This window comes from Haliaeetus leucocephalus, unplaced genomic scaffold (genome assembly GCF_000737465.1).
Source record: "Haliaeetus leucocephalus isolate CR32 unplaced genomic scaffold, Haliaeetus_leucocephalus-4.0 Scaffold251, whole genome shotgun sequence".
NCBI lineage: Eukaryota > Metazoa > Chordata > Aves > Accipitriformes > Accipitridae > Haliaeetus > Haliaeetus leucocephalus.
In genome coordinates this window covers 1,507,900-1,579,872 of record NW_010972687.1, presented here as the reverse complement: position 1 = coordinate 1,579,872, position 71,973 = coordinate 1,507,900, and the positions used below count along the sequence as shown (strand labels likewise).

Sequence of the window (71,973 nt, the reverse complement as noted above, 5' to 3'; positions counted from 1 at the left end):
AAAATTTTAAAAGTTGTTTTTATCTTCTTTTTTGTTGATTAAAAACTTATCATTACCTTTTTTTTTTTAAAATCAGATCTCTCTAGCTTAACACATCATACTTAACTAACAGGTATATCAAGTCAAAAGAGTCTGATTTGATTACTTAGAATGGTGACTTGTATAAATCTAAGCTACACAACTTCATTCAATCAGAGCTTACATAAATGAAAACAAAAAAAAGAAAACCCCAACCCTCCTCATTTATGTGATGTATTCTGTGTTCCAGAAAACAAGAATAGTATTCACTATATAAATATACCTTTTTCTAGGACTCTGTTTTCACTCCATCCAATCAGGGAATTCAGAAATGACCACTTGTTTATATTCATTCCAAGCTTGTGCAGCCACGAGTTTTTCTCTCCATCTGTTAACAAAATTCAGGTGCTAAAATCAGGTGAAAATCATTGCAATTCTCTGAATTCTCTTGATTCACTAATTCATTGGATTTAAATGTAGTATGCATTAATTCTGTTGGGACCAAAGAGTTTTAAATGAGTAAAAGGGATACAAAAGAATGAGAGATTGGGAAGTCATTGAGAGAGCTACAAGCATAAGAAGGATGTAATACTTGTCTGAGAGTTGAATGGTTCCACCTGATCCTGAAAAGAGAGCTATATTGAATCCAAAGGCTGTACTTCACACTTGTTTCTCATCTTCTGTCAAAATCTTTTAAAAATGTAAATTTGAAAAATTACAAAACAAACTGGATTTTGCTCAATATCTTTGAAAATAAGTGTGTGTGTGTGTGTGTGTGTGTGTGTGTAGGGGTGGATTGCATTGTTAGATGAGACCCGTGTTTATTCATGAGCACTTTGGATCCATGCAACACTCCTGCTGGGAGAAAACCAAACCACAATACACAATATAAGCAACTTCTTAAAGTGTTCTGGTGTGAAAGGGAGAAGAGTGTCTGAAAGAAGTCTTCTTACTCTTTGAATTGGTTGAAACAATTATCCTTTCGTCCACTGAGGAAATCCAAATGTATAGATACCTTTCCTAAGATCCTGAAGCAATATTCATTTACTTCCATGGTGCAGTGATTTTCTACAACACATATCTGTCTCTTCATATTGCTTTTACTGGACATTTTGTAGTAGAATGTACTGTTTTAAAATATACTATCCAGCTACTAGATGGAATCACCAGATCCTATTCCCATACAGCCATAAAAGTCTTGTTTTTCAAAAGCCAGTTTTAATGATTTATGAAATATGTAACTAAATAAATATGTGTTGAGAAGGGTACCCTTAGCTCAAGTTATTCTCTCTGAATTCATTATTTTCATGACTATACATTACATACATAAATATCAGCTTTTGTTTTGTGAATTATGTCACTGAAGGATGCATGTTAAATTATATATAGAATAGCTACGTTTTAAAGGACTTGACCTCTCATATCTACATACTTTTGATTCATATTTGGCTTGCTTTCCACCACCTTGGAGACTATTTGAAGCCACAGTTATTCTTGAAAAAGCCCTCCATTTCACATAATCTTACTGTAGGCAAAATTAGCCACTAGAGCATCAGTGCTTGCAGGCCAAAAGCATGGAGTCTATCCTTCTGTCTAGGATAAAGATTAATCTTAAACCCATAACGGAAAACAGGTATACAGATATTGTTTCCTACTGGAAAAAAATGCATTACTATATCATCTGCTGAAATGAATGCAAAGTTCCCCTTCAGTCTATAGCAGTCCATTGGGAAGAAAGATATCTGAAACTCCTACAAGTTAATTCATGAATGCTAAAAATCAGTTTATATGTCTTCTCTTTAGCTTAGCATCTCATAGAGTGCATGACTCCCCAAATTACTGAATATACCTTTTCACAGCAGTCTTGTGACTTAACTCACGCAGAACACTGTGATATGTCAGGGATGAGACATCTGTAAGGTCTTCCCCTTTCTTTTCAAAGCCATCAGCCAGACTAGCACTCAAAAGGCATTCAAACCACCACACCATCTTGCAGTTTAATCCCTTTAGAATGTAAGCTTCTTCAAACCAGCAGTCTCTCTCAGTTTACAATTAGAATCAAAGCATATGTCACAGTCTAGGCAGCCACATTGCTGTTTCTGAATAACTGCAGCTGTATTTTTTGACAGTTTTTAGAGTCTGGTAGGTTGGCCACCTTGTTTTAGAAGTTACAGATACAGAACACATAAGAAATTTAGTCCTGTTCTGCTGGCTTTGGTTTTAATGGGTATAAAGGCAATGAGCATCTCTTGTACATGAGGAGCTTGAGGACCACTTCCATTATGCTGAATCATGACAGGAACTCTCCCACTTAGTTCATACTCATGTTCACCCATATTCAAGCTATACCAGCACTGATGATGCAATATGAACTATAATACTTATGCAGTTCTGCTTCTGTGAGACTACAATATGGTAATGGGGTACCAATCTGTCCTTTTGTGGAAAACAATGAAGTACACTCTCATTCTGAACACCTGAGGTGCAAAGTACTGCTCACCTTCCTCAGATGTGTCTTCAGTCATAGCACTTTTTATCACACATGAAGGATGTTCTTGTATCTCCTCTGAATAATCAATCATGCTGCCTGGTAGAGGAATGGATGAGTGAATGGTGGTCTGTGGCTTAGTTTCAGGATCAATTCTTACTGCATCTTCAAGTACTTGAGAGTCTGAAGGGATAACTGTTTGTACCCATGCTTCTGGAAAAACAAGCAAAGTAATTGTTAATAAAATACTAGGAGGAGGTATTCGGTTGAGAGGTTTGAGAACAGATATCATTACAGATTTGTAAGATCACACCCCAAAATGAATTTAAGATAAACATTTTTTTACAAACTCTCAGCCAATTTAGAAGTAAACCTGGATGACTTTCTTAGAAATTGATCAGAACAAATCCATAGTTTTGGGTCTTTTCTTTCTGTCTCATTTGAAATCTAACATGATTTGGTGATTTAATTTTTGTTTGACTGTAATATTTAGCTGAATTGGTAAACACATCAAGGTCCACGAAGTTTTCCAAAATTCACCATCTACCCTGAATAAAACCTGCCAAGTCTCATGCAGCTTCCACCCAAACCCACATCTCAAACACATTCCTCCATGCATAACTCTTGGGCAGCTTTAAGATCTGGATCTCTTTAAGATGACTTCTCTCTTTTATGATCAATTTCCACTGTGTCCCCACAAAAGTTTTTCTTTTTGCTGAATTTCAAATAAACCAAAAGATCTGTTATTGGAGAGTCTTCCTTTTTTTTTTTTTTTTTGCCGTGACAGCGTCATAACTTCCATACAGAAAGACACTGCTTTTCCAGCTCTTCATGCTGTATGAACAGCTAGACATAAACTCCCATATGAGGAAGAAAATAAATGCTTGATTCTGAACCTGAAATACAAAAGATAGGCTTTTCAGGAAACAATTAGAGCACATGCACAGTAATTAAAATCTAGGTGGCTATAAGTTCAGCCACTGAACTCATGTTATTACAGAGTTTCCAGCTATCTAGCTATGGGTCTCACCATTGGTACTTGCTCACTGCCTCTCAACATTGCACTAAAAAGCCTGAAGCCTTTAAAAACTTGGCTTATGCACACTGAGAAGGCCTTAAAATTACACTTCCAGAAGTAACAGAGGTCATCAAGAATTATGATGTTGGCAATGTGATTACTGAAAGTAATGTGGACTTGTTGAAGTTGTATATATCTAATGAAGCTGACAGAACATTTTCATATGGCAGATTGAGAAATACAGCTTGAGCAGGGATTGCGCTTTCTAAGGATAAAGGATCCTCACCTGACCTTCTACTCAGCTAGAACAGATAATAACACTCATGGCAAAGCTCAGTATTCTCTTCTTTTGTAATGCTCTATTTAAGGTATTACTGAGTTCCTTTCCCACAGAAAAAAATCATAAGGAATTTAATTACCTTCTTTCTTGCCTGGGTGCTTTTCTTTTCAGAGTGGAATCTATTATGTGTGACTACAGAACACTGAAATGCAGCACACAAGAGCACTTGTTAAAAATACCACTCACTACTGCATCTTGCAAAGTGCTTCTCAGATTGCCATTTTACCCTCATGCCTTGGTGTATCCTGTAATGACTGCAGCTCTCCATTTTATACAGAAGGTGTAGCTTAAACTCAGATTCACCTGTAGCCTGCACAGCAGGCTCCAATGCTTGTTTTATAGCTAGGCCACTCTCTGATGATATTTTATGCTTCAGAATTAAAAATGCATTTCAGATACAGTTGTAGCTGAAAATGGCTGATCCACTATCATATTACTTCTGTGCTTCTTCAAGCCAACTCCAATAAAATTTACTGCTTTAACATCTAGAGGTATCCAGCATAAATTCTGAGGTCTGTCTTGTAGCTTTATCACATCCCACATTTCACCTCTTAGCTACTTTTTTGTCATAGTGGCTTCTATTTTATGCCTTGCACCAGCATATACTGCTTTGTGTCAGGGGGGTATTTTCTTTTCATAGAAGTGGCCAGTAGCAATCCTGAAAGATGGACAGAAAGATAGGTATTTTCATAATACTGCTTAAAACAGGCAAACAAGATGGAAGAGGACCACTTCTTTGGGGGGATTTAACTCCAAAGTCTCATAGTTTTTATCTTTTGTTTTCCAATACCAGAGACTTTTTCCCCTAAAAATATAAAAACATCAAAACATGCTAGCATGAAAAAAAAAGATTCTATTATATTATTAAAATATTATTATTATATTGCATTCTAAGGACACATATTAATCATGCTGTAAAAGTATTTGCATATTAAAATCTGCATTTTTTAGTGATCAAAACAAAGTAAAACATAAAAAAATGACATTGCACAGCACTCTCAAGTTCCTCTTTCCTCGTAACTAATCCCTCCTGAAAACAGATGAGAGAAAAGACAAAGCAGATGTGCCATGTGGTATGTTGTTACATAAAGAAAATGTTTCAGAGAATCTCAGAGAAAAGGCAACTGGTCTGGCACTTGTTTTCTTTGCAGTCATGAAATATTCCTTATGTTTTGCATCCTTAGTAGTAACTTAGTTGAAAGGTATAAATGCTGCTATTGTAGTTACAGTAATATTCTGCCAAAAGGAAAAGACAACTTATGACAAGCAAGTTGTGCCTGATTGCTCCTGTTGGAGTAAAGAAATAGTATTTTTAATACAGAATTACAAGCAACAGTACAGTTTTGCTGCAGAATTTTATTTTCATATTGACTAATAAACAGGTGGGTTTTTTTGCCAGGAGCAACCATCCAGCAGTACTCAGCTGTTGGAGAAATTATACAGATTTAAACCTCAAAACTGTGTGTCCTGCAGAACTTCTGAGATAATAGCAATCAGTCCAAATGAAACACAAAAGAAAAATTGTAGTCTTTTTATTGTACTAGAAGTACAAACTGGATAATGCATACATGCATGTGAATCCTGCATATTTAAAATCTCTTTTTATTATAGGATCAAAATCTTCAAGATAACATTGACTAATATTCTGAAGAGGAGACCTTCATGTGTTTTGCCTCCTCCAGCAACCACTTCCTTTTGTGAGACAGAAGAGAAAAAGATGGGAAAAAGATGGAAAAAAAATAGAAGATGGAAACCTTTTCTGACTGTATTGGGAATATTTTCAATCCAATCGCTGTCCTAAGGCAGTGTAACATAAATTTAGTTATTTGCTCTGACTGTATGTAATTGCTTGCAGCTATGGTCCAAGGGAAAACAGAAGGGGCTATGTGAAAGGCATAACTTCTGTCCAGAATCTGTTAAGATTAATTATTTCATAAATTTAATTTTTTTCCCTGTACAATAAATATCAAAACTAAGGGCCTAGTATGAATTGGTCACAAAGTCCAGATACAATAATTACCTGATCTTATTTGTCCACGTTAGCATAATCTCAAGATATACTATTATCTTTTGACAAAATTGCCATCACCATCAACTTAAATATTTATGAGCACATCTTCATACTTGTTTTACTTTTCAGGAAATTCTTTCCTTTCTAGGTAGGAAAAATTAGCCTATGACAAAAATTCTCATTCTCTGCAGGTAAGATATTTCCATTGCCTATTGAATTGTGCAATTTATTTACACAGTTCAAGAAAACCAGAGGTGGACGGTAATCCAGTCTTTACATTTAACTCCAGGTTTATCTGTGAGTTTACTGAATGAAAAAGAGGTAGGATGAGACAACCAGTTCTGATATAATTACAGGCACATCAGAGCAATCCCTTCAAAATGCTTCTATGCTCAGGATCTCAATAGCAATGGACATTTCACAGGATCAGTTGTGAAATGGGAACTTCGTGCCCGGAAATGCTAGATCTTTATCACTGAAACAAGCATTGATTTAAAAGCATACAGGCTTTGGAGTTAGACAGTGTATATAAAGCTAGGGAGGTCTGTGGTTTCCTCAAGGTAAGAGCAGCTGTAATTTGAGGCAACATGCACACAGGTAGTCCTCATATAGTTACAATTTTTGTATATTTAATGATCACAAGCAGTACACAAAAAGCATTGGCAAGTCAAGCATCATGTGGCATGGTTGCCCCATAATACAAACTTCTGAGCAGCAGTCATGAGAATCTGCCTCAGGCCTATGCATGTCTTGCATTATTGCAACTACCTTCAGAAAATTTCATAAGGAGACCTATGCTGCATCATAGTAAGGAAATTGGCTTATGGGTAAGCAGCACAGCATAGAAAGTTTTAGCATGAGAAGCAATGCAGAAAGGGGTGCCATGGAGCTGAGCTTTCCTATGCGTGTGCTAATCTGCTGAAGCACAACCTGATATTCAACTTCCTCATCTCCAGTGAAAAGAGAACATAAGAGCTTGCCTTAACGTTTTGAGTAATGCACATTTTAGAGTAGATATCTCTTTGGTACCAATAACAATTTCTGGTCTAGGTCTGCTCTGAACTCTTGTTATGGGTTTAATGTCTCAGTATCTCCACACAAGATTGTGACTTTGATAAACTGACACTCTCCTTGTACATCTTCTGGTGAAAATTTTGTCAGAAGAGTCAGTTCTAATTTTACTTTTTTTTTTTCCTGATTTCATTCTGGATCAGATACCAGAAGTAATCAGAATAACAAGAATCACTGTTCCAACAGCCTAATGTGATTATATATAAATGCCAGAAAAAAACCCCACAAGTAAAGCAGTAGGAAAATATCTTTCTTCAGTCCCTAATTTTGGATCATTGAGAGGTTTTACTTAAATTTTCTAAAGAATAAAAAGTTTAGCAGTCAATACCCTGAGTAACTTCAGTTCTCATCGATTTCATTAGGAGCTGAATTAATGTACTTGTCTCCTGGCATCTCATCTCTGAGATTCTTAGCTGACCTAACTGAATTCTGCAGAGTTTATGGGCCATTACTTCTTGAGTTCTGAAATTTGGTAACCACAAAGCAAAGAGGATTGTATTTTGAACTGGTTACTTCCACTGAATGCAGTATCTGTTGGAGACCTAAAACCCCCTCTTATCTCCCTCTTCTTACCTTTGGAAGAGAAAAAGAAAAGTGATGCAAGTATTGTTTCTTTACTGGTATGTAATTAAGTTTAGTTTCATGGAGTTACAAAATGGCGAAGTCCCATGGAAATTTCTCTGTTGTGGTTTTTGAAACAGTAGTATGTCTTTTTAACAGAGGTATGACAGCTTCCTCTTGAAACTATTCTGAACCTTATAGATCCGGCAGTTTTCCACAGCTGGAGTCAATGAATTGTTAGGTCTCAAATTAACCTTGGGGGAAGGTGGAGCCATGTGTTTAACCAGGTATGTTATTTATAGTTTTAAGGCTACTGCAGTGCTATTACTGACATTCACATAGGTGGCAGGTATATTCATGTTCTGTCCGAAAACGACATAGGGACCTACCTAGGTTGGCTAGTTGCAGCAAGCTGAGCATTTAGTCACTGAAACAGATACTATTTCATACAGTGTCATAATTTTCCACTCAAGCGGCACGGTGACTGCTAACACACAATTGTCTGACTGTAATACACAAAGGTTTAGCTGGCACATGAAAACAAATGGGCCAGAGACTATCGTATATGCTAAAGGCCTGGATGGAAAGACAAGTTATCCCATTAGTCTTCCAATCTCAAAGATACTTGGTCTATCACAATGCCCGTGTGCCAGCCAGTGTCATTCTAAGGTCATGCCTGAAACTAGCTATTGGTATGACACAGCTAGGATCTACTCTTCCACGTGCTCTTTTCTCTTTCCCTCTCACCCACATATTGAAATATAAAAAGAGAATGGTTGACAATTTGCTTGGACCCCTGGACTTAAGCTAGAACAGAATAGATTAGCCTTATAAAAAAGCTGGACTGGTATCACTAATGTTCCAAAAGTCAGATATGTGCCGTTGGCTTAGGCACGCTACCTCCAGTCTAAGAGACAAGAGACCTCAAATCCGCAGTCCCATTTTTATGGCCTATCAAAAGTTTCCAGTCTTGTCTGAGATGCTGCTCCCAGCAACACATGTGTTATACCTGCAATTAGAGCAAACAGGGACTGCAGTTTAGCTGCTGAAATGAATGATTCAGACCATCAGCCAAGTGTGACAGCTTGACATCTTTTTCTCAGGCTGTGCTTCAATGGGTTACACCTTATTGCTTAAAAAAGTTTGATGGATAATTAATAAAACACCACACCTCCATTGTAGTGGTGCCATATGCCTTTTAATAGTTTTCTACCCATTTGGTGTGTGCAAATGTCTGCAAATAAAAAAGGCTAATGTTACCTGTTTTGCTTTGGCTTTTAGCAGCAGGAGAAACAGAATTCTTCTTCTTCTTCCAGAACCAAGACTGTGATGACAGGGGGATACTTTCTTCAGAATAGGAATATTGATCTAAATAAAAATGCAAAAAACCCCACCAAAACAGGAACAGAAAAAAAAACATCAAATGACATATTCTGAAAAAGTAATTCTTATTCCAGTGGTTAGTGGAGCTTTTTGTTAAAAAAATAAAACAAAACAAAACAAATATATTCAGTTAATATCCATAGTACAGATAGCAATGCATTTAAGACAATTTAGGAAAGATCACCAAGCACTCCTAGTTATCGTATGTTATAGTAAAAGGAGAAAGTCACACTCCCTAGTATTTAAAGTAGATTATTTAAAGAAAATCTCCACAGAGACAGATTAAAATCAGTCATTTTATTCTGATAGAACGTGTTCATGTTCTGCATATGGTCAAGAAAAAATTAGTGATGTAACCTCACATAGAGCTTTTATATCTTTGGGCCAGCTTTAATATAATGTCTCAGTATTCAGTCCACAGAGTGGGATATTTTACACAGAGTATTGCCAGCTACAGCATTAATTAATTTAATGCCTTTCAGATGAAAAAAAATCACTATAGAAAATCTTAGGATATTAGGGATTAAGAGTTATCTTACAGATATATAGGGTTGCTCCTCCAGAGATTGTCTGCACAGCAAATTCTAATCTTGGCACTTTAATGCTAAGTGCAATACCAACTTTATATGCTAAGTGTCATACAAGATACAAGGAAACAGCTAAAACCATCCTGTGCTCTCAGAATCGGAGTGAGCTTTCCTTGGCTTCCAGTTACACTTAGAGCCAATCCAGACCAGCTCTGATAATGGGGCTCTGAGTGTCTCTGTAAATCATCAGATATGGAATTTGTTCAAATTTCATGTTTTGCAAGCGTGTTACATGGCTAAGAACTGCTGGAACGCAAGGCACAGCTTATTCTATCAAGAAGTGCTCCAGACATTAGAGAAAGGATGCTGTAAAGGAGTGGAGAAATCAGCCAGGTTTGTATATCTTTCCTTGACTCTGCAAATGCAGTACTTAAATCAGTAATGCACACAGTTAAATATTCATGCATCTCACTATACCAGTATGATAAACTCCACACAGATTAATTTCTCTATGCAATAAACAGACTTTTCAAGGCCATGGCAGAAAAAGAAGATGGAAAAGCAAGCATATCTTTGAGTCTTTTTCTTGTTAATAGTATTTAACAGTCATTGTGTGTCTTATTGTATGACCCACTGCATGTCAAAGAATAAAACACTGCAACTTTCATTAAAATGGCAAAATAGTGGCATGACTTTTAGCATTCACAGCAATTTCTCAAATGTCACCAGTGCAGGAATTTGTTGAAATGTGTGATTTGTGTTGGGGCAAATTAACTTAGTGCTTGGTCTAGGCCTCACCCCTGTGTTGTGAGTAATACCTCTAACTTTACCCACTCACTTTTAAGGCAGTAGCAATATCTCACAGAAAAGGTTGTCTGCAATGACAGAAGAATATATATGATTTATAAAACAAATGTTCTTTTAATAACTTTGCATAGAGGGGCTACCTGAGAGTAAGCTTCTTTATTACTCCTTGGTACAGGACTGTTCTACCAATGCACAGACTCTCTGCTATTCAGTATTATCCATAACGCAAGTGCATACACTAGGCTTTCTTATCAAAGCATCAACGGACTGAATGAAGCCTGTCCTACCCTCTGTGCTCTGATGCAAGACAAGGGCAGGCAGTGGCAGAGAGAACTTTCAGGGGTTAGTGGGAGTGTCTTTAAAGTATGGTTTAACAGAAGGGACATAGTGAAAGAGAAGATGACTGCTTCTTTGGCTTGGACAGAGGTACAGAGTGTCTCCACCTTTATTATGTGGAAAATGAAGTATGAAACTTTATGTGGATAAAGAATAACTGCTCTCCCAATGCCCTGAACAAACGGGCACTGATAATCAAGACCAAGTAGTTTCTCTTTGTTGCTTACAAAAAAGTGGAAATTGTCATTTTTACTGCTGCTGCTGATCACTCATATAAGCAGCCAGGTAACAGAAAGTAGTTGCAATATTCAGCGTATCTGAGTGGTTTGAAATGGGCCTTTTGGGGCCTCTTCTTTTGTTTGTGGATGGAATAGTAGCTGCCTCTCGTATTTACCTGTGGTCTGGATGGTCTTAGTAGTTTGGTCCTTCTTTCTCATTGTGCGCTGCATCACATCGATAGCAGCTTGTTCTATGATATTTAAGCATGATGCATTTACAGCAATGATTGCTGTTATACGAATTCAGCCTTTGCGTCGTTCATACAAAGATTCCTCCTCTGAGAAGGATATCTTTTATAACTCCACCTCATCCCCTGAAAGCAACTTAACAATAAACTCTGACAGTATTTACAGGTAGAGGTTTGTTTACATTGGCACAACCTACAACTCAGACTTTTTGCACATGAAAATGCATTATGCAGACTTCTTCTTCTTACTCATTCTGGTCAAACCACATTTTTTTCTCTAACATTCTCAGGTTACACAGCCTTAAGCAATAGCCTTGCCCAATGGCATTGCCTAACTGAGTGTCCTGGTTTCAGCTGGGATGGAGTTAACTGTCTTCCTAGTAGCTGGTACAGTGCTATGTTTTGAGTTCAGTATGTGAAGAATGTTGATAACACTGATGTTTTCAGTTGTTGCTCAGTAGTGTTTAGTCTAAAGTCAAGGATTTTTCAGCTTCTCAAGCCCAGCCAGCGAGAAAGCTGAAGGGGCACAAGAAGTTGGGAGGCAACACAGCCAGGGCGCCTGACCCAAACTGGCCAACGGTGTATTCCATACCATGGGACGTCCCATCTAGTTTAGGAACTGGGGGGAGTGGGGGTGGGGAATCGCCGCTGGGGGACTGACTGGGTGTCGGTCGGCGGGTAGTGAGCAATTGCACTGTGCATCATTTGGACATTCCAATCCTTTCATTATTGCTGTTGTCATTTTAGTAGTGTTATCATTATCATTATTAGTTTCTTCTTTTCTGTTCTATTAAACCGTTCTTATCTCAACCGATGAGTTTTACTTCTTTTCCCGATTTTCTCCCCCATCCCACTGGGGGGGGGGGGAGTGAGTGAGCGGCTGCGTGGTGCTTAGTTGCTGGCTGGGGTTAAACCACAACACAGAGTTGACAATCAACTGTGTTGTTTAACTTGTTTTTCTTAACTTCTGGTGTGACAGAAGGTTACGCAGTCAGTCAGTTGACTTCTCCTTTTAACAATAAAAATCCTTATTTATCTCAATATAGTACCTTGGCATGAAGAAGAGCATATATAGAAGTTATCAACTAATAAGTTGCCGATTTGGAACAAAACTTTGATGTCAACAGTTAATATTATCGCTTGTCATCACAAAGAGCAAGGGTTTTTCTTTCTGTATTTTGTCAATGTTATCACTATTTTCCAGTTGAAAATCAAAGCAAAGGCACATATTTCACCCTATAAGCTGCAGAGATACTGGAGCAAAGACAAGAATCTACATTTAACTTTTCTTGGAAAATTATGTCCATTTGTATGTTTATTTATAAACATAGCTATTGAATTCATATTGGTTAGACTTATTATTCCATGGTATTCCCAATCTTTGCTTATTCATTAGTCAGCTGCCTGAGAATACAAACAGATCACAATGCCCCACTAATGAAGTGCTATTCATCTCTAAATCATCCATCTCAATCTTCCTTTAATTTTAATCTTTAGTAATGCATTTAAATTTTAAGCATAATGCTTGAGAAGTATGTTTGACATGTGAGAAAATATTACTTTTACTAATAAGTTTGGGAAGAGTTCAAATATGTTCATTAATATTAGGTAAGAGCAGATTGTTCCCTTATGATTTATGGACAGGATCTGCAAGCTGCACAGAAAAAACACCAGAAATCTTCTTCATCTTTCCCTCACACAGCTTTTCAGCAGCCTGCTCCCTAAGGTGGGGCAAGGCAAACTGTCTTGCTTTTATTATAGGCTTTGCATAACTGTTCACTTATTCTTTAATTACACACCCTTGCAAAGCACTCACAGAATCTGGCCTTCTGTTGTCACTCATCTAAACCCCTAAATGCATACGCAATAAAAATATCAAACTAAAAATGACTGTAGATGCTGAATATTTTAGTTTTTGAGGCCCAACCTTGGTTACCTGCTAGCCCCCAAATATGGCCACCTCAGGGTGTGTATTAAAAAAATTGAAGTTTGAACACTCACAACAGTATCTTGTAAGAGATACTCTACATAACAAAAATTATTTTAAGAGTACAGGTGCAAGTTAATGACAATATTAAGATGTCATAGTTAGGATACATGTTGTCTCTGTGGATCTAGCAGGAAACCCACAAAATTTGGCAGGTAATATTCAATTTTTATCCTTTTGTTGTGGCATTATATTCTCTTCTTTGAGGCAGAATCTTCTGGTAAAATTATTCACCTTGCAGATTATTTTTTTCAGCAAAGGAGTTAAGATTTCAGGGAAGAAATAAGTAGCAGGGACAGGAGCAGAATTTGAGCAAAGGTCTAAGTTTTCAAAAAAATATTCCTAAATAAAATATGTTCTAGAAAAGAAAGTAGGACTACTTGCTTAACCCATTTTTTATCACTTATCTAATACCTTGTTAAATGTCCTTTTAGTTAGCATGTTTTTTACTTTAAGTCCAACTGAAATTCCCTCCTCTTAAAGTTAAGTTCATTGCTTCATGTCCTACGGCCAAATTGAATACTTTTGAAGACTTCTGAGCTCATTCTTCTGAGAAAGAAGGTTTTTACATTATTAGACCATCAAACCCACTTCTCAGTCTTTCACCAGAAGCCACTTTCATTAGCCCTTTGATCATTCCTTTGTACAATTTCTTGTTCATTTTCTAACATTGTATTTCTTGAAATTACATGCCTAAAGGGAGACAGTACATAAACATGAGCACACATGGTCATTTGCCGTGGCTGAAATAATACTCAATGACTTGTTGAGCTCTGGAAACTCAATCCTGTTTTTCTAAAAATTCACAAAGTAGTTGTAAATCCCAGAGTCACTTTACTCAGAAGACTTTAATTTATCACGCTTTTCTAAACATTTAAGAAGATATGTACACAACTTTCCAACTAGTCACTAGCATTTGAAACATACTTTTCATACATATGTTTTCCTAGGTTAGCAAGACAGCTTTTGAAAAATAATTAGCTGTATTCAAAACTATACTTATTCACTTGTGGCCCTTTCTGCCATGTAAACAACTTAGCTTTTCTAGCATGTCCTTCATATCAGTGGATTCTTTTTTTCCTTGACTTTTTTTTTTACAGCTGAGAAGCTTAAAAATAGATGGTTATCCTCTTCACACTTTTCACTCAGCTTCTTAAATATAATCGTGGCCTGGCTACACCCTTCCACTCTCAGCAACCGTGTGCCATAATATACCATACATGAACATTTTTTTTTTTTACTAAATAAACATTATGTCCTAAAAAATTACCTTCATCCATTGTAATCAGACTGTTTCTCAGGGCCCGTGTTTCCACAGAGGTGAGAGTTAACTTCTGGTGTTTTCTGACAGCCTCCCACCCTGTGTACATAAATATTTAATCTATAAAAATACAAGAGCTTCACTAGGCAACAAGATACCTGCAGAAAGTAAAATGAGAGACATGGCTCAGGTTTCTTCCCACTGTTTCCTGTGGCTAGCAATGTCTGTTTTGCCAGGAGACCAAAACTTACTAGATGAAACTCAAAGCTGTAGAAGACTTAACCATAACTGAAAAAAATACATGATGATGTTAAGTACCTAAAAGCACAAATACTCACAAGATTAGAAGGGTTTCATTAGAACATTTTACAAATGTCCACAATTCCTTGTTTCAGCTGAAAGAATGTGAACTATGATGCTCTTGCTACATTTCCAGTAGTGGTGAAACTAGTTAAGGACTGTTTTATGCAATTTCAGCCCTAATTTCACATAAACAGAGTTATCAAATGCTTCCAGATGAAACCGTTATTACATTAGAGGAAAGTTTGCCCTGCTTTGGAGGATTGCTTCATGGAAGTGTATTGCTGTCTCCCTTCTCTGCTAATTAAAGCTAAAAACCCCGCATTTATCATTGCCAACACCTTCGTGCTGAGACTGGTCTCAGCTAATGAGACAGGCAGGTTGTTTTGAACCGTAGGTCAAATATGCTGTTCTCTTGGAATAACTCCAGGCACACAACTTGTGACATATTCCTAGATTAAGATGAACAATACAGCACCAGTAACTGGGAGAACCAAATGCTATTCAGCAGTTTCAAAAGCAAACACAGAACTGTTTGCAGACTGATGTAATCCAGTTTAGGCAGGTGAGACCAGTTGCTCAGGATTGCTACTTCACTGCTATTGTTCTGCACCCCACCCTTATGTTAAAAAGGATTAAACCCAGGAGTTTACCTTTAGACTGTAGTCCAAAAGGAAGGCTTTTGGTATCACTAACTCAACAAGCAGTCTCACTGTGGGTTTATAGAAGGCAGCTTCACTGGGAATCTTCTTCCAAATAATCCACAACTAATTAATTTGTATAACTAGCTTCTCTAGTGTTCTATTTTGAATATGTTATAGCTTCACTGCGATGTGAAGAATATAGCATGATATGGGACCTAGATAAGAGGCTTCTCTAAAAGAGTGCTTCCCTTATGTGAAAGGAACTTTTTTGTGATTTTTCTTTTTATGAAAACAAAAATATAAAGATGCAATTTTGTCTTTTCCACCCCTCTTTTGCCTCTTGCTGCAAGGGGAGAAAAAAGAAGAAAGAAAGGAAAAGGAAAAAAAAAAGAGAAAAGCAACCATCTGAACAATAAATTGAGGGTGTTTGATTAAAAAATGCAATCTTATAAAACTAAAAACATTTTTGACAGATTATGTTTCTGAAATTTTTTTACATTAATAAAATGATGTATGACACAGAATTAGCACTTGAACTACTGGTAAAAAAGGAAACTGGCAAAAGAGAAAAAGGCTTGACTCCAAGTTATATTTAACTATGGTCCTTTAGGTTTCTACTTACATTTTTTAATATTCACTGTAATGTTTCTTGCTTTGCTTAATCTTTTAAAGGGTGTGTAGTAGCCCCAGTCATGAACTAGAACCTGACTGTGCTAGCTATTAAACAAACACAATAAAACAGATTGGCTGTGCCACAGTTATCTTAAGATTGCTTCTTTCAGTACTTTTGTTCTGGCTGGTGTTCTTGCTAATCTTATGTTAGGAAGAATCTTTACCTGGCAAAACTTATTTACTTTTTTACTTCCCCTTCAAAAAATCCATCTAGTAATCAATTACACTGTATGTCTTTTTCTTAAATCACCATCATCTTGGGACTCACTATTCCATTCTTGCCTCTGGTATTTTGTTGTCAATAACATTTCATGCATAATTATGAGAAAGTAAATTTCTAGGGCTAGGAATCTCATGTTCCTCTTTGTATATTCCCAGTCATTTTGATTCTCTTGAAAACCTTGTAGCAGCTCCAGGGATAAATAACTTATTGTAGTATAGAATTGGGCCACATTTGAAATGTCACATCTGCACCTTTCCCCTTTGAGGAAACTCAGATGAAAATCAAGCTCTGAGTTATGTACCTTTAGGCAGTTCTGTAATGGGACAAATTACAACAAATACAAACATGCCTTGAAGTTTCTTCTCTTTGAATAGAAACAAGCTTAAACCCTTTAAAATTTCTCAAGAATAACAATGACTTGCAGCATGTCTTTCATTGTCCTCCATGTGGTACTTCTTCCCAAGCAGCAACGGCATTAAAACAACCCAGTCTAGAATAAAACTGAAACACTAAACCGGGAGTTTTCTGGGTTTTTAGCTGGAAACACAACAAGCAATTGCTGTTCAACATCTGAATACAGAAGTCTGTAGCAAATCTCCCAGATGCAAATTCTTTTGCTGAAAGTCAACAACAAGCTTATATTAAAATTGAGGAGAAAACACATAAAATGGACAAGGCCAGAATCTTCAAATGGAATACTGCAGTTTCAGTTGTTCTCTATTTGTACCTTGCTTTTGTGAAGGCTTGAGGGAAAAGCACACGAAGAGCTTAATTTTGTCTGAGATGAAACTATTCTAATGTTCCATAGAAGCAAATCAATTTTGCAGTCACTGACTAATTGTGAATTAGTTCTGTCTGTTCTGCAAAAGAATTTCACTCCTAGTTTTGGCAGGTAAACTACTCAGTGAAATAATAACACCCAAGATGTCTTGGACAAGTTTTCTTAACCACGATAATCCCCCATTAATAATGGGAACAGTTAGGGTCAAGTATTACAAGAGAAAATGGAATGTCTCATTTCCTCAATTTTTTCTTACTGTTCTTATCACACCCTGAATGTAGACAATGAGCAAACCATAATTTATTATTGTTATTCATTTATTATGTCATTCCTCTTTTTCTGTGGTAGTGGGAGCCAAGCCATGGCTATGCCAGTCTGAACAAGTCTCAGCTTGACTGGAGTGATTCTGAAGATTCAGAATATGATACTCGCTCCTCATTGTAGATAGGGAGTAAAATATGCTTTATTGTTTTAACCTGGATGTTTATTGGCAATAGATCCCCTCACTGGTATTCATTTCAGCATACAGAAACAACCAAAGCAGCACAGTTTTCTAAGGACATATTTGGAAATGTTTAATACAATCATTTCCTTTAAAGAAAAAAGAGATCCCAGAAATGGCAGTAGATGTAAAGCTACTTTGGAGAATCAAATCAATTTCAGAATGTCGAATAAGCTTTAAAACCCTAGATAGCTAAATTTAATCTACATATTGCAACACCACAAGTGGTTCATCTGCCCATTAACTTTTTGCTGGTTAGTGTTGTCTCTTATTTCTTTGAAGTTACAACAATGTAATTTTGCAGCAGGGTTCATCCTCTTTTGAGACACACAGGACTATTCATCCTGCCTCTTGGTCTTATTGGAAGACACCGCCCAGTTCCACTCCTCCTAGGATCAGTTGTGACATGCCACCAGCTATCCTGTTTTTTTGTTTGGGTTTTTTTTTTCCTGTTTTCACAAGACTTTTCTCCATTAAGGGCATTGAGTTTTCCACAGCAGTCATATGTTGTTCAATTGTTTAAAGTAAAGCTCTGTCATTTGTGTTTCCTTTTCTTGAATGCCACTTCTGTTATTATATGCACCCTCTGATTAGCATTATAGACTGTATAGGACAGTAAAAAGCTTATGCTGTCCCAATTCTTTGTCTTGTCCCCTTAGTACTTTCCACTGCATGTGCACTGAGCTATACCTTCCCCAGTGATTTACTATTTTTGTCACAACTTCATGATTGTACAGGTCTGTTTTGCTCTACTGCAATTTGGAGGAGGATTTGTGTAACCAGGGTTTCCAAAGTTTTTCCTAGAGGCTTCCTAGAAGGTCCAGATTTTCCTCATATAAATTACTTTGGCACACAATCATAGTAGAGTCAGGGCTTATGTCTGGAAGGCGGACTGACAAGTTGAAAAAGCTTCTGGAAGTATTTCTCAATCTGCATCCCTAAGATGAATTCCTGGTTCCATTAAAATGAGTGACAAAACTTGAGCTTATTTAAACTGAATGGGACTTTTAGTTCCTAAAATGATGGCATCTTGGTATGACTTCACACACAGCTATTCTGCCTGTTTCTAGTACAGCAAGGGCTATTTTTATTTGTTTATGTAAGGGGAAGTTCAATAACATTTTGTGTCTTCTGGATAGCCAAGCCAAATCTCTGGAGCTACAGAAAGTAGCAGTTGGAGTACAGTTGGAGTATTTACTCCAGGTGACTAGTAACTATTAGAGCTAATTATAGAAGTAGGTTATGTTCGATTAAAGCATGGAGTTCCTGTTGCCTAGATCAATGCCAATTCAGTATTTCATGAGGCACTAATAAAATATTGGCTAATCCATGATGAAAGAGAGGTGAATGATAAATATTTTGTGCAGTGCAAAGCAAATACAATTAATCCCAGTTAGAAAATTCCTCAAAAATATTTATGAACTATTTTGAATCAGTATTGACACAAATGCATGTTGTCCAATCTTTTCCCTATTTGCAAGCTTGCAAAAAGGTCTGCAACTGAAATGTGATCTGAATGGGAAATAGCATATTAATGAAATAAATCCTTTAACAGAGAAGCCATAAGAGCTTTTACACAGTTTTGATTACATGTCTTATGAATATCTTTTCTTTTCTTTTTTTTTTTTTCTTTAAGCATGAAACTAAAAAGGAGTTGTGTGTCTAGATTTGAAGCTCTGTGCCACCCAGCCCGTGGTATAGGATCATGGGGATACCCATGATCACAACCCGACTCTAGATGCCCCTGTCTAGAATAATGCAGATTAGATGCAAATGAACAGATAGTGTAGCTGTTTTCACTGAAATGGAAATCTATCTGTTGTAATGTCAAAGGAAGAGATGGAGGTCTGAGGAGGCACTGTACTTGAGTATGCAGAAAAGATATTTTTCTGAATAATTTAACTGACACATCCTTCCTAAAACAGGATCTTTTACAGGAATTGGTAAATATGTTAGTGGAAGAAATATTGGGTTTGCTCTGGAATGTCTTGTTGGAAGTATTACTGCTTTCACTAGGACTACTGTAACTCATACAGCAGTGACATTACATGCTCTTAGATCTATATAATCTATATCACTGTCTCTATTACTTGAAATGTGAGTCAGCGGGTTACCCTTCAGGTCCTGGCTGTCTAAGGAAATGGAGTAACATGTTTCTCCTCACTTTTGTAGGATGTGGATAAAAGCTACTGAAGATAAATGAGGGCACAAGGTGCAAAAGATGGGAGAGACAGATTCCAGGTGGCTCTGGCTTGCTATCAGCTGGCTCAAACTGGATGACTGTCCTGGTGGGAAATAGACAGATCTTTGTTTTATGATTTAGCACACTCATGAGCTCCTGCAGGATAATGATATTTCATAACAATGCAATTTGTTAGCATCAATGTCCACTTAATGTTTATCTCATGGGTAATCTGAAGGCCACTTGTAAAATGGGGTTCTTTGGCTGAGTGGGGGTAGAAAGGTCCTCACCCAAATACCTCCAGACTTAAGTCTTCTTTCAGGCATCCCATGTAGAACAAACACAGAGCTACAGCAGGGGAGGCATGAGCCTCTGAAATAGACGTAAAGGCTGCTGATGTTTCTCCCAACCTCCAACAAAATTCCTGACTCATTTTGCTGACATCTTGTGTAGGATGAATTGCTTCGGGAAACTCCATCTGCCCACTCAATCTGTTATCACCAGCCTCAAGAAAAATATCTGGCAAGGCCGAATCTGGCAGTTTACCAAAAGCGACCATTTTTCTTTTCTATTTTTACTGAACATTTCCATTTCTCTCAGCAGGAACTGTATTCCATACTATGTTGACTACTGTATCAAAATACTGATACCAGCAGTATCTGAGATGTGTCACATTGAGTATAAAAGTAAAGAAAAATGTTTCTTTTTGTTTCATTTATACTATGACAGTAGCTGCATGCTTTGCCATTTCTGAATAAACAATAGCAGGTCAACAATAAAAAATACACAAACTGTTAGAACTTTAAGAAACAAATGATGGAGTTACAGTTAAAAACTTAACAATAAACACTAAGTCTCCCTCCAGTTAAACTGCATTTTTTGAGTGTGTTTTGTACAGTAAAGATCTCTAGCTCAGATGGTGACTCACTCCAGCTTCAGGAAGATGATGAGTCAACATCTCCCCGCCCATTAAGAAGGAGGAAAAACAAATGCAAACAGCTCCTACAATGAGTTGTAGCACAATGCCTTCATGTCAGATCACTCTGAAAGTAGAAACACAGGCCTGAAAGACAATGCAATTAAAAAAAAAAAAAGTGAAAAACTAACACAATGAAAATGGGATAATAGTCCAATTATTGAGAAAGCGTGTTAGAAAAAGGCGTCAAAGTGGGAGAGTGTTTTACTAAACACTTGTAACACACTGATTCCTACCCTTATAGGCCTGCAGTAAAAGCTGCTGTGCTAGATCTTCTTTACTGAGAAAACACCCCAAAACTTATAAAGATGCTCTAAGCCTGTGTAACCCAGCTTTCTAAGTTTTTCAGTATTTCAAAACACTCAGCTAGCTGCACTGGGCATATGCACAGATTTCCAGCTTTTCAGTATAAAAAGATTGTAATTGGCCATGCTCATTAATAGACAAGGGAAACAGTCCCAGAAAAAGTGTGTAAACAGAGGTTTTGGCCAACATCTGACATGGGTGAAATAAGACTGGTAGTGTCATACTGACATGGAGAAGGGCAGGAGGGCAGAAGTAATTTGAACTTCACGCATCATAATTAAACAAACAAACCCAAATACAACCTGACAGCTTGCTCGCAATATTGCTGTCAGCTGGTAGTCCCCTTCAGTTATTCAGCTTACTGAAAATATCTGAAATGCATTTGTCGAATAACATGCGAAACGTGCAGGAAAAAAAGGAAAGAACAACAGGCAGGGGAAAATTGCTGTCAGAGAGTCAGGGAAGCTGGGGGCTCCCTGGGGGCCAGGACTGTGGGAGAGGGTTCCCATGGGGGTTGGTAAGGCAGGGCCTGGCAGCCCCTCCTGTACCACACCCCAGCCAGGAGCAGGAGGTCCGGGGTGGGGGCAGGGGAGCACTGGGGGCAGCTCCAGCCCCAGGCATCAGGATGGAGATGGGGATGGGACAGAACAGGACGTTAGCCCACAGGTTGGGCAGTGCCAGCCCAGCTGCAAGGCAGCAGGGCAGTGGCTCAGGCAGGGGCCAAGTGCCGGGGCTGCAGCTGAAGGCAGGTCCCAGGGCAGGGAAGGCATGGCCACTGCCTCCCACAGCACTACTGGCAGCTCTCCCTTTGGCCCAGTGGGATGGGAACCCCCTCAGCTCTGCTGATCCTGAGCTTACCCCCAACATCTGCAGCTAAACCCTGTTGGGGGGGATGCATTTAGGGCCCCAACAACTTCTACAGAGCTACTTTAAACAGAGGAAGGCGTAAGCAATGCTGGATTGTGCGTGCAATGGTGTGCTACATTTGAAGAATTTGCAAGTGTCCCCTCTAATGCTACCCAGCAGTCTGTTCTCCTCCCTCCTCATTTTATTAATTGCTGCACTTGAGTTTCAAGGGCAGACTGCATTTCATGTGTGTTCATGAGAGGCAGATCAGCCATACTTCCTCATTCTGGGGGTACCAGTGTGTTGCAGCAGGTCCAGGTCAGCAGAAAGCAGGACAACAACCAGCTGGGAGGCCAATCTGCTAGTTGCAAACACTTCTGGATCAGGAAGTAGTATTTCTTCACTGGGCATCAAGTACTGGGCCAATCTGAGATGTTAGTGATACGCCCCATGGTGCTGTGCCATACGTGCTCTGGAAAATGTGTTTGGCCAGCTTGGTGAGGAAGTGCTTGCAGAAAACCACTTCTAGCAGGCTGGTGAACTCCCTCATCTTGTGCAAACCACTCTCACTTTGAACTTCAAAGTTTAATCTGAATGTTTTGACCTCTTTCTAATTATGTAGGTGCCAGCTATTGCCCTTCTATTAAGCCTGCCAGTTTCCAGGGTTTTTTTTTCCCCCAAAAAAAAAAAAAAAAAAAAAAGGGTATCAATATTAGCTTTTAGACATGTCTTATTCCTGGCACGTTGTATTTCTGCCACAGGATCATGTGCAGAAGAAGCAGAGCTAATAGCCACCAGAGTTCAGTGAAGAGTGGAAGCCACATCGACTTTTCACTCTTTTTTATCTCAAAGTTTCACTGAGCAAAGATATATTTTAATATATTCACTTTGAAGTTGTACCAGACATGTCAAAATGTGAAGGGAGTAACTCAAGTTTAGTTTTTTAACATTTTAATCTCATGATCCCAAAATATTCATGGCAAATTACTGCAGTGAGGGATGTCACCATGGTAGGGGAGGAGAGCTACCAAGGCATGCTCATTTGTTACCTTTTCCCTTCTGAAATCTGCTCCTTCTTTCTCCAGCACATAGTTTTGCAGTGACTTTTTTTTGTGTGGTTCTGTGTTTTGGACAGCATCCAGATTTAGCTGCTGCAAAGAGCAGATGGTTGCTGGGACTGTGGAAACACTCTGGTTGCTAGGTGGGGTCTCCCGCGCAGTGCTATAAAAGCATCCAGAACTCTTTGCTCCCTTACTCCTGACTGCTGCTCTGAAAAGTAGTATTTGTGAGGAAGAAGGTAGGTTTTTATAGTTTTCTGCTTTCTGTAGACATGACAAACTTTTAAAAATTTTATGCTCAATCTGTCAAGTGACCTAGTGCAATTTTCTGTGGGTTGGATTTGCTGGCAAGGGAAAATGGCTGTGGGCAGGAGAAATTCTTTCAGTTTTGAAATGTGTCATGTACGCGGAAAGACATGGACAACTGCTGCTTTTATTTAGTGCATGTAAGGAATTGGGAAAAAAAAAGCTTACAAGATTAAAAGCAACTTATTTGCAGTGGACAGTTTCCTATGCTTTCTCTTTGCCTTTGTAGTAGTCTGCTGTAGAAATCTGCAGTAAAACAGGCGTTCCTGGAAAACTAATGTGCTTTGTATGGAAACTTAAAAAAGGAAACAGCTGTTGTTACTTCACCAACAGTTTGCTGCTTTGGCACTGTGGAGGGGTCTTTGCTCATGAAAGTGACGAAAATGAGTCTTTTAGAAATGTAAGAGCAAAACCTTGTTATTGTGACTAAGAACTTAGTCAAATCCATGTAAGTAAGGGCTGTATCATCTGGGGGTTTTTCTGCTAAAACTTTCCACTGAATTTTCCAAGGATGAGATTGTTTTTCTTTCATATTTGGTAGACTTTGCAGTGTAAAATAAATTATTGTTTTAAATCTACTGCCCGTTTTTCAGATAGGGTGTAATGACCTTAATTTACATCAAGATCCTGGCAGCTAGCATTGGACAGTAACCAGAGATGATATATCTGATACGGTTCATGATACGGTTAAATAAGCATGGGGAAATGGTGTCACTTGACACAGTCTGTAGTGTAAAAGTCTAGTTTGTGTCTTTAAACATTTTCAATAAATATTGAATATTTTCTCAAAACTTAAATATTTGTGTATGTCCATTTGAAGGGTGCTTCTCCTGGGGACTGGGAGCCAGACAGAAAGCAACACTGCAGTAATTCTCGTGAAGCAATAGTTAGGGTTTTCAGTCTGGACTTCTGTTTGATTCTTCACTCCAGTTGCAATGTTGATCATTCCAAATGGGAATGATAAAATGCATAAAAATCACAATATTTTTCAAACTGAGTAATTTTAAGTTCTTGATCCTCCTTCCTTTTAAATGGGATGTCTACTCATTCCAGTTTGGGAAGTGGGACACATGGCCTGGACAATATTTTAGTAAACAGAGTAACTCTCAAATAGGTATTTGGTATGGAGTAACCAGAAGTGTCACACTTTTGTACAGTACCTTCTGTTTGCACCACTCTGTAGGTACATATATTTTTTCCTCTCCCTGTTCATAGACTTTGCCCTGAGCTCAAAAGTAGAGGAAAATATACAGCAGAAGGCCATCAGTTCTTCCAGTCCTTTTCATACTAAATTAAAATCATATTGTGACTGAATTTATCCCTCCTGGATCTAAGTATTGTTTACAAGAGCTGTCTGCATTTTAGACTGATGTGAGCCAAAGCATGGGGAGAGACCTCAACTCTGTCAGGGGGCCTGGCTGTCTTCCTAGATTCCAGTTTTCTTTTTTCTTATTAGCCATAGTTTCTTATAAAACAGGCAAACAGTTTTGTATGTAAGATGGTTTCTTAACTTTCTGAGCCAATTCAAGCAGAGTAAGGTCTTTAGCCCCTCTGAAGTGCCATTGCCTACTTTGACTTCTATTAAAACTGTTATTTGTTTGCTATATGGAAATAGATAAATTTGTATGCCAAAGTGTCTTTATTTCAAAAAGAAGGGAAAAAAACCCTTAGTTTTTAAGGCACAGAATTCCTTTATTGTATCTCTAATTTAAATTAGGATAGACATAAAGGTTTAGAGGCTGAATAAACCCAATTTAGTGTAGGCTAGCAGCCTTCTGCTCTAGTCATCCAGAAGAGCGGCAAAACCTTTAATGCTGCATGTGACCGGTGGGGATGGGGACAGGCAGAAGAAATGGAGATGTTAGCACTCCTCCCTGCAGCCAGCTCTCCCTGGGAAGTGTTGCTCTATCAACCAAAATGCAGCTTTGGTCCTACCTCTTCTCAGATCTGGTGCTGTGAGACTGAACTTGTTAAATGATTATACACTCCGTGAATCTATTAGTCGACAGACATATCTGTACATGTCACTGTTGGTGACTCAATACACCTAGCCTGGAGACTTTAAAATGTTTTTATTCTGCTGCATATGGCCTTTATATGTGCTGTTATAAAATACAGCAGAACTTCAGATACTATAGCAGTTCGTCTGGCCTCATATACTTCTGTCAATAAAGAATGGTACAGGAGTTAACTGTAACAGCTTTATAAAATGCTTGTTTTAATAGCAATGTAAGTATGCTTTTCTGATCCTCAATAAACGACATCTGCATAAAAGTTGGCCCTTAAAACCTACAAGCTATTCTGACCATTATTTACCCAGATGAGACCTACTCTAGGTAACATACAGATTCGGAGTCAGCTTCAGTTTTTCTAGCATCACAGGCAAAGCTGAGTTTTGTGCCCTCAGGGCTGAAGGAAGGGCACGAAAGTAAGAGTTTTCTGGGGAAGAGGGTGTGTAGGTGGCTTCTGCCTTGGCGAGGGTAGGGAAGGGTGGAGCTGAGTTGGAGGAGGACCGCGGGAAGTAGCTGTTGACAGCTGGATGTGGAAGTATATTTTACAGTTTTGCTATGAGGGCAAGAATCAGCTGGGCTACAGCTACAGTGCTGTGTCCTAGGTGTGTGTTGCTTTAAATGACTGCTTTTTGCCCTTCCTATGGGACACAGGGCCTAAGTAAGGTGTGTTTGCAGCATAAGCAACATCATTTTTTATGTGTATTGTAGTATGTGTATTGTGTATAAGATCTACATTATATGATCTATACCCCAAGACTGCAAGTAGCATCTTGTCACTTCACACTAGATTCAAGGACATTCCAGTTTATCCAGCAACATTATCTTCAGTTTATTGTTTATATGTGTTCTTTAAAATCAAGCCTTCCCTAGAGTTTGCTATGGAAGTATGTTTTTGGGGAAAGAAAAAATATCTATTTTGAGCAGACCAAAAAATACTTTATTTGATAAAACATCAATTTCTTCTCTCTGTTTCTATTAGCAAACAGATTATTTCTCACACCAAAGTTGTTATGAAGCAACCTATTCATTATTTTTGGGTGCTCAATGTCAAATCACAACACTGTTGGTCTTTTTTTCCATTTTACGTGGTATCTTATGGAAAAACTGGACTGATTTTCATTTTGATGGTAAAAACCCCAAATTAGTTTTGTTTTTTTTCCCTTCTTAAATGGTAATGGTCTATTCTTTTGTAGGAATTGTAGGAAATATGTAAGAAATAAGGAACAGTGTAGGTGAAACTGTCTGATTTTACTCATCTTCCTTTGGAAGGGGCTAGTTAAAGAAATTACCTGAGAGTATATTTAACAAGGGAATATCTTTTGCCTTAACATAACACACAAGAGCTCCAACTTCAGTAAATGATCAGACAAGAATACTTGTTTACCACTGAATTTAAACAGAATCAAATATTCAGTAAGCTAAATGGGCATAGCTGATACCTTAACTAATGGGGAAAGACAGACTTTAATTTGTTTCTGGTAACTTCACTTTGTAAGTCAATACTAATGCTTAGGTATTGCCATAGCAAATAAGCAAATAGTCCAGCCAGTTTACTGTTCTATTTCTAATCTAAAACTTCTGCAAGTAGCTAAGGGTGTAGGGGTGAGCAAGCAGTTGTGGAGGATTGTGTAACCTGCCAAACATAAATGTTACCTGCTTCCAATAGAACAGACCAATTACTGTTTGGGAAGCTAACGCCTCTGTATCATATTTCAAGAGAAAGGATTTTGAGAGTGGGAAACCTTGAGTTGCACTGGTGCTGAAAATGATTAAAAATGGTTTGTAACTTGATGAAAAATGGTTTGTAACTTGATGCATCTCTTCCCAGAAACTCTGTCAACATGGCTATGGTATCAGAATTTCTGAAACAGGCATGGTTCATGGAAAATCAGGAGCAGGAATGTATTGTAAGTATTATCACCTTTTGAGAGCATCATGCTTATTTTCAAGTACTTTTAGAAGTGATTTACAGGCTTAGGCCACCAAACGTCTTTCATATACTCAAACGGAGGACAAACAATGGCAAAACTGCAGTGAATTAGAACTGGAACCCAATTTTATTGCAGCATATAATCTAATGTAATCTAATAACCTATTAAGTCTTCTATCAGATGAAAAATTACTCTTATTTGCACAAATCAGTCTAGTTATCAATTCCTAGGCAGAACTAGTTACTGTAATGAAATTGTAATTCCCAGTGGCTAATCACTGATTCACTCAAGTAGTCCTCTTTAAAGTAGTAATCTGAGGCACAGGTGTGTGAATGTGTAAGAACGTGTTCAGAAGACGTACATGAGACTTGTAAGCTGAAGTACAGGAAGCCATGAGTTGGAGCCCAGGAATGTAAAGGAGGAACTAAAGTCACTATTGTATGTCCTAGTTTTTATATCATATATTATGCTTATGGCGGAAAGAGTCATGGTTTGTAATAAACCAACTCAGATGATCAGTACTGATACTGTTTAGAAGGGAGGCTTATGGTGGTGAGAAGTCAAGAGTTATTGCACTAGGATGACGTGGAGAGTCTTTGCGGTAATGAAGTTGATTAAGATACTGAAATGACTGTCAGCAGAGGTAAAGCAGTACACTGTGATGTCCCAGGAGATCCTGAAAGAACTTTCATATTGAAAAAAATTGAATATAGGGGGCAAATTTCAGTAAATAAAGTTTTCTGCTCTGGACCTTTTTGGATTTTGTAATTTTGATTCCACAACATTTTCTGCATAAACCTTTGGCTCCACCATCCTATTCCCTTTGCACTTCCAGGATTCTGAGTCATTCTGGTTGTGGTGGTTACAGACAGTTTTCTATTGCTAGTTGATAAGTTTGTCATGGAAACCACTATACAAAGACTAACCTGGTGTGCCTAGGAAACAGGCAGTGAACAAGTCCCATTCCTCTGTTGTCTTATCACCCAAGTCACAGTGATTTTTTCAAAAGTATGCAAGACACTGCTTTAAGTATGCAGTCCCCATGCTGTCTTACAACTCCTAGTGATACAATTGTGTAGGGAGTTGAATATTTAATTATCAGATGTTAGAAGTGTACAAAATTCAATACAGAATGCTGTATGTAAAACATGTATCCATAAGACCTTGCCATTTCTATTGTGATATTTAACTTTAGCAGCAAAGGATTTAAAAAAAATAAAATAATGAGTTGTTGAAAAAGGAGAAAGAGTATAGGTGATTCTGAAAAAGTTTAGCTAAACTACTGGGGATTTTTTAATAAAAAACTATATAAAAATATATAAATATTTATATATATATATATAAAAATATATAAACTAATGGGAATTTCATATAAATATTGCATCCAAGAATCTTGGGACATTTCATAGCTTCTGTAAAAGAAGTAGGCTTTGGCTAGGTAGTGCTGTTGGGTTATAGGCCCTACCAGTAACTTGATTTGTCATGTAGCTGACTTAGGGCAAGCCACACAACCTGTCATGTAGTGGAATTCATCATCCCTCGTTATTCCCAGAGCCCTTTAGATGCTGTCTAGGGAGTGTCCATCTAGGAGTGGACTCACCAAAGACAGCCAGTAGATAATGTCTGTGAAGAAAGTGTGGCTTATGTCTCAAGTTTCAAAGAAGTTGGGTAACAGTTCACTTCCTTGTAGGATTAGGCTTGAACTCTTCTCCAAGTTCTTGCATGCAAGAAGTGCTTGTAGCCTTAGAAATGGATCAGCTGAGAAGTCACTTAATGTGATGAAGATTCAATTTGTGTAAGATAAGCAAAGAAATCAGTAGCACTTTACTGGCAGTGTCTGTAGGATATACTTGTGGTTTCAGAGCCTTTAAAATTTGGACATAATTGCTTAACGTGACAGTTAAAAAGTATTTTCCTGTGGAATCCAACTTACTCTGAGAAATAGGTCTTCAGGTACCTGAAGAAATATATGAAGTACTTTCTGTTTAATATAAGAGGTGTAAAAGGAATAGATCCAATGCATATCCATTACTGAGCCTGTTTAGTTCTCTGTAGTTACAAAACTTTGTATGTTCCTTGATAGTCCTATAATAGGCAGTACCAAATACACGGTTTATTTAGTCATCTAAAACTGCTTCTTTGCAAAAATATTCTTTGGAATGAGCAATTTTTTTTTTTTTTTCCCTGTGCAGAAAAGTTCAAAAGGTGGCCATGGAGTACAGTCATACCCTAACTTCGATCCATCAGCTGATGTTGTTGCTTTGGACAAAGCTATTACTGTAAAGGGTAGGAGTAGTAAATATTTTACCTGCTACATTAGGACTCTTCCTTATGAAATTTTGAGAATAGTACTGAATAAAATACCAGAGTGAGAGGCAATGGCAAGAAGGAAAGGTGCGTCTGTTTTTAAAAGCTTGGCAATACATTAAATTATGCCACTTGGTAAAGAATTTCTTTCTCTTGATATCCTGATGTTGTATTAGGATTTCAGACCTTAATACTACATTAAAGTTCTTGAATATGTTGAAGGAAGGTTGTAAAAATTTAATTTCTAGAGAATAAAAAAATATTATAACATATCATACTTTTACTTTTTGATTTGATTTCCATAAAATCCCTACAAGAGGCAGTGAATATGCTGACAATGTAGTGTATGCTTCTATTGGGCTTCTCTCTTTTAATGAAATCACATTTGGCACTTTGCCTGTGCTTCGAAACCTTTTTCAATTTGACTTTCTGAAATTAAATGAGTGTGCCATCTAACTCTTTTTTTTTTTTTTAGTTATTTGGTAGCGTAAGTTCTTCACTCAGAACACTTTAAAACTTTCTATGTGAAACTGCAGATACATAGGTTTCTGTATTCTGTGGGAATCTATTTATTTGGTTTCTTCCTACATCACTAATTGTAAGTCAGTAGATGATTACGTTTTTTCTGTTGGTTAAACTTCAGTGTGTCAAGAAATCAAAATAAGACATAAAGCAAATAACAACAACAAAAAAAATTTATTATTTGGCTAAATGATGCACTAATATAGTGGAAATATTAGATGTTTTGTTGTTTGGTGACTCATAGGTGTGGATGAAGCCACCATCATTGACATCTTGACTAAAAGAACAAATGCTCAGCGTCAGCAGATCAAAGCTGCCTATCAGCAGGCTAAAGGAAAGGTAAAGTATATTCATTCAGGCCAAGCTTAAATTTACACCTAGAATATCAATGTTGCTCCTGGCTCAGATGATACATACAGCTTTAGCTTCATAGAACAAAAAATTACAGTCTTCTGCCTTCTGTAGTTTGTGAAAACCATGACAGAGTGATAATACTCTGCAACTACATTGCCAGTTCTGAGCCTTTGAATAAGGTCGCCACTGTTTTGAAATAAAAGGAAAGATTTTGAAGTTCTGACTTTCCAGCCTTTGAATGACCTAGAGATCCTTTAAATCACTAAATCACTGGGAGTGCAGAAATTTCACTACCACATGGGACACAGTCAGCTGAGAGAAAGGGACGGATAGAGAAGGGGACTTGGAGGCATCTCTCCAAATATTTAAGTCCAGATAGAATACTAAATAGGATAGGAAAGTTGTAGGACCATAACACTGTTCCACAAGTGTACCGACACTGGTATAGGGATGGATGTACAGGGGCAGTGTTATTCTACCTCTGAGTGGTAAAACTGCTAGTCCCTGCAACTGAGAAGCTTGGAAATTACTGCATGTTTCTGGAAAAGGTTTTAATTGCTCTCTCTTTTCTCTATAACAAATTTTCTCCATTTGAACCTGTAACTCTATATTGAAATTACAATTGCACAGTTGGCATACCAGTTACAGAGCATTTGCTCCCTGGAAAGTGATTCCTCTGAGTATAACTTTTAAAGGCCAATTTAGAAAATAAGTCTAATATCTTATTTTAGCCTAGATTTCCTGTTTCCATTCAGGAAACCTCACCTGTGGTTTTCACAGCTGTCTCTGCCCTCAGAGGTAGCTCCATCCTTGCAATGACATTTTTTAAAGACCTAAATTAAAATATAACTTCAAAGACATAGGGAGACTAATGCTGTTGGATTATTAGATACCCTTGTTCCTGGCACACTGCCAAAAGCTGAATAGAACTAACTATGGACATAGTGCTTACTTCTGAAATAATCTTGTTGTTTTAGGTATCCTGACAAAGTAGGTTGACCTTCTCACTCTTGCAGCCACAACCTGGACACATACTTGGTAGAAAACAGGGCTGTAACTTTTAATGTAACAAAGTAGAGTACTGAGCATTTCCAGATAGGAGACAGAATAAATCACATTGGGGTTATTTTTGAATTTAAATTTTGGTCAAATTAGAATATAGCCCAAATCTTAACTTCAGGACTTGCAGTTTTGTGTAGGGCGATATTACACTATGTCCACAGAGTTTCCACTGCATATTCAGTATCCTTTATGCAATAAATGGATGAATTGAGATATTACCCAGATAAGCAACTTAGTCATAATCATAACAGCAATATAGTATTACCTTCTCTTAAAAAAAAGAAGCCTGTTTTGAGTCTTCTTCTGATACTGTAAATAGGTGAATATGGCTGAACTGCAATGTGTGAATGCATTCCTGAATACTTAGTGAAAAACCCTGACACTTTGATTAACATAAAAGTGACAAATAAAAAATTTCAAGTAGGGCTTTGTAATTCTTTCTAGTAGTTAAAAGAATGATGTAGACTAAGATTCATCAGACATCAGACTAATTTCTGGACTGTAGCAGAACAGCAGCTTTTTACCATTCATTAGCTTAGTGTGTTTCTTATTCTTGCTGTCACAGAGTCTGGAAGAAGCCTTGAAAAAAGTTTTGAAAAGCCACCTGGAAGATGTTGTTGTAGCTCTGCTCAAAACTCCAGCTCAGTTTGATGCTGAGGAATTAAGAGCCTCTATGAAGGTAAGGCAAAAATTGAGAAAAACTTTCCTAAGTAACATAAATAATTTTCAGGGCCTGTAAATGACACTGGACTTGGATTTCAAAGCTTGCATATTGTCTTCCTTTTAACCCCATTTTGTAAAATAAATCTGTACTGGTAATCCCAGTTCTGAGAACAAGACCCAGCAATCTCCACTGAATTTCAGGGTTGGAGGAGATTCTTTAGTGAGAATGAACTCTTTCTGCCTTCTGAAAAGTGGTTGCTGATGTAAGTGGTAGAAAGCCATAGTGTTTATATACATGTTTATGTAAGAAAAAACAAAAAGGGAAAGGGGTATTTTTCTTCATAAATTTTACATTCCTATCTTTTACGTGCACTGCTTAGTCCTTTTAGCACTTTTTTGGGGTATCAATGATATTAAATGTGATAAAAAATTAATTCCACAAGAGCTGAAATAACAATTTTGTATGGAAGCACAATGTTTTTCTTTTTTCTTTCTTGCTCAATGTGGGGCCTTCAAAGAAAAGTCCATGATTGTCATCTCTATTTCTGTTCCTCTAAATTTTAAATTTGCTGTATCAAATAACATTCTTAAAAATTCAATCCCTTTTATCAGGGGCTTGGAACTGATGAAGATACCTTAATCGAGATTCTGGCCTCAAGAAACAACAGAGAGATCAGAGAAGCCAGCAGATACTACAAAGAAGGTAAGTCAGAGCAAGAAAGAAGTATTAATGGTATAACATACATACAATATAGCAGACACTTTACAGTCACAGCCCCACTTCTCAATATGAGAAGCTGAGATGACATTGGAGGAGGCCAAGTGAAGCTTCACATAAGATTAAAAGAGTTGCAGGGGAGGGAGGTTATACTGACTTTTCCTGACTTACGTAGATCTCAATACAGAAGGAAAAGGCACACCATCACTGCCAGAAATGCAGATATCTCAGGGAATGGGTCATGCATTTAGATGCTTTCTAGAACGCAAGCAAAACCCAGCTGCTTTTCTTCATTTCTAATGAAGCCTTGGCTGACTCGTTAAGATCTTACAGGGCTTGAAAGAAAAGCTTTTTGAGTTAGCAACACAGATAACATTAGCAGTGGGAGCAAACAGTGGAATAAAGGGGGAAAATCTCTGAAGAGGTAACTAAAATGTAATGTGGTATCTCTTATATATGAAGAGTTTACTGCAGTCAATCAGTGTTGTTTAATTAAATCATGTTTTCTGAGATTATAGACTAACTTTTCCAAGAGATTTCCATTCAAATAGTCTCAGTTAGAAGCCCAAATTAATAGTTTTATTTTTTCAGAAAAGTTTTGTGATTGAGTTCAGTGCTGATAAGAACAACTAGAAATAATATTGAAAGAAAAATGGCTCAGAAAAACTTTCAAGCTTTTTTTGTACTTCACAAGCAAGAGGCCAAGACAATGCCACCCAAAAGACCTTAGAGAAGGACTTTTTCAGCAGATTTTGGATTTAGCCTCCAATTTCACAGCACATCTCAGGGATTAGATGATGTGTTACAAATATACCCCTTCTCTTGAAGTTAAATGAGAGAAAGTAAGAAAACTGTATTTCTAGTGGGCATATCTAAGTGGGAAATTAAGAAAAGGCTGAAAAAATCATATAATCATGGAATGGTTTGGGTTGGAAGGGACCTTTAAACATCATCTAGTCAACCTAGTTGGTAACTTTAAAACAAACTACAAATACTTTTTCTTTTGATTTCAGTTCTGAAGAGAGATCTGACACAAGACATTATCTCTGACACATCTGGAGACTTTCAGAAGGCTTTGGTTGCTCTAGCCAAGGTATGCTGTGCTTAAGCATTTTGAGTGACATTTTCTGTAATAAAAAATCAATGTTGTCAAGACTCTTTATGTAATATTTATTTCCTTGCATTATTTTTACTTATTTATCTGTCCCAGTTTCAGCTGGTATAGAGTTAATTTTCTTTCTAGTAGCTGGTACGGTGCTATGTTTTGAGTTCAGTATGTGAAGAATGTTGATAACACACTGATGTTTTCAGTTGTTGCTGAGCAGTGTTCATACTAAGTCAAGGATTTTTCAGCTTCTCATGCCCAGCCAGCAAGAAGGCTGGAGGGGCACAAGAAGTTGGGAGGGGGGACAGCTGACCCAAACTGGCTAAAGGGGTATTCCATACCACATGATGTCATGCCTAGTATATAAACTGGGGGAGGTTGGCCTGGGGGGGGCAGCTCGGGAAGTAACCGAGCATTGGTCGGCGAGTGGTGAGTAATTGCATTGTGCATCACTTGTTTTGTATATTCCAATCCTTTTATTATTGCTGTCATTTTATTATTGTTTTTGTTATCATTATTAGTTTCTTCCTTTCTGTTCTACTAAACTGTTCTTATCTCAACTCAGGAGTTTTACTTTTTTTTTTTTTCCCAGTTCTTTCCCCCTTCCCAACGAGTGACCAGCTTTGTGGTGTTTAGTTACTGGCTGGAGTTAAACCATGACAATATCTTAGACCATATGAAAATGTTCTTAAAAAGCTATAATGACATTTTATCTCAAATGCATTTTAAAAAACAGTGATGTTTATTATTGTTTATCAGCTATGGTTTTAAGATTTTTTTTTGTTGTTGTGGTAACTGTCTGTAAGCACTTGAAAAAACAACAGACATAATGTCATGTCAATTGACTAGAAATAGAAAAAGAAGAAATACTTACAGTTAAAGAAATAAACTTTTTGTCTTGCTGTTAAAATATGTTTCTAGTAGTTAGATAATGGGACAGGGAGCTAACAAGTAGACAAAGTGTTTTGTGAATTTATGTTCAAAAGCAGAGTAAATTAAACACTGGAGCTGCCCAATAAAAAGACCTTTTTAAAATGCATAAATATTTGATTCTGTGATTGTTGAGTACAGATATATAAAGCTTGTACATTTTATTATATATCCCTGTGCATGGTTTTTCTTTTCGGTTTTTGGTTTAAAATCAACTTGAATGGAGTCTATTGAATGGTCATCAGGGAGCAAATCACAGCTTCTAAGCCTCTAACTTCACATTAAGTAACAATATGTCCTGTGGATTTTAATGCAGGACTTCAAAAATAAGTTCCTGATGGCCTTAGAAACATAAGCTCTGATTGATTACAAATACAATAGCTTTATTCAAAGAATGATTGACATAACTGTATCTATCTGCAATTGTGTATTAAGTTAGGTATGAGAATAGTAGGGCAGAACTCTAAAATGCTGAATTTTGGTGAACTGAATGACTTTGAAACTGAATGATTTTGAGTACCAATGAAATTTTATTTATTTATTTATTTACGTAGGCTGACCGATCTGAAGATTCTTATGTGAATGATGAGCTTGCTGACAACGATGCCAGGGTAAGATCATACTTGGCACTCTGCAGAGCTTCTTCATCTGATTTACTTGAGATTAACAAACTTTGGCTGCAAATGTTCTACCTGAATTTTGTGCACTGCAGACCTAACAGAGATTTGTATGTTATGTAGCAAACTTTTCTGAGGTGATACTATTTTACAAAGTTCACTTAAGCTTCCCTATCTGAAGGAAATCAAATCTTCACCCTAATATCTAGCTTCAGAAACATTTCTGAAAGACCTCTTCTAGTTCATGTAAAGTGTGCAGAGTATTTGAAGTAGAGGTCAAGAATTGGAGAAATTAGACACAATCTTCCTTTTGTTTATAACACAGTTCTTGAATTGAGGGATAAGGGTGTACCCATGAAAGTGCAGAACCAGCTACCATATCTTGACCAGCGTGAACCCTGCAGCATGTTAGCTATAGCTATTGCTTTACAGTGATGAACCTGTCAAGATTACTGGGTAAACCTCACAGTCATTTTCTGAATAATTCTAAAATAAACAACTGAACTTTCCCTTATTTCTTTCACCATTAGTATGAATCTTGGTAAACTTTAGCTGTCTTTTCTGAGTCTTCACCTTTAAAATATTACATCACTTTTGCAATTTAAATGTAGATTGGCTTTAAATTGATTTTTTAATAATGCAACCAAGAGAAGGCCATTGAGCAATACTGCTTTTATTCCTGCTTCAGAAGGAGTTTAGTTTTGTCATCAGCCCTGGATATGAAAGGTCGGTGAATTAATACTCTGTTTAAGCTTAGAAGTTCAACACTATTTCTCTTGCTGTAACAAGAGCATTGTTAAATGTTCTTTGCTGTTGTGCGGAGGTCTTTATTACTTCTAGAGAGGTTTGAGGAGGTGAGGAAAATAAGGAGACTGATTTGGTTCTTACTTTCCATTAAAATCACTGCTGGAGAGACATGGAGTACTTGCTGCCTAGGCTTCTCCTTCACATTTGTCCAGTTAGTATCAGAAACAATTTTGTTTGTCTGAAGAAAGCCTAGCAGTCCTAAACTCCCATGCAGACCGTAAAGATATCATGATATATGAAAAATATCTTCATTGAAGTATGTAATATACCCAGGAGAGCGAGATGGTGATCATAAAATGTCTGAAAATATGTTTTCTAGCTGCATAGTGTTCTCTAGGTACTATTATGACATAAGTGAAGTATGAAGTATTACTTGATAGAGCTAGAATTAGTTTGAGGTTGTGTAGAATTTTGTTATGGATTGTGTTAAGGGCGAGAATTCATTACTGATAAGCAATGGACTACCTTTGGCTGGTAGCCTCAGAAGTACAGTATTTCTGTTTTATTACACTGATGTTAACTCTACTACTTTCTTTTCTTTATGACAGGTCTTGTATGAAGCAGGAGAGAAAAGGAAAGGAACAGATATTGATGTCTTTATTACTGTTCTTACTGCAAGAAGCTACCCACATCTCCGAAGGGGTATGTTGGATGAAACTTTGTGCTTCACTTGAATGGTATTTTGCACATGGCCTGCTCATGAACTCAGAGAAGGTATAGATTATCAAGGACTGACTCTGACTGCTACACAGGTCTTTGTAATTGGACACATGCTTGCTGACTAAGGGTGCAGTTGGCAGCTTGGCTGTTCTTTCCATACTAGTAATGAGAAATATCATTTAGGTTGTTAACATAACCATTACCATGAAGTCTCGCATGGCTAGTGATCACAAGGACAAGGGATCAGTGTGGTAAGGGTTCTGAATGCTCCCAACATGGTCTTGCTTCTCAGCCAGTTTGCCCTGGGTACAGGGATAGCATCTAATATCACAGGTTCTGGTGGAGTCATTGGACTACCTCTATCCTTACCAATGGGAACATGAACTTTACCATCCTAACAAAGTTCCATTCCTTATGCTGACTCCACCAGTCCATCCCGTAACACTGCTTTTTACACTGTGGTGGCTGAAGAAAATGAGAAAGATGGCCTACAATCAGTCATCTGTGTGCACTGCTGCAGCAGTGAGGGCAGAATAAGGCAGAGGCAATGCAGGGAGAATACTATACTTTCATCACTATTCACTGAGTTTTCTTCCCTTATTTAGTCTTTCAGAAATATACCAAATACAGCAAGCATGACATGAACAAGGTACTGGATTTGGAGCTGAAAGGTGATATTGAGAACTGCCTGACTGCCCTTGGTAAGTGGTTCTGGAGATTGTAACCTACTATATATACTGACCATATGGAAACCTACCTTCTACTTGTTGTACTTGCTCTGATAGGAAACCATTCTAGGCTTACTTTGCTTCATTGAGAAACTTGCTAAATAATACTGTGGAAAATTTAGTCTGAACATAGTGATTTAGTTGAGTTATTTAAAGCCAGCTAAAGTTGATGAATACGTAGAAATACCTCTCCTGCTATGTAGAATGCTCTTTTAATTGATTAATGTCATGTGTCATCGTGTGACACATGATGATGTGTCATCAACATAGAAAGACCTTTACAAGAAGTCAATATGCAAAAAGAGCTGTCAAAACAGGCACAATTTGTATCAAAAATCCATGGTTTTAAACTTGTCTTCAAAAAACCAAAACCAAAACCACCCGTCTCTAAATTTTGTTTTTCAAAGATGTTTATAATATATGATTGTTAAAAATATAACAAATTTCCTTCTGCAGTTTTTTTCAAGAAAATGTTCTTATAAGGTTCTTGATAAAGGTGCATATTGAGTGTCTTAATGTTACTGTTCCTCATGAACAATAAGGCGAGGCAGTGACTCACTTAAATCACTCTTATTAGTGGACCAGGGATGGAATCAGGAGCCAGACACCCATCTTGTTCTCAGCTTTTGTATCACAGTCAAGCGTGCTTTGGATAAAAGAATGAGTCCCATCAGATCCCTCTTAATGCCAGAAGTGGAGGGCAAAAACTTAGTATAACTTGGTTTACAAAGCATCAGATCATAACCTCCAGTTCTGCTGTAGAAGACACAAATGCTTTCACATTTTCTTTTTGGGAATGGCAACATCTATCTTGTTTTGTGGCAATAAACTAGGAAGCAAAGTCTTGTCTTCACAGTAACTATTCTCTCTGACCAAATTGCTTTCTGAATAGGCCGACAAAAGGAACTGCTACTTTTCCCATATTTTGAAGACAGGTAACAAAAAAGTAGATAAATAGGATATGCTGATAGGAACACTGAAACTGCTTTTTAAGTGTTTTCTTTCCATACTTCTGCCTTTTTTTACTTGTTACATATATAACAGATGTGACCTGATCTCATTGTTTTGTTACAGTGAAGTGTGCCACAAGCAAGCCAGCCTTCTTTGCTGAAAAACTCCACTGGGCGATGAAGGTAACCTAAAGAAAGAACTTGTCTTTGTAAACTTGGGTGCTTTGTAAGCTGAAATATAACAAGCTAGCTAGAGCTTTTTAAGCCCTTTGTGTGATGAAAAGGGACTGCAGAAGGAAATTCAGTGTATTTCTATCACTCCTTCAGTTCTTTCCTTTGAAACTTCTGAGTGTCTTTTCATAGGAGGAGTTCTCTGTTTGCTATAGTGTGTTCAGGAAAGCATCTGTCCTTCCACACATACATCTTTTACTCTAGACAGTGACAGAAAGCTAACTGGAACTTTTCTTTTCATGAAACAAGAAAAACACTAGTGAAAAGTAAATAGGAAAGTATATTACAGATCTGGACAAGAACCTTGTAGAAGCCTAATCTTTGACAAGACATCCATGGTTCTGGAAAATTTGGAACCTGAGTTGAGTGAGGCAGCTGGAGATCCTGAAACAGTCTAGAATGCAGGCATTTTCATAACTCCTGTGATGTGGGTAGGAGCAGTATGTGAAAAATTGAGTGAAACATTGTGAAAATACAGTTCATTGCACTATTACAAATAATAAAATGTGGCAGTGAAGTCTAGGTTGTCTCTGGTGTCTAGCAAGCACAGTGAAGGACATCCCTCTTTTTAGGAAACAGCTAAAAGAAATGCATAAAAAAAATCCGGGGGTGGAGGTAGTTTGTCAGAAGTGAATTGTGCTCATAGGGAACAGAAGGGGGATATGAGAGGATGCCCTTATGAGACATCTTAAAGGAATAGGACGTGGGCACAAAGTCTGATGGATTAACACACAGAACCTTGATTTAAAATGTTTCAATGACATAAGTAGCCTCTTTTTTCTTTTTTTTTGGTCTCTTTTCCTTTTTTTCTTTCTTTTTTCTTTTTCCTTTCTTCTTTTTTTTTTCTTTTTCCTTCTTTCTTTTTAATTTTTTTTTTTCCTTTTTTCTCTTTTCCTTTTTCTTTTAACAGGGCTTAGGGACACGGCACAAAGAGCTCATCAGAATCATGGTTTCACGACATGAAGTGGATATGAATGAGATCAAAGGCTATTACAAGAGGCTGTATGGCACTTCTCTCCGCCAAGCCATTATGGTAGGTTTTCTCTCAGGTGACATATGGAATGCAAAACAATGAAATGATTTTGGAAGTCCAGTAAGGGTTTGTTAACTCTTCTGCTCCTCAGTCACCATTCATCCTGAGTAACTCATTGTAGCTGAGTAACTCATGTTCCCAATGACCCACATGCTGGTAGAACTAATTCATTTTCTGGGGCAATGTTTTTGCCACAAAAGCTATAGCAATTTGTTAGTAGTGGTACATGTCTCAGCATATCATCTTACAGTAGAAGCCAGGAGCTGAATGGAGACTACAGTATCCCCACGTTACTGTACTTGGGCAGATATAAGGTGCATTGGCAGGAGACTGGAGGTGATTGCACTGGCAGCTCTATGGGAGATATTTGATATAGCTGGCTACTGGTTTTTAACATTTGAGGTACTCATGCAGATAGCTTGTTCACTTCACATTTATTTGGCCTGCTTTCCAGGTGACTTAAGTAAGTGTGTTAAACTAACAAAAATGTCTTCTTAAAGGGGACAGACTACCCAATGTATTTTCCAGAAAATGTAAACCAGTGAGGGCTTTGAAGAAAGCTGAACTTGCAAAGCAGCTTTGTGAAGGCTAGTAGACCACCAGTAAAAAAAAAAATCTTGATTGGAGTAGAAACATACTCCCTACATGTATCAAAATGCCTTTTTGATTTTTATTGGTGTCTGCTACTTTTTCAGTTAGGTGCCAAAGATCACTTTTATTCTTCCCATGAGAGTGTGTGATCTGTAAACTACATCATCTCATCGTGTTCCATAGTGATGATTGCATCCAAATGGCTTGAAGTGTAGCTTGGCTACACTAAACAATTCATAATATCTCTGTAAAGTAGGTTTAAATTTGAGAAAACATAGCATGTAATAATTACATTGCATACTTAATGCATATTATCCACCTTTTCCAGGCTGAGTAAGTGATCCTATAGTGAATATAGTATCACTGTACTATTAGCTTGTGTTTGAGATAACCCTAGATGCAATGTGTATTGTGTTTTAGTATTAATGAACAATGGACATCACTGGTCAAGGAAGGCATTTACACTTTATCTAGAGAAGAAAAGCTCCTGGGTGGATAGAAATCTCTGTGCTTCTCTTCTTTATTTATATATATATTTTTTATATATATATATTTATAAAAAATCCCAGGATTTTTATTGGCCTTGCCTACCTCTGCTTCAGTCTGGAAATACATGTGTTTATTTCCAGGTCATATGAATAACTTCAGTGAGGGTGCTCAATTCAAGCTCAGTCTGTGGCTAACACGTGTGTTACCAAGTGATTAATTTATTTAGTTGAAGGACTAATGTTTGGTACATGTATATTGAATGCTTACTGAAATTTATTTCACTTGAGACCATTATCCTAACAACTGTGGGGTTTTTTGTACTTAAATTGACAGGATGAACTCAAAGGGGATTATGAAAACATCCTGGTGGCTTTATGTGGAAGTGATAACTAAGTTTCATGGTCCTGCAATGCACTCAAGCCCTGTTGCCGAAGGTCTTTATATTTGCCTCAGCTGTCTATATAAAATACAGGCTTTACACAGTGAGGTTTCTGTGGAATGGTACTTAGTCTGTATGTGTTATGCTGAAAACCTGTAACCTGGAATGTATTTTTCCAGTACCTTTATTGTGAATGGTATTAATATCTCATGTTGCCATTATTCACCTGAAGTTAAAGAATGCCTAGACGTTTCTATTTTCTTGATTAATCATGAAAAAGGTAAAGTTTTCATGTATGCTAAGCAAATAAATTTTTAAAAATAAAATTAACCCATGTGTAACTTTGCATGTCCTTTGTTGCATTTCTGCATTTAATTTCAAGCTGTCTACATACAATGCATGAGAAAAAAATCAGTAAATAAATTAAATAATAAAAAAATAATGTAGCAATATCAGACAGTATAGCTGAGCCTATGCCTTTCCATTTCACTTCACCCAGGATTTATGTAAGCCAGATGTAAGAAAAATAACTAAAGAAAACTTCTTAAAAAAAATTAACAATATAAAAAAGCTAACGATATCTCTGTCATGTTCTTTTTAATTGAAATTCCAGAGTAAATAAACCTGTTACGTTTTGTACATAGGAAAACAAAAGGAAAAAAAAGGAATTGAAAAAACTCTTCATATCCCATGTAGGACTTTTATCTTTTTCCTGATGATTATGTAAATTTTTTGTATTGTCTCCAAAGTGAAAAAACTACTATCACTACCTCTGTTTTGGACAGAATTCATGCTTGGCATTACTGTCCCAATTGTGCCAGATGCTGTACAAATGAGTTAATTGTAGCCCTCAGGTGCACTGGTGGAATTAATCATTACTTCTTGGTTCTTTGTTACATGCAAACACTGCTGGCCTTTGTTATGATGGCCTCCAATTACTCATTTGAACAACAGCATGCTAAACTATTGGGAAATCAAAGGTCATCTTGGCTAATTTGTGTTAAACATTGCAGGCCCTCTGCTTCACATTGGGGTTGTCTAGGATAACAGAACTAGGTGTCTGGAAAAGGAGAAGTCTTACTGTAGAAGTAACATTGGCATTGCTAGAGCTGGAGTGAAAATTCCTATGTGACTTTCAGAGGGCCAAGTTTTGATCTACACCAATTATTTTCCAAGATCTGTAGTTCCAACCCTACCATAGTTTACTTTGTTGGTAATCTTTATTGTCCTCATAGAATAAGTGGAAGGGAGAGATTCCAATCAAAGAAGTTTATGGGACATATACATGATTGCCATCAATTAAAACAGAAAAATAAACAAGCGGACATATGCACAGAGATCATGTGCTGAGGGATCTGTTTTATCAAATGACTAGCTTCAGAGTAAACAAAGCCAAATCACCTTGTATATTTTGAGTGTGGCACTAGCAAAAGATGCATTTTCTTAAGTGGTAGATGTCAGGAGAATGCAATTCTCCATTCATTTAGTCCATATAATGATGAGTTGGAAAGGTTGACTGTGACAGTAAAAGTTAATTGGAAGGAAAGTCTGACTTTACTGAATATGAAATGAAGATGGTAGCTTGATTCTTTACCAGAACCCCCTTGCTTCATTTCTCACTAAAGGAAATGCATAGAAGGGAATGATTAGTTGCAGCTGTGGTTTCCTTTTGAACTTGTGGTGATAATCATATGTTTTGAATATATACATATACATATATATAAAACACTATATATGCACATAAAGCATATATGCTTTGCTAACCTCTTTGGTATGGGTAACAGCTTATTAAAAGTGAAGAAACTTCAATTAATGGATTTTGAGATACTACTGTGTTGCTGGTCAGACCCTTAGAGAAACAAAAACAACAGAGCAAACCTGTACTCAGTGGATGGGTCATAACTAATTAACTTGTAACCAATAGATTATAGGCCTAATGGTGAAACTCCTGTTTCAACATTTCAGTCATTGTGAAATTGAGAGGTGGAAGGGAAAGAATCTGATTTCATCAGCACAGGAAAGAATTTCTTCTGCTGGTATGTTCACCAGAGAAGCCAAAAATCCATCAAAAAAAAGCTATAGCAGGTTTTTAAAATTACTTCCAATTAAAGCTGAAGGAATGATTGAAAATTTAAATTTATTTGAAGTAGTCTCTTTCTTTTTGGCCGAGTACGAGAGGGTCTTATCGGCAGCATGTTCTTTGTGAGAGCCCAGCCTAACTGTTCAACTTCAAAATGTGAACAAGTAAGCAACTAGAATTTTCATTGGGAGTGAAGGAGGAGATGGTGTGAAGTTAAACATGTTATTAATAGAAAATGCTTGTTATCTGATTACGAGTTTTGCAGGACTGTGCAACAGAAGGAAATTATTATTGTACATTGCTACATTCTAAACAGCTCTCCTAATTTTAAGATATTTTACTATAATTTTATGTGTATTCTTGCTAGAGGCAAGGGTATCTGGATTTTGATTGTGTTCTGTGTCTATGTCTACAAATGCAAATGCTGCTTGTTTTGAAGGGGAAGGATTAGTGGAGGTCTGTGTAGTGGTGTATCAATGAGGAGTCACAAATTTGCCACCACTGAAAGCCAGCTAAATCCCCCTAGGCATTCACTTCTGTCTGAGAGGTGCACATTTCTGTACAGTGAGGGTATAACTTCCACACACATTTAAAAAACCAGAAGCTTTAAAAAAAAAAAGTTCTGCTCATATGGTCATTTCACAAGTGTTTTCAATGTTATGATGTATTTATACAACTCCTTATTTCCATGGGGAATTTGCAGCCAACTATTATAGTCCAGAAACTTTTTCAAGTACTGCAAAAAATAGGGTTTAGGTTAATACTTGTTGAACAGAGTGATTGCACCATCCATTTCACTGCCAGAAGTCTCCATGATGGTCTGAGTCAAAGGGGAGGGTATTTTTAAGCTAAAAAAAAATAACAGTTTTCAGTTATAGCAAGTGGCAAGGTGGTTTCCTGGCATTAAGAAAGGGTAGTCCTTGTCCTGAAGAGCTATGCTGCACAATCAAGGGCTGGGGGGTGGGGGTGGGGGGCAAGGGGAGAGAGAACTAAATGGACCAGCACAAACAAGGTAGTGTTTTCTATGCAAATTAGTAAGAGCATCAACAGAGCAACATAAGTGAAGCCCTAAACATAAATCACTCTAGTCAGAATATTGTTAAGAGAAGCTGGGTTACCAGAGAATACTAGTAAATAAAGGTAATTTGAATCTTGTTTGCTCTTATCTTTCTGCCTATCAAAGGACAAAGTGTCACATAAAATCACTGCAAATGAGTTTGAAATGTAATCGCTAAGGACTCCATTCAATAGCATGCTTCTCTCTGTGCTGAGCTTCAAGCATGGGATGAGTCCACAGATTTCTACCAAGGAAGGATGTTTGCACATTTTCTGAAGCTGTTTTCCTAATCAATATTAGAAATTAAGCACCAGTACAAGGAAAAATAAGAAGGGGAAAATAAAAAGGTATTTTCAAGTCTTTCTAAACTTACCTCAAAACCAAATAAAAAGTCCACCACACCAAAGTTAGTCTGTAAAGAGCTTCTCAGTACTTACTCAGGCTGTCTGGAGGAAGGCTTGCTTGGACATAGTCAGTGTGCTGGAATTTTCACCACTATTTTAGTGAAACACAATGTATGAATTTTATAATCCCTCTTCTGAATTGGGGAAAGTAATTCATAACAGCCCACAATAATAAAGAAGCCTTTAATCAAGTCTGAACAGGGGCTAGGAGGAAAGTAGCCCACCACATTTTGAAGATAGTCAGATGTGTTTTTTTGGAAAGACATGTATTGGACTTGCGTAGGATGGGGCTTTTTGCATTCAGCTAAGACTGCTGAGGAATGATAGCCCAGCCACATGATGGGGAAAGGCCATCATGCCATTTAAAGCTTATGAAGGGGAGGTGACGGATGAAATCAAGAGGAAAGTAAGTGTCAGTAAATATATTACAGAAAAGGCCATGGTGAAATTTATGAAAAGAATTCCTTGCTTTGATGCAAGTTGGTGGGAGTGGACCAAGGGCTTACAAAAAAAGCAACAAAAGGATTGAAATGTGATTTTTTTGTTTTGTTTTGTTATTGTACACTTATAGCCTATATGAAGGAAAGTACTGTGAGGACGCAACTTCAAAGCAACTCTCTAAATGAAAGAATCACCCTTCACCTTCAGTGATGCAAGACAGGAAAAAGCTTTCTAAAGGGGTGGTGATTTTTCAATCAGTTAGAAAGTATTGGAGTACTATTCCTTCAAATAGCACTAATTCTTTCACTGCTGTTTGATAAAATGCACTGGAAATGCTAAATTTGTCACATTTAGCTTATTATTTTCTCATCAGCCATCCCTTGCACCAGTTGGACAGATTCTCCCGTTTCTCTTTCACTGTGAATGCTCTTCCAGCCCTTTTGGCTTTGCCATAAAAAAAACTTAAAATTTTGCAGGAGGCTAGAAAAAGACATTTCCAACAATTCGAGCTCTGGTGCCACCTCGTGGGTAAGTTGAGAACAAGGACAAGGAAATACAGCAGAAATTCAGTTGCGAACAAGTGAAGAACGTATTAGGGCACTGTTTGCCAGGCTGCCGGAGTGATAAGAACTAAAATAGTCCAGCTTATTATGGAAAATGGGCCTTTTTCTTTTTCTTCTTTTCCTTTTCTCTCTCTCCCCCTTTTTTTTTTCTTTCTGTTCTTCAGTATCTTTTTTTGGAACACTGGTTTCAAAAGGAAAGACTGGGGAAAAATTAACTAGGACTAGCTGATGTATTCTTAAGGGGAGGTGTAAAGAGAGGTTTCTCAGAGCACTGAGACAGACAATAGTAGAATAGGAAAAAAAAACCCACCCCAAAACAAACCAACACCAAAACTCCCCCCAAATGTACCAAACGTGTGGGTGCTTGCACCAAACCCTGCACTTGAAAGAGAGAATTACCCACCCTGCAGCCTGTCTTACTGTCTCTTGTGTGATACACAGGAGGCTCTGAGGAGAAGTGTTTATGAACTTGCCATTCAGCAGATTTAGGCAAATAAGGGTGAACTTGTAATAGATACCACAATAGAAGGTGCTATCGCAAGGTGATACAGCTAAGCAGCCCTGTGTGTTTACCTAGCATAAAGATAAAAAGACAATTTTTTTTTTTCTTTAAATTAAGCTGGTTTTCCATCTCCATTCCAGAGGTGACCTGTGCAGAATGTTTTCAATTGCTTCTTGCATTTACTACATGCTTCTTTTTGTTAAAGTCATTGCAATAAGGTACACCAAAAAGTCTTTGAAAATCTGGCCTTTAATTTTTCAACGTCTTGTTTTGTAATCTATGGAAGTACCTCCTACATTCAGCTAGACCAAGTATAGAAAAGCTGAACAAACTGCTTGTAAGGAATTCAGATATTACAAAAGTGGTGGCAACTTAGCATAGCTAGAGAAGGTGACTGTCACCATACTTAGTGTTGTTTTCTATGCTATTCTTTACAAATCAATGGATCAGCATGTTTCTGGATTTGTCTGAATAAAGAAGAGTAGGAATTAGATCTTGCATGTTCTTTGATCGTACTGTGCAGAGCCTTTCATTAAATTGTTCACTGTGATACTAATGTAGGTTTCCTGAATAGTTGCAGTTAATTAGTATTGTCTGATATGCATTTGTATCACTCTAGCAATAATAACCTACAACTGCAATAAAATTTACTATGCCTATGTCAAACTCCACTTAGTCCTTCCTTCCTATCCACATTAAATGATTGTGGGTCATTATAAAAAATTGACATTTGATTTTTCCAAATAGTTGATGAGCATGAATTGATGAATGAACAGAAAGTTTGGACTTCTTACTGCTCAGTTTTATCTATTTTGAAATTCAACTCTTTCTTTTTCTTCCACCACCTCTTACCATATTCTAACCTACGCTAGAACTTGGCTGCTAAGCTACTTAAAAATTTCTTATAAGCTTCCTGGGAGGCTATGTCAGACTTCAAGAAGTCCAGTTGAATTATAAAGGTTCTTCCATTATCTTTGCAGTTTTACAGCAAAGCACTCCACTCTTTGTGGAGTCATGCATGTTTAATTATGAAGATGATTAGGAGATTTTTTCAATATATTTTTCTAGGTCTTTCACATTTCAGTTAGTATGAAGTTATGGACAAATGAATGCTTTTGATTTCTGAATTGATAATTTTATTTCCAGACTTGTTTATTCCAAATAATAAATGGATATGAATAAATACCATACATTGTTTATTATTTCTGTGAACACTATTCTGTTCTTCAGAAAAGACTGGAGGGGTTGTGTGTAGAATTTCTGCTGAAATTTTCAGTATGTGGCATTGTTTGAAATGAATAAAGTTTGCTTCTATTTGATTGAGGTGAATGCTTCTGGAATGTCTAAAAACCATGATACTTGGCCTTATGGAAGATTTTTTTAATCCATGGTACATCAATTAGGTCTGGACACAATGCTATAGTTAGGTATTTTTCTTTTTACCAAATTAAGATACAAACATGTGGCAAATTACTTGGATTGCTTAATCCCACTCCACAAAATATAAATCTTAGAATCTGGAACTTAAAATTTCAAGTTCATTTCATCTATACATGTATTTAGCCCATTAATAAGGAAAATACACAAATGTAGAATATGAAACTCTTACAAATGCACAACTCAAATGTTACAATGACAAAGAAACCCCAGTCTCCACAGATTAATTTGCAGAAGATAAATTGGAAAAAAAAAAAGTAACTTCAGTGAAGCATCAGTGCTGTTAATTACGTAGCTCTACATTGGAGAACATTTTTACCTTTCCTTTTAATGAAAAATACAAAATACTTTCCTAATATATGGCTCCTTGGCTGTGGGAGAAATTGTACTGCCTAAAACCACTAGATGTAGCTGTTGACACTTGCAGGATAAAGGCACTAGCGCCCCCCGCCCCCCCCCACCTCCTCCCGCCCTTCCCCCCGCAAGTGGGTATTTCGTGTTTTTTTGTGTGATGTTTTGGGGTTTGTTTTGTTTTGTTTTGTTTTAAACAAATCTTCATATTGTGACTTTGCTTAAAATATTAGGGACCCCCTTCCACAGTCCCTGAATTTGTCAGTCTCTCTTCCATTACACGTGATACAAAAAGGTGAAGTAATAAATTTAAACATGACAGGAGTGTTCATAAATTAATTATGAAGTAACGATGTTTGAAAATAAATTAAGATATATGCTTCCAGAAATCGGCCTGACATTGCAACTAGAGTGGTGTAGTGCAAGTTTCTCTTGCAGCATCAATGCATTTTACATAGCTAGGATGTAGCAGTAATCCGATCAGCTGCAATTGCCACAATACCAGATGGATCCCTAAAAATAGAAGTCCTCTAGTAATCTGTCTAGATTATTGAATTCAGTGACCACTTCACAATGTATCAGGGAATTCTTGCAGAAATGGATCAAAATATATCATGAGGTTTTATTTTCAATGACATCTAGAAACCTTTTACGTTCTGTTCTACCTTTTTCATGGGAAATGCTTTTATAATGATACATCATTTGCTATACTGCTTTCTGAAGTTTTTTTTTTTTTCCAGCGACCAGTACTGTAGTAAAATTCAAAATAATATTGACAGTACCACTCTCTAATACTTTACTGGAACAGTTTAATTAAGAAAATACAGTGCAGAAATATGAATTTCTTTATCAACAAAAATAAGGCATAAGTGTAAGCATATACAAAACTTTTAATATCATTTTCCTCTTCAAAGGTTACAAGAAGTATGTTTGCAGGCACATGTATTTGTATTTAGATGCTTTTCTAATGTATAATTGTAAAATGTGCATTTAGGGAGAGAGAGACAGAAAGGATGAATATGGTGGTGGACAGCATCATGCATTTTCTTGGTTGTCATGTTTCATACATGCCCTGTGAATTAAAAAGAATGAAGCCAGGGGTCTGATGCTGCTTTTCATTTCTAGCTGATAAGGGCAAATAAATAGTTAATATAATAAAGTGGCAGTTATAGAAAAGAATTACTGACCAACTGTTGACAAGCACATGTACCAGTACATCTATGAATGTTATATTACTGGGAGAAATGCATGAAGATTTGGGTTTAGTTTACTGTTAGTGAAAGTATTTTATTTGTTATTAACATGAGTTGTGTTATGCATGCAAACTACTGGTAGGAGAGTGGCATCTACACCCCTATCTGAATGAAAATAAACTGCTGATACAAATAACCTGTCACATAACAGTGCCATCGACTCCCTTGCCCACTTGTCCCTTGAGCCCATCTCCTGTTCTTAGTTCTGCTTCTGTGACTTTGTATAGTCTTTAGTGGAATTGCTGTGGTATAAATAAATCTATATCAACTGTAGATCCATATGTGGTACTCTGCCTCCATGATGACCATCTGACTTGCACAGAAGCACCAATGGATTGTCCAGACATTGCATGGCAATTGCCTGGTCCAAACAGAAGTGCAAGTAGATCATCAGTATAAGAAACAGTCTAATGGTCAGAGTGATAGGGTTAGAGGTATTTAAACAAACCCAAAACGTGGCTCCAGGAATTTTGCCATGAGGAACTCCAGAATTCAAAGTAAAATTAATCCCTGAAGCATTAAGTTAATAATGAATTACAGTGGTTTCTTAGGCTTCTTTCCCTGCTCAGCCAGGAGAAATTCACTCCAGCCACCAAGCCAGGAGAAAAACAGCAGTAGTTTTACCCTTTCTGAAGTTTTCCTGTTTTGTTTGATCTTCTCCAAAAGTGGAGCTCCTCTCCTCTCCTCTCCTCTCCTCTCCTTTCCCCTCTTCTCTTTTCTCCTCTTCTCTTTTTCCTTCTTCCCCACCTTCTTTCCCTTTCACCATTATTTCTGGATTTTTTCCAATTCTGTATCCTATGGATATAGGAGGAGAAGTCAAGGACTGAAGATGTTGTAGCAGAAATCTAGTACAAATTCAGATCTCATATGAAGACTCTTTTTGTCATTCATGGCACTATTCACCCTGCTTTGGTTTCTAACGTGATAGCTGTCCCCTTTTTCTTTTTCCTTCATTTACTGGCATCTCTAGAACAATCACTTCTCTCTTGGAAATAATTTCAATGTACGTGCTCAGTTCCTCAGTCTCTGTCTGTAGCAGAGACCCATATTCCTTCCTTCAGCACTGTCTCTGAAGCCAGTTGCATGTGGAGAATCCATACATCTCTCGTCCCTTCCTACCCTGCATCAAAGAAAAGGTCTTTGGCTTAGTCTCCTTTCCCCTGTGACTTGTATTCCTTCTGCCCTTTTTCAATCTTTTTCATTTTGTGAAAGACATTTCTGTGTTTGGCTGTACTCCATTGTCAACATACTGCCTTACATTATCTGTTTGGTCTCTTCGTGTTAGCTTTCCTTGCAGACATTGACTTCTGTATGTCTATCATTGGAGTTGTCTCTCTTTCTGAGTAGTTCATCTTCCATGCTGACGACTCTCTTATGGCCTTACCCTCATAAATCTTTAGTCTCATCTTTCCAGTTGACTTGCAGCTCTGCCTTCACTCACTCAGCTGAAAGGCTAGTAATTTGTTTTGCTTTTCCAACTGCACAGTTTTCTTGCTGATCTTCCTGTTACTTCTTTGACAATGACTGGTGCTTTTCATCACTGCCTGTTTGCCCTCTCTCTCTGATACAGTTCACTAGGACTTTCATCAGCACCAATGCATTTTCTCTCTCCCCTTCTCTCTTCCTTCCCACTTTGATACAGTTTTGATTATTTTCCTCCTCACCTAGTTTTCCCACCTAGACTTGTTTTTCTCCTACCCCACTGCAACGCTGACAGTTGTACAGCGAAACTTCATTTCCCCTTCTCCTTCTGCTTTTACAGTTTTTCCTCTGGAACTGTGAAGAATACAGTGACACACAGTCAGCCAACTCTTTCCACTACTAAGTCATACTCTTCCCCTCATGCCTGCTTCTTCAATGCTAGCCATTAAGAGGAGATTGGTTGTGCCTCATTTCATATTTTATAATGAACTAGGTGCAGGCGCATGAGGGCACACTGTGTGAACATCTACGGTACAAATGAAAGACAGATGAAAGATGGACAGACAGGAATTATCTGTCATTAATGACTAGCATTCACCAGGTGGTCATTAATCCCTAAGGAAAACATAGTACTTGGATATTTATTCTTATATCACTGTAACTTGCTTTTTCTATTTAAATCTGTTTTTCTGTATCTGTATACCTCTTCTCTCCAGGCAGGTGCAGGATGAATGAGCCATCACTTAACAAATTACAAGAGCTGATGTAAGAAGATGTACTTTATTATGAATAGTAGTTCTGCATCTCTGTTTCAAAACTTCGCATTTCTCAAGGGGGTAAATAAATTGTGAGCTGTACATTGAGGCTAAGCCTTTCAGCTGATGTTGAGTCATATGAATTGAAAGATTTTTTTTTTAAGGTAGGATTTTGCGTATCCCCAGAGCCTTACATTATGCACACAAATTGGAGAAATCTCCAGATATTTCTACTTGCAAAATTCTGTGGAACTGAGTTAAATTTCACCCATAGGTTGGGTGAAAATTGTCTTTCAAATCAGGCTTATTTTCACTGAATGTATTTGTATTTATGTATAACTTTAGGTATTCTGTTGTCATGTTCGTTTTCCTGTACATGGAAAATATGAAATTGCATTGGGATGTATGGAAAAAGTAAATTCTTAAATCCTAGTTGTTGGTCATTTATTTGTTTGTTTTTAAAGAAAGGAAGTATAACTTGGCACTATGTAGGAAGCTATTTGTTAATTCTCAGCAGTTCCACATATTTGGGGGATTTCCTCACCCCACCCCCACCCCCCATCTACCTTATTTCTCTACTTGTATTAACAGGGCTGGAGGGCTACTTAACCCCCTGTACACCAATGTTAGGTAGTAATATAATTTTCACAGGTAAAATCATATTCAGGATAGCTGCTGCCATTGGAAAGCCAAGGTCTTACAAGGCAAGAGCTGCATTACAAACTCATACACAGGTGAAAGAAAAAGTGTATGAAATGCATTGCCAGATATTATGAAGATGATTCTGAAACTGAGTTGCTTGCTGCCACACAAACGTGCTCACTTGGAAAAGAAATGCAAATACAATGCTTTACTAGCATTCTTGATTTGCTTAAACTGTCTGCTCTCAGACTAAAGATGCCTGTAACCTTTTTAGCCTGCTGTCTATGATTACAATGAATTTGTTGATCCAGTTCAAAACAGGCGTTGAACTGCATTTCATGCACCTAGAAATAGGGAAAGTCTGTTTTCTGTACGTAAACAAGTTACTAAACATCAGAAAACATGACTGAAGTTCTACTCTGTCCTTTGTGATTTTTCTTGTCCTTGGACTGGAGTAGGTAGCCCTTTCCTTCATCATACCTGCAAAGTACATTAGGATTCCTGGATGCATATATAGCACTTGCAGTCAATGCTTTGGACTGATGGTGGAAACAAGTAAGATGGAGGTAGTGTGATCTCTTTACAGCTGCCACGGCTAATAGAAGGGCAGCTGCATCCAGCATCAGAGCTTTCAATAGCCTTTTGAGGATATTGTAGAGAGTACCAAAGTGATTTGGTCTAAAAGTTACATGTGCCTGACCCACTGTGGTGAGCCTGACCCTTGATGAAAAGCTTGTCAGATACAGATCAATATAAATGCTTTCAACCAGGAGAACCAAATGGAAATATGAGAACAGTCCAGGTTCAAAAAGCAGTCCTAAATTACAACCCTTTCAATAACAGGGACAGGAGCTATGCTTGTTATAGTCTCAAATACCTGTTGCCACATACATCCCTTTTGGTTGGACCTAATAATCTTCAGGTGGGTGAAGTGCATTTTAGACCCTGGAAATTTTTAAATGCCTTACAAGACAAAAAAAATAATAAGAGCACAAGGCTGTTGGTGTTCAGCACAGACTCATCTGCCCGTACATATATACTTTATGTAGATGCCAATGACAAGAAGGCTGAGATGTTTTAAGTAAAATAAAAATGAATCTTTTTCTTTATATGTGATTTTTCACAAATATTAGTATTCTTCGTCAGAACTGAAAGTACCATGTTCCGTTAAATGAGTATTATCAAGAATAAATTTTCACAGTACAGCTCATAGTATTCCTACATTGAAACAGGCAAATCCAATAAACAAGCTGAAAGATGAGCACAGCTACACTGTATCAAGATGTCTTAATAATACATCTAAGCATGTACTTACATGCAGTAGTTATTCCAACACTACATTACAGATTGTAACCCCAAAATGACCGTTGATCATCATTTAACACAGGAAGAAAATATTCACAAAGATACATCTGAAAGTGCACATTTGGTCAAACTTCCTTAGAGGTTCCCAGCGGACATGTCTTGCCAGCCCATTGACTCCCATTAGCCTTCATAGTATGTACTTTAAAACATCTCACAGTTCTAATGACAAAGCAGGTCAGCCTGTTGCTTGCTGTGTGATGTAAGTGTAATTGCTTTCATTTCACTGGAAATGTTAATGAAAGCATTGGAACACACTGAAATCCAGAAAACATAAAGGAGTGACACCACATGCTCTTTAGCACTGCTCAGGGCTGATGCTGAGGCCAATGCCACAGGTAAGTGTAGTTGCTCAGAAGTGGCCAGAATGGCTGTTGATATGTCTCTTACCTTCCTGTTTCACTTACCTTTTCAAACAGATTTCTAGTTCCACTGACAGTTTTGGAGGACATGCTGAAGCCATTTGAAGCTATTTCCAAGGTAGGGGCTATGCTTTCATGCTTGCTTCTGGACTTATGGGAAATCCTCCTTGAATCCTCTTTGCACTCTTACAGTGCCCAGCCTTTACTTTGGAATACACGGTTCTTCCAAGGAATCATCTTCTAGAAATCACATAAGAGTTAAAGAGCTAATTTCTGTTGCACACATACACTCCAGAGACAACAGCTGTCTTATCATTTTTTAAATGGAGCTGTATGTTTTGCTGCTGAAGAAATATGACTACTCCCATAACTCATTCAGCAGGTGCTAATGAATAGGGAAGATGCTTCAAATTAATTTTCATTTAATTCTGTCCCTCTAGCTAAGAACTTTAACTCTATAGTCTTTTAGCAACAGAAAAAACAAGTGAACAAAAACATGATACTGAATATCGTTACTTATGAGATGTATCTGACAAAGTTTGATTTCACTTTTCAGAAAAAAAAAAAAAAAAAGACCTAATGGAGACAAGAACTGCCAGAAGGGATCTCTGTCATTCTACAACTTCCTTGGATTCTTGAAGGCAGGTTTAAGACAAATGGATGCCAATAATGCCCATAGGAAATACGTAGCTAACATTACTACCGCCCTTATGAGAAAGGTATGCTGCTTTGTCTGGCTGCTCTTGTATGTAGGCAATACATCCCCACAGAAGAAGATGGGTGATAAGATGTTTCAAAACACTCATAAGCAAGTCTTTTTTGAGGTCATCCAGCTCTTTTCAAATTTTTCATTCATGTGAGAAAGTCAACATAACTACTTGTAATACATCTTCAGATACTGTGTGCAACTTATTGCTGAACAAACATACACCCCTGCAAGTTAAAGGATATTTAATGATTGGCCATCCACTGGAAGGAAAACAAACAAACAAAAAAAAATACTGAACTTGGACTTTTCCTGCCATCTCAAATTCCATCTGATCTTTCAAGCCAGCTGCTTTTTCTGATCCAATGATGAGCCATACTGGCAATTAATTTGCAGTGCATAAGTACAAGAGAAATCTCCACTGTGATGTCTGCGGAGGTAAAACAGCCAACTCTGTTTTTAAAGCTGAAATTCCCAGTTCTGTTCCCACTTCCTCTGAGCTCATTGACATCAACAGAATTGCATTTGCATACCTCTGCTGTTACTAAAAAAGCACCAGACTCCACACTCTAATCTGTGGTGGGTTTTAGTTCATCTGGTTATTACCTTTCTGTAGTGTGCTTAGGGGAACACTGTACTGTGCTGTACTGAGTTATGTCTGGACTGCTGCCTTCACAGAGATAGAAGTGAGAGTACTCGTAAGCAAATGAACTACCAGAGTTTGCAGAAGTTGTTAATAGCATAATACAATACCCAGTAACAGGTAAGCCTGTCGCTGCTACATTGTTTTCAGACACAGCAACAGAAATACTTGCAAACCAGGGGAGTAGCAGGCTGCAATGTGACAACTCGGGGCAGGGAGGGGAAGTTGTGGGTTTTTTCAGGTGCCTAGGTAGAAAGTCCTTGTTAGCATCTTTTTAGAGGCAAGGCTGCCCGGTTTTCTCAGCTTGTAATTACAGTGACATAAAATAAGCAGACAGTGGTAGTCAGTCAGCACCCAAAAAATCTATTAAAACACCCTGAATATCTTTGATCCGCATTCTTGATGCTGGCAAAATGTTAGAAGTCTGCATAAAGTGACAAGAGAACAAAAAATCCAAGCAGCAAAGAATTACTGTTATTCTTTTGTATCAAATCAGAGTCCTGTCTGCAGGAAGGGATGGTCTAATCAGCAAGGAAAAAAAATGGTCTGAGGTCAGTCTCGTTGAATGGCAACCTGGCAGAAAAGACATTTCAGCATCTTCCTACCATTTCCTGTAGTTGATTGTAATGGCTGTTGATTGTAATGGTAGTTTGAGCCATTTTTTATTATGGGAATTGTCAAAATCTGTATTGTACAAGGACTCATAGGTTTACAAAAATACTCATTAGGAATTGCAGCTAATGCAATCTATATCCTTCCTAACTACTAGATAGAAGCAATCTCTTACCACACTTTTCCCCTCATTTCTCCATTTCTCTGTCTTTCACTATGCTATTATAGTAATTATTTGCTTTGCTCTGTTTCATTCTGAGGACCATTGTGAGGGTTCCAGGATTGTCCCTGGTAGGAATAAAGCCTGTTATAACCTAAGAGCAGAGTCTCCTGATGTTATGTAAATCACATTCAACAAAGCTTATGCAAGAATCACTCTTTTGACCATCAGATGATGCATCATTATAAAAGCAGCATTTGAAAACTGCTGCTGTTTGTATGGTTGCTTCAAGAATGCTGATTTTTCAGCTGAAATTTTACGTTATTTTATAGCTGAGACAAAATACTACAAAACAATCTAAAAAAAAAAAAGATTTTTCTTTGCCTTCTTCATGTCCTGTTTCTCTCTATCACTATTTTGTTCTGTTTCTCTCTGTGTTAGAACAACAGAGGAAGTTACTCTTTACCTTCACTTGTCTCTAGCATACAATATATGGTTCTAATTCTACCAATTCTACTCCTGAGTATGATGGTGCAACCAGCCTGAAAGCTTATGGTGCCATTGAACCACAATTTACTATAGAAGACTTTTCACACATATTTTTGTAAATAAAGTTGAAAAGTAGTCTAGCATTAAGACCATAGGAATTCCCAGCTTGTCCCTGAATGCACCCTTTTAGCCTGTTGAATACCTACATGTGGTTTCCAAGTATGTTTTTAACTTTTGGCCATCATTTTACTCAAATGGCCTGTCTTGTAAGAGATTAAAATTGTATACCACAGTGAAGAGAAATAAAGTGAAACTGAAGATCCTTCAGCCATAAGGGGTATATCTGTTAGATGTAAGTCAGGAAAATAAGTAGATTAATGAAAAACTTTTGGCTATGAGTACTAGAAAAGTTGTATAAGCCCCAACTAATCATCCAAAGTGAGCAGTAAGATGTAAGATGTCATGTAAGAAGGCTCTTAGGTATACATCAGTCATGTATTTTAATGGGGCTTGTTAGAACTCATAAGAAAATTTCCTGACCACTTCTGTTCTAATTGCTTCTGTTTTCATTTAAACAATCTGCAGTTGTGGAGGGCTGGTATGGCCACAGCATGACTCTAATCAACAAAAAAATATGCAGCTGTTATCAAAAAAAGCTGTCTGCAAAACTGGAAAACATGATTTCAGTATATTTCTTCAAGACTGAGTTTAGCTTTATTAGACGGGCACTTAAAAAGGAACTGGTTTCCATAGTTTCAAATTCTTTTCACAATTCCCCCAAAATGGTTTTCCCTGTCCTCCCCCTGCCCCATTCCCTTTATTTTTCTTCACAGAATTAGTACATCTGTGGGAGAAAACAAAAATGGAACCAAAACCCAGTGGTTTCTGTTGTTTGTTTGTTTGTGGTTTTGTTTTGTTTGTTTGTTTTTTTAATACTCTTAAGAGCCAGAGAGCTTTCTAGCAATGTTCTTTGTCACCACTTATATTTATCTTTCTGCTATATATAATGTTGATGCAATTTTAAGAATCTGGCTACTTTGTCTGTTTTAACATCAAAAAACCCAAACAATGAAAAACCCCAAACTCTAAACAAAACTAAATCCAACATGGACTCCTTTGTCTTCTCATCAGCTTCTCCCTCTCTTCCCTCTCTGTGATGACTGATAACTACCTCTACTCTGCAAACTGTGGCTTTGCTTGAACAACAGCAACGTATAATCAAAACCTAAGCTGAACCCCCAAACAAAATTCTTTTCTGTTCAAGCCTGGAAAGAACTGGAAAAACATAGGGAAAAACATGCAGCTAACGCAGAGCCTAAAGAAATACTGTGTTATGCTTCCTCACTATTAAAAAAGCACTTACTGTAAGAGACTCTCATAAAGGGAAGAACCCCAAATAATCTTTTCCAAAGCTTTTTTCTTTCAAAAAGTATCTAAAAGAAAGAGGAAGTTCTTTTTTTTCCTCTCTCTTTTTTTTTTTTTTTAGCTTTTCCTTTTTTTTCACCTTTTCCTTTTTTTTTTCTGACAGTATAAATTTTGATCTGATTTGAAAGTAGTCAAGGGCAAGAACAGAAGGAAAAAGAACTTTTGATTTTAGGTCTACACCAAAGCTCAGTGACTAGGCTAGAAGACGACTCAGGAGCCTAAGAGGAAATCAGAGAAAGAGAAAATTGGCCGCAACCAACATGTAAAACCGCACACAGACTTCTAAAACATCAAGAAAATCTGAAATAGAATTTGATTCCACTGTGTTTCCTCCTGCTGCTCTTACTGTTGAACCCAGTGGTACTGAGAAAACCAAAATTACAATGCTGTCCTCACCCCTAAATCAAATGCCAGGACTGCCTGACTTAGAAAAAATCTGAATCTGCTTTCTTACCAAACCTACCCAAAATAACAGTAAAGAAAAAAGGAAAATAATAGAAAATAATAGAAAAGAAAAGAAAAGAAAAGAAAAGAAAAGAAAAGAAAAGAAAAGAGAAAAGCAAAGTATGTGATTGTAGATCTTAGAATGTATAAGGGGTAGAGTTTCCCATCAGGAAACATTAGAAAATCATTGTCACTTTCTATATAGTAACATCCTACTGGGACAAGCCTGGAGGGATCTAACTCTAAAGGCTTTTGTTTGGGTCACCTTACTCAAGTAAATAAATTTTTAAGCAGTATGTATGTAAACCTCCTGATGGCTTATAATGGCTTAATCCTGGCTACAGGAGGACCTTCTCTTAAAAGAGATGCTGGTCTACCTCTGGTCCATGAAACTTAGGGGCATCAGGCACTTGCTTATGTTTCAACACAAAATGGATCAAAATGATTCTAGCTTTGCAATTTTGGGAAAAACTTTATAAAGTCTTGTATGCTCACCAAAACAGAGAGTAGTCTAGTTATTTTTTTTTCCAGTCTGACAGACTCTTACAATATTTTTTTAACTGCATTGACACCTACAGAACAACCCCCCCCCTTTTTTTTTTCTCCAGGAACATACTTTTGCTTGTATGCATGGGCATGTTATTGTATCTTCATTCAGGGGCACTGGATGCTGGATATTAATATTTGAACTAAGGAGAGGAAAACACATGTTTTAGCAATAAAACAGAGATAAAGAAGAGAAACTGTGGGACTAGGTTTGTAAACATACCAGAATTAGGACAAGCTTTAGGTACTGTAATTCTACATACAATTATGCCAGTACTTGAGAATGGGCTTAAGCTTTTCTCTGCTGAAGGGGTCAGAGGATAGTGACAAAGAATATGAGAGTTTAGCAAATAATTCCAGCAAGAGCCATGGAGCATAATTCCCATCCACTTTCCCATTTGGTGAGAAAAGGTTAAGAGAACAGTTATTGTTTATTCCTGCTTTTGGGGTTGGTATTGTGATTAGGTAACACTGTTCATTCTGCAAAATGATAACAGACCCCAGTAATCTTTATGGTTGATGTTTTTTTTTCTGAGATTCACTTAAGAGGCTTGCATAAAGCTACTTCAAACAGCTATGAAGAACCTGGAGAGCACACCTATCTCATAACTTGGCTTTGCTGCACCTTTGCTGTCCTCCAGGAGACGTTCCTTTCTTACTCCCATATTATGAAGATGAGGTAGGTGATTTTTCTCAGATTCTACCACTCTGCCTGTCTGAATATCACACAATCACAGCAAGTCCTTTGAATCATTAATATTTCTGTGTTTTACAAATTGAAAATTCCACTAAGAAGCAGCACAGATTTTTGTTCATTTAATAAAAAATTATTTGTGTTAATTTAATTGTAAAATATTTTAGATTTATAAGAATTTAGGGATAGGACATAGTATCAACTTGGGAAGTTTCATTCATAAAGTGAAAAGACTTGAGAAGCTTTAACCAGATCTTACATATGTGAGGCTAAATTCATTCCTGGTCTATGCTGGTATTCAGTAGTGGGAATCCCTAGGGAGGACTAGGAGTGGAGCTTTTATTCAGGACGCTTGCAACAACTCCAGATAAAGATGAATTCCATTTCATAATGAGGGTCTCCAGGTAGCCAGTATGATACAGCTAAAGTATTTTCTGTACCCCAAAATGGATTTTATTCCCTTTCCCCCCTTTTTCATGAGGATACAAACAAGAGTTTTCATCAAAGAAAGCAAAAAAGAAAATTCTAACAGCTTTGTATTATTCACATCCAGATCAGGAAACAGAGACTGTATTCAAGACAATGCATAGTGTCTCTAAAACAAATTATACAACTAATGTGTAAAATTCAGCACAAAATTGTATGGGCAATAACATCTGTCTGACTTTCTATTCTGTTATGCTTCTGGTCTGCCATAGGCATTGATCTATTCACAAATCAATAGAAGGACCTAGATATTAGACCGTTAATTATTCTAAGGAAACAAGAGAAACCAAGGCCTAAGAAATCTTTCCTGATGTTTTCATTTTAACAGTGAATGCAAACACTTAGAACCAAGGAATAGTTTAGATTGCAAGGGAACTCTGGAGGTAATCTGGTCCAAACCCTGCTCAACACAAATCCAGTTGCTCATGGCTATGTCTAGTTGAGTTTTGAGTATCTGCAAGGAAGGTGATTTCACACCCTCTCTGAGCAATGTCTTCTACTGCTTGACCATACTTCTGATGAAAAAGCTTTTCCTAGGATCTATCCAGCATTCCCTAACAAAGCTTCCAGCTTTGTTCTCCTTACGTCCTCTTCATTAGGTAGCTGTGGACAGGTATCGATTCTCTTCTCAGCCTTTTTATTTTCTTGAGGACAAATAAACCTAGCTCTCAAACACTCTTTGCATGTCTTGTGCTCCAGCAACCTGACCAGCTTGGTAGCTTCTGCTGGTCTCACTCCAGTATATCCATGTCTTCTACTGGAGAGCCTAAAACATGATACAGCCCTCCAAATATGGTCTCCCAATTGCGGAATAAGCAGCCAGAATCACTTTCCTTGACTTGTTTGCTACACTTTTTCTACGACTTGAAGCAATGTATCAGTTATCCTGCATACTTTTAAACCCAATTTTTCACCAGCTTTTAAACATAAATCTTTTTAACATACACTTTACCCTTTTTGGTTAAGAGTTTGGAAAGGCCAGTGTTCAATAATATGGCATATTTGTCAGTTAGAGATTGCTTTTCACTAATGACACTTTGATTCTGTTAATGTTTTTTGTTGCCTCCAGGAACAAATACAGACACAGAGTAGGAGTTTAACACACTGAGATCTTGGTAATGATGCCATGAGTGCACTCTGAAATGTATTCTATTTTAATGCTTCAGGAAGTGATACTTCTCTTTTAGGCAAGCCCCTTTCTTTTACTAGCAATGTATTTGAAATTAAACCTGAACAATTTAACTTCATATTTACTATCACATAGATAAACACTAGCCTTGGGTTTTTTTAATCGCCAAAAAGGTGGCATATCAATGTTTTGTTTTCTTATTTGTATCTCTAGTGTACATTAATATTTTCTGTTTTCACAGCAGTGAGGAAACCTGTTGTTTCCTCTTAAGCTGGGAGAGAGAACAACATGCAGAACACTATTTAATCTTCCTTAAGATGGCATTAATTCCTACTGTCCAGTTGCACACTCATAACAATATTTGCCTGAAACCCTGTGCATTCACTTTTACTTCCCCACTACATAAGATAGAGCTTCCTATTCATTCATTAATGTACTTAGGCTTCATGCTGCTAAAAGCAAATATGGATGTGGATCCAGCCCAATTTGATACACACATCTGTTAACAAATGACCTCCTCACAGGGCTCTTCTATCAAATGAAATAAATTAAAACTTGAATAGCTTTCCTGTGAGTGGGTTGTTTCACATTGGATTTTCTGCATTTGGAAATATAGCTATGGAAATGCAATCAATCACAACAAAGCATGTTCACTGTGAAAGTACAGGTCATTTATACAGAGCACTTTCCTTTATATTTAAAATAGAAAGGGGGAACGACCTCAAGCACACATTTTTCAGGTAATCATTTTCATTTGAGTTATAGGTAGTATTATTGTGCCAGGCTGCTACCAAGGAAGATTTACTCTGGCACTTGAAACATTAGTGAGACCAAGATGTTAGTTCTGTCACTGGACAGAAATGGTTTTAACTCTTCCTTCTTGTATCAATGAGGATGTGATCTTGAAACATAACCTTTTCTCTAATACATATGTATATATATTTATTATATTTGTTACGTTTTCAGACAAAATTTTCTGGATTTAAAATTAATTTTACAGAAACTTCTGTTTGATGAGGTGTTGGAAATACTGTCATGTAAATATACTTGTTTGGAATACTAAAACACATTAAATGAAGATGCTTTTGCTGAAGGTTAGCCATTTAAAGATGATTTGAACAGTCTGTGCTGCAGCAGCAGCAGCTGGAGTAGCTGCTATTGACCATTTAGTTCTGAGAAAACAAGGCCTTGAGCTGCCTTGATTGTGACCTTGGTGAGAATTCAGCAGAAGGGTCAGTCCTTAGATATCTGATATTTTACCTGCGCTAAGAGATTTATGGGGGGATCAGACAGGTTTGAGATGAACATCTTCACTACAGCTGCAGTCTTTTAGAGAGAATCCCCTTCCACACTGTTAATTTATATTTTTGAGTAGTGCTACTTCTTTACTTGTGGGTTTGTTTTTTTTTCCCCTAGAGAGTTTTACACTTCCTCTGTTTCCCACGTACCTGTTTTTACTGCTATCCAGTGACCATCTGTCACATTAAAGGTGCGATTAAGATTTTCTCTTGGGTGGAGGTAACCCTTCATTTACTGTGCAAATACAGAAAGCACACCCAAAGCTGCAGCTGCTGCAGGCAGGGTCTTCAAACACAGCTCCGCTGTTTCCGTAATGGATGTCCTAGTATCAGACTCCGGAGTTTTGTTCATCAGGTTACCCAGCCCAGGAAAATGTGTGGCCTTGAAACCTGAGGAATATTTAATATAAAGCTTCTGGTGGTACCACTCCTCAGAGATGCTCAGAATTTTACAAATAGCATTTTTCAAAGCCTATGGCCAAATCTTTAACCAGGATCTTTTCTATTTCAGTAACATGTTAGAATTACAAAGTCAAGTATCACCAGAACTGTTATAGGGAAGCCAGGGAAGGTATTCCTGGGTTAAGAGAAAAAAAGCTGAGTCAGGTTGACAAGTGATAAATTCAGCCAGGCTGAATTGGACTTTGGCCTTGTTTTGAGACTGTTTATATTTACCTTTTTCTGAATCCCTATGTTCTTCCTCCTAGACTCAAGCTGAATTTGGTTGCTCCCATTTCTTCAAGCGTGAAAGGACTATGTCTCTGATGAGGCCCAATCCTAGTTCAAACTCATGCTCTGCCTGCAAAGCTGAGACAGTGAAAAAACCCCAGGCATTTTGCCATGGATCCTTTCTAATTTCAAATTTCAAGGCATAGGATCCTCTTGGCTGGAAAACAAAGTGGGGAACAGTTTCACACACAGGAAAAGAAAGGCTTTCTATTTTTCACATTGAAACACGGAACTTTATTGCACAAATATTTCAGAAGTTTAACAGTATTGTTGTCTTCTGTTCTCTTTTTCTTCATAAATGAATTTTATTCCCTTTCTCTTTTTTATTTTTATTGATGCCAAAATATTCTTGGTTTTCTGTAATTTTTGAAATATCCAAACATAATGGAAAGGCATTATGAAGCAGCAGACCACCTGTATGACTGCATAGCTTTCTAAAAATAAAAGAATGCACATGGATAAAGTTGCTTGATTTGATTTTTTTTGCCATTTTGCTATTTTTACGGAGCTGAGAAAACTGTGCTTTTTGTTGAACTCTGCCAATTCTTCTGTAATAAAAAAGAAATACCAAGAGATCTCTGATAGATAACTAGACAACACACTATTTTTAGAAATCAACAGTACTTGCAGATAAATTATTTAGAAACAAGAAAAAAGCTTATAATTTTTTACATGTTTCAAAACTAGTTGATTAGTAGATTATTCTCCATTTTTCTTCTGTTGCACTTATTCATTAGAGGATATCTTCTGCTATACCTCATTCGTAATGAATTAGTTTAAATGATAAAAGATGATTCAGAAAGTGTTAGGGATACTGTAGATGAGAGGATAAAGGACACCCAACCTGCTCATTTTGTCTGGGAAGGTTAGACTATAAATAGCTGTCTTTTGCCCTCCAATACACACATTCAACTCCCATTGAAGTCAGCAACACAGAAATCAATGGGAACTCTGTGTGTATGTATTAGAGCAGATTTTTTGTTCAACCAAATGCTTTGTACTTACTATAGGAAGATCTAGAGATTATAAGAAATCTGAAATGTTCAGAATAGTGATATAATCTATGCATCCACCTAATCCTACTGTGTATATTTGACTGTACTGAGGCATTGTTAACACGTATACAATACACATTGGAACAGATTTAAAATAAGCATACCTATAAATACACACAGCTTATTTCACCTATATTATACACATTATACTTTATAGCAGAAAATAGAGGATAAGTTTCTACTATTTCCTTCTGCTATGAGTATTTTCCATATTTTTGAAATCTTGTACTTCTATTAGAGAGCATTATTCCTCTCACTTCAAATGTATATAGTCCTTCAGACTTTGATGGAGAGTTTGCATGCAGAGCGACACAAGATTCAGCCTTATTTAGATATGTTAGAATGTCTGGAAAATAACTCTAAGAGATAGTACAGTAGAAAAAATATTAAAAAATGCTTACTATATTTGTATCTGCCTTCTTCACATCAATCTTCAGAACTCAAGAAGGAGTTCATGTAAGGCCCGTTTTACTAAGGAATCCGTTGTCCCAGAATAAACTGGTGCCAAAAGAATGGATTTTGAACAAGCACATAATTTAAACTGGAATAAATCGCTAGGCAATTTGGGAGTGTCTATGTTTTCCTTTATGGAGTCTGTAATTATGAATGCCGTCTGTGAATGTATTCCTAAATCTATTTACTGCTAAAGCCACAAGCTGCTCTTTGCCTTCATTTTATATTTTCACCCTATTTGATCCCATGACTGAGGGGCCTGTTGGCCAGGCTACCAGAAAACTATTATTATACAGAGGTATCTCTCTCTCCAGATGCAAATATCTATCCATACTGGAAGCTGTGTCTCACCATGAAAAACTGGTTTGTCCAGAGAGAAGTCTGCAGTGTCATACTGTAGCTGATAAAAAGGGTATATCCTCCCAAAGGATGAGAAAGGCATTTCTTAGTATGTTAAGGTAGTGGGAAATATATGCAAGAAGTTTTGGTGGGGGAGAGGAAAAGATGGAAAAATCTTTATAGGCAGAAGAGTACAGTGCAGCAGCACCCTGCACAAGAAGAGTCTTAAAAGTCAAGACTAGATTCTGAGACAAATAAGCAGCATGAAATCAGGAGTGAAATTTAGAACAGGTATTTGGCAGAAGATACACTGTTCAAAATCAAAACATGGGAAAAGAATTGATATTGCTAAATCTCCAGAAATGCCAAATATCAAGTACTCCAGTAGCTGAGTCCTTCTACAGACATCTTGTGACAGGCCAAACTCTGTCCCTGGAATAGCACTAGGTATTTTAACTATTGTTAAAATAATGGCTCTAGGATTAATGCTCTCTCAGTGCTTCTTGGGCTATATACAAATGAGTAGAAGTAATAAATGAAGGAAAACATTGAATAAAGATCCAGATGAATAGCATATGAAAAGAATGGTGAGCCTAACATCTGCGGCTGGAAAGGCTGGTAAAGGAGAGCAAAGGTAGGCTCCTTGTGATGAGGGAAACCTTCCTTTTCTGTAGTGGCTTCCAGTTTTGCAGACTGTTGGACAAGGTGAGAATTCACTCAGGAAATTTTCCAAAGCAGAAATCCATCCCTGTCTTAGTCTCTATGGAGCATTACTATCTATCCTTTTAAAGCCATCAGCAAAGTTTATGGGGATAAGGAATATGGCAGGTGGGGGGTGGATGTCTGTTGATATAGTTGGGAATAACTGTTCATAAGTGTTTGTGCCAAAAATCTTGACTGTTTTCTTCCCAGCTTTATTGGTGGACATGAACGATTTTACATTTCCTTGCCTCACTTGTATGACAGCTAAAATATTACTGCAAAAATGAATACTGTAAATGCTCACCATAACCAATCTAATTCCCTTGGTTTGGACTGAAGCACCTCCTTTTCTTCTGGCAACAGCCAAATCTTTAGTACAGCACCAGCTGAGAATCTCTCCTGGGATGTAAGACCAGGACATTTGTGTGTATGAGATGCTACTTCAAAATGGTGCACAGACCTGTGAAGAATTTAGCAGTAATAGTTAGCTTGTTAGAAAACACAGACCATATTTATTCCTTTTCCACAGCCTTATTTACGGTACACTGGCACTTTTGAGTGAAGGAATGGAAAACAGTTAATAAAACATTTGATGGGTATTAATTACTTTCCACTTAATTACCTGCCATGTGGATCTTGTTGAGCTATTGATTACTGGCAAACATGCATCCCACTGGGGATAGTGTGATTTAACTTCATCCAGTGAGTCAATTAGCCTAAGTAACACTGGGAGAGCTGGTGCTCTGCCTCAGTAGCTGGGGTTTCTTGCCAAGAATGGTAGATAAGCCATTTATTTGTTCATTAAAACACAGTACTACTGTCAACAGGAGGCACTTACCAGGTGTTATTGAGATTGGTAAAATGTCACATTTTCATCAAAGATTAGCAGCAGTTGTAGCTGCAAAGTGGGTGAAAACACCCTCTGATTTGAGAGCACAGATGAATGGATGAGGTCAAGATGTTAACCCTTGTTTGCTTCTCATTTGTGACAAGTTCAGTTACAAATTTTCATTAGCTCTCCCAAGTGCAAAACATCTTTCACTGTCATTAATTCAGAGGCTGTGGGACAACAGACCCTGAACTGTGGCATGTGACATTCAATTAATATCACCAAGAGTGAAACACATGGCATGACCCCCAACTCACCAAAACTAAATACATCTCTGTTCTTCAGTGAGGGTGATCTTCCTCGCTGACAAGAATAGCCTGCTGACCTCCCATGAATTAATCTGAGAACGAAAAGATCTTTTTTATTTTTTCTTTCTTGCCTTGTGATTTAAGTTACAGATACATTAAACCATTATTCATATTGATAGTTCCCCTAGTATGTAACTGAAGGTATAACCCCCCCCTCTTGGCTGGAAACCAATGTTCTATTAAAAAATCAAACCAACAAACCAACAAAACCCCTCCAACAAGACAAGAGAATATAGGTGGAGAACTAAGGTTGTTCAAGGAATTCTTAAAGTGGACCTTACATGGATTTGGTTAAATTAAAAAATTGGATATTGTAACCAGAAGATGTCTAGAGAAATTACTTTTATTTTAAATATGAAAGTTTGATTAAAATACAATTTAGAGATGGTGATACATAATATGCCTGATAAATTGACTTAGTGGTGGGTTAAAAAGTCATTCTAAAATGAGACTCTTCTAGGAAAACTGAACAACAAATGAACAAATGACTGACCACAAGTACTTGATTACATTAGGTTAGATATATATATAAATGTATAAGCCAAAAAATTAACATAGGGAACACATCCTTCAGTTTTTTCTTTTAGAGGAGTCATGAGGCTGTCATATGAGATGATTTATTTGACAGTAACCTGCACAAGAATTTGTATTTTCAAAATCCATGGAAAATATTGAGGAAAGGATTCAAATTCTGTCATCTGCCATAAATGAATGATATGATTTACCTATGTTATGTTTTATTTTGCTTAATAGAATGCATTATTTTCCATTTTACGGTTCATTTTATACCCCTAAGAGCAGAAACTAACTTTTAAATATTACTCCAGATAACACTGAGAAATGTTACAGATTTGTCCTGAGTTCATCTGCACAAACTAAGTTTTTCATGTGTTCTGTAGGAGAGGGTCACTGGGTTTTGAGGGTGTAACAATATTATTATTGCAACATAAGGAAACAAACAGATTCAACAGATATTTGTCTTGGTATAAGACAAATTGTTTTTAAGGCTGGATGTCCTGGTTTCAGTTGGGATAGACTTAATTTTCTTTCTAGCAGCTGGTATAGTGTTAAGTTTTGGGTTTAGTATGAGAACAGAATTGATAACTCACTGATGTTTTCAGTTGTTGCTCAGTAGTGTTTAGTCTAAAGTCAAGGATTTTTCAGCTTCTCATGCCCAGCCAGCAAGAAGGCTGGAGGCACACAAGAAGGTGGGAGGGGACACAGCCAGGACAGCTGACCCAAACTGGCCAAAGGGGTATTACATACCATGTGACGTCATGCCCAGTATATAAACTGGGGGGGGGGGGGGGGCTTGGCCTGGGAGGGCTTGCTACTTGGGAACTAACTTGGCATCGGTCAGTGAATGGTTAGCAATTGCATTGTGCATCACTTGTTTTGTGTATTCCACTCCTTTTATTATTACTGCCATTTTATTATTGTTGTTATCATTATTAGTTTCTTCCTTTCTGTTCTGTTAAACTGTTCTTATCTCAACCCATGAGTTTTATGTTTCTCCTTCAGATTCTCTCCCCCATCCCACTGGGTGGGGGCGAGGGAGTGAGTGGGTGAGTGGTGCTTAGTTGCTGTCTGGGATTAAACCATGACACTAGATGAAGTACAAAATTGCAAAATAGAAACAGAAATATTTAATTTAAAGGGGTTTTTAAAGGTTTTGGTTCCTTTAAAGTTAAGTACACTTTATGAAGACATTGCACACTATGAAAACAAAGTGGTTCTTTAAAATTATATTTCCAACTGAGAAACAGCTGTGTAAGAATGGAAACAGCAAGGAAAATTTCTGAATGCTGTTGATATCTCCTTTTAGATGTGAGTTTCCACTTTACAGCCTTGTGAATAAAATTTTTAAAAATATGGATTTTTTTTAAGTATGTTTCCCATGTTTCTAGAACTTTGCAAGGTTGTAATAGGTTTCTATAAAAGTAGCTATGTAAGTTACATTATGTTCTTGTAAGTTACCTTAGTTGCACACATTTATGTATGACCTCATTTATGTCAGTAGAATAATTTTTGATTGTTACAAGCGGATAAGAAGGATCAGGCTCCAAATTGTTGCTAAAAAGAAACATGCTTTATGATACTACTCAACAGTGTACTGGGTCTGGCTGGGAAGGAGTCAACTTTCTTCATAGGAACCCATAGGGTGCTGTGCTTTGCATTGGTGGCTAGAACGGTGTTGATAATCCACCAGTTTTGGCTATTGCTACACAGTGCTCACACAGCATTAAGGCTGGGTCACCAAACACCCCTCTCTCACCCACAAGGCTAGGAGCCTTGGGCGTGGACCAGAGGCTGGGAGGGACTCCAACTGACCAAAGGTATATCCCATGTCATATGACATCATGCTCAGCAATAAAAGCTGGGGGGAATGAAGGAGGAAGAGAAGGAGTTAGGAATTAATGATGTTTGTCTTCCCAAGCAACTCGTATGCATGTTGAGCCCCTGCTTCCTAGGAAGTGGTTGGACTTCTGCCTGATGTTGAGAAGTAGAGACTAAATTTCCTCTTTTTGCTCTGATTCCACACATGGCTTTGGCTTTTGTTATTAAACTGCCTTTATCTCAGCCAATAAGCTTGTCCATCACAGTGTCTCCCCCTGTGGTTTGAGAGAGCGCCTGGGTGGGAGTCTGGCAGCCAACCAAGGTCAACCCATCACAAATAGTTACAACTATAATTGGCTTTTGGGGAGTTTGAGCACATGGTCTGTACACATTTATGTACACCTCTCATTTTCTGTTTAAAGCTATTGGAGCACATTAGAATGTGCTGTTTAATTCAGTCATAACCATCACTGCAGTAAAACAAAGAAGGCACAACTCAAAAGAAAAACATGATCAATAAAATATTGGATTAACTGCTATAAATGTCTCTGACATATTAAAGGCATGAGGAGAAGAGAGGAAATTCTTAAAATTTCTATTTTTATGTAATTTTTTAATGCAATATAGGTGTCACTGTATCTCGCCATAAAGCTCAGGGAAGCTGTGAAATAACATAGGTGAGCAGCAGGGGATAGGGCAGAAATTACTGTAAAACATTCTTGTTTTTCCTATTATCAGGTTTCTGTGGTGGTAAATTAGCATGCTAAAATGAAAGCAATTGACCTATTTTAGATGGTGGTGGAATTTGTGTGTATGTTGAGGAATTATTTAGTGGAGTGTTGTGCTTTAATGTGGTTAATGGTAGTACAAAAGGGGAAAGGGACCTTGTTTTTCTGCTTATGCTGTAAACAAGGTTTCAGGGGAAATTCTTTGAAGTACAGAGATCTAAGCTGGCCGGTTTTGAATCCCCCCTGAGGTACTACAGAGGAACAGTAGGTATCTGATAATGTTTGCACTTCGAGTAAATCTTTTTGGGCATCAAACACAGTGTTGACAAACAAGATAAAAAGTGGATTATTTAAAAGCTCTGCTTAAGATAAATAGGATACTCATATGATTTGTGGTGTCGAAGTTTTTACAGTCTCTTCCCAGACTTACTAAAAAAGAATGTAAAGCAGTAAAGGACTAGCTTTTCAAAGGATCCCTGCTCAGCTCGTGTTCTTGCACCAAGATCCATGGCTGAGTTTTTGAAGAGACAGGGACCCAGGCCACAGTGAAATCTGGAGGTGTACTGCTGACATCATCATACGGAATTCATTCCTAGCACACTCATCTCTTTGTAAAAACTGGGTATGAGAAGCACAGTGGCATTCCCCGACTCTTGAGTATTTCGAAAGATCAGGTCTAAATGTCAGATTTTCTTCCAACAGTTCTGACATGTGCCTTTGTTGGACTGGGTCTGTCTGTCTCTTTAAATGCACAGAGAAATATTTGAGTTACAGTGCTGTGGTGCTCAGTCAAAATGGTATACTAAGATGTAAGCACTGCTGACAGAAGCCAGCAGGGAGCACTGTGGTTTAAATGTAGCATTTCAGGACTTCAGAAGGGGTTACAAATTCTACTACAAACAAGGATAACTTGCACTATGTTATGGTAAGTCTATTGTCTTTTTGTGCTTAAGTACAGTTTTATTTTCTCTCTCATTAACTCTGAAAAAGAAAACAATACAAAAACATTGCCATGAACAATATTGTTGTGAAATATTGTGAAATATTAGGTTTGATTATAGTTATTATTATATGGCTTGTAAAGTATTTTTATGAATACATTTGGATTCTCTCTATTTGCAGGATCACATTGGTACCCATATGTAATGCAGCCTTCACCGGCAAGTGCTCCAGCCACACTGGAGTCTCAGAAGGCAAAGGCAGGGACTGAGAAAATGAAGAACTGCCCACTATAGGAGAAAATCAGGTTCAAGAGCATCTAAGGAACCTGAAGGTGCACAAGTCCATGGGACCTGATGAGATACATCCACGGGTCCTGAGGGAACTGGCAGAAGAAGTGGCTAAGCCACTCTCCATCATATTTGAGAAGTTGTCGCAGTCTGGGGCAGTTGCCACTGACTGAAAAAGGGGAAAAATAACCCACACTTTTAAAAAGGGAAAAAAGGAAGACTTGGGGAAATACAGGCCAGTCAGTCTCGCCTCTGTGACTGGCAAGGTCATGGAGCAGACGCTCCTGGAAATTATGCTAAAGCACATGGGTGAGTAATGAGTGGATTGAGAGCGGCCCTGTGGAGAAGGGCTTGGGGGGTATTAGTGGATGAAAAACTGAATATGAGTCAGCAACATGTGTTTGCAGCCCAGAACACCAGTTGCATCCTGGGCTACATCAAAATAAGTGTGGCTAGCAGGTCGAGGGAGGTGATTTTCCTCCTCGACTCCGCTCTCGTGAGACCCCAACTGGAGTACTGCATTCAGCTCTGGGACCCCCAACATAAGAAGGACATGGACCTGTTGGATTGAGTCCAGAGGAGGGCCATGAAGATGATCAGAGGGCTGGAGCACCTCCCCTGTGAAGATAGGCTGAGAGTGTTGAGGTTGTTTAGCCCGGAGAAGAGAAGGCTCCAGGGAGACCTTATAGCAGTACCTAAAGAGAGTCTACAGGGAAGATGGGGAGGGACTCTTTATCAGGGAGTGTAGTGACAGGATGAGCAGTAATGGTTTTAAACTGAAA

At 37.5% G+C, this 71,973-nt stretch overlaps 1 protein-coding gene across 1 annotated transcript; it reads left to right on the top strand.

Moving 5' to 3' along the window:
• Window positions 1-22,888: 22,888 nt before the first annotated feature.
• ANXA1 (annexin A1) lies at window positions 22,889-41,497 on the top strand. The gene is made up of 13 exons (XM_010568591.1): window positions 22,889-23,003; window positions 26,911-26,989; window positions 29,206-29,299; window positions 30,087-30,181; window positions 31,824-31,937; window positions 32,534-32,624; window positions 33,653-33,732; window positions 35,229-35,285; window positions 36,647-36,740; window positions 37,364-37,459; window positions 38,561-38,619; window positions 39,578-39,700; window positions 41,114-41,497. Exons 2-13 carry the CDS (start codon window positions 26,924-26,926, stop codon window positions 41,171-41,173), a joined length of 1,029 nt encoding a protein of 342 aa, XP_010566893.1. The 5' UTR covers window positions 22,889-23,003; window positions 26,911-26,923; the 3' UTR covers window positions 41,174-41,497.
• The last annotated feature ends 30,476 nt before the right edge of the window (window positions 41,498-71,973 follow it).

Coding starts and splice junctions, on each gene's coding strand:
- ANXA1 (XM_010568591.1), top strand. CDS start 26,924: ATGGCTATGGTATCAGAATTTCTGAAACAGGCATGGTTCATGGAAAAT. Junction 36,741..37,363: donor CTACCCACATCTCCGAAGGG/GTATGTTGGATG, acceptor TCCCTTATTTAG/TCTTTCAGAAATATACCAAA. Junction 39,701..41,113: donor CTCTCCGCCAAGCCATTATG/GTAGGTTTTCTC, acceptor TTAAATTGACAG/GATGAACTCAAAGGGGATTA.